General features: G+C 40.6%; 1 protein-coding gene and 1 long non-coding RNA gene across 3 annotated transcripts; both read right to left on the bottom strand.

Moving 5' to 3' along the window:
* Nucleotides 1-4,182: 4,182 nt before the first annotated feature.
* EMP2 (epithelial membrane protein 2) lies at nt 4,183-27,788 on the bottom strand. 2 transcript variants are annotated; one of them, XM_005150700.3, is made up of 5 exons: nt 27,481-27,788; nt 11,753-11,864; nt 9,059-9,152; nt 7,482-7,628; nt 4,183-6,898 (listed from the first exon to the last, which is right to left on the bottom strand). In XM_005150700.3, the coding sequence occupies exons 2-5, from the start codon at nt 11,828-11,830 to the stop codon at nt 6,714-6,716; spliced, it is 504 nt and encodes a 167-aa protein (XP_005150757.1). In that variant the 5' UTR covers nt 11,831-11,864; nt 27,481-27,788; the 3' UTR covers nt 4,183-6,713. The 2 variants fall into 2 exon arrangements, with proteins under 2 accessions (XP_005150757.1, XP_033921026.1); XM_034065135.1 differs by lacking the exon at nt 27,481-27,788 and adding an exon at nt 27,014-27,190.
* Nucleotides 27,789-32,159: 4,371 nt separating this feature from the next.
* Nucleotides 32,160-34,619, bottom strand: LOC115946757 (uncharacterized). Its single transcript, XR_004080793.2, has 2 exons — nt 34,390-34,619; nt 32,160-32,522 (listed from the first exon to the last, which is right to left on the bottom strand). It is a non-coding gene; the product is annotated as an uncharacterized lncRNA (long non-coding RNA).
* Between the last annotated feature and the right edge of the window lie 35,147 nt (nt 34,620-69,766).

Consider the following 69,766-nt stretch of genomic DNA (forward strand, 5'->3'; position numbering starts at 1 on the left):
AAAGGTGAACTTAGTGGGAAAAGAGTGAATGTGAAAAGAGATGATGTCATGCTGCTTTTCCTCTTCAAAGTGGAGACCTGTCTCCTCAATTATTGTATTGCATGGAAAGCTACAGAAGCAATTAGGTTGCAGGGCACAGCAAGTTGAGCAAACGAGAGGGGAAGAGATGTTGATCAATCTTGAACTATGTTAGTTTTGTAAGCATTTACTCAGTTTGATTTATTCTTCATTTTGAATAGAAGGTGAACATTTAAAGCATAAAAATAGGTCTGTTTCTCCCAGCATTAACAGCCTAGCCAAGCTTACTTTTGGATCCCTTAAAACCAAGCTACTGGTTTCCCATTTCAAAGGACACAGGTATTTATGTGTTCAGAATGCTTTTTGAACTGTTTTGATTCTATGTAGTTTATCTCTGAAATGTTTGATTGCTTAGGAAAATAATAATAAATAATTGCAAAACTTCAAGTCCTGAGGAGCATATCATTCACCAGGGGAATCTATATGTCCCCAGAGAAATCTAGAAATCATGATGGGACTGAAGTGTTTTTCATAACCTCTTTCTTCCCTGTGTATGAAGTCAGTGCAGTTGTATTTGTGACAGCAGCTCAGTCAGTGGGAAAAAGTGCACAATGGAGATTTATTTTTTTTTATGGGAGGGGGTGTTAGATAAAACTTTGTTGGTCTAAATGTGGGTGAAAGCTGCTACAAATTCATTGTGTGTAATGGTTAAGTCAATCAATTGAGTAACTATTTTCTGTAAGAATAGCAAACAAAAAATACTCTTGGTGTATCTGGTACTAGGTCTGATTGATTGTACTAGAAAGTGACCTTAATTAGATGGTGTTCTAAATAGCTTGTGGTGAACCATGAATATGATGAAATCCTGTTTCCTCAAACTATGATTGAAAGATGAAAATCAGTGGTTATGAGGAGTCAAGATAGACTCATTCTGTTCAAGTTTCACTTAATCTAGTTGGCCTAAACTGAAGCAATCTTCCAGTTGCAAGAAATTTTCTCTTGGTGGATTTTTTTGCAAAGAGTGTTAGTTTGAAATTAACACATCTCACAATAAGGGGAAAACTACAGCATGCAGAAAAAAACTCCTTCATCTAGGATTCTAACAAGACTGTCTTTTGATAGGTAGAAAAATAATAGTTAAAGCTTGCATCTTGTTTGCAGGCAGAACAAATAGGCGCTTACAGATACCCATCAAATTACCAGAATTCAAAACCAGTGTGCATCAAAGGTTCCTAAAGCTGAGAGAACATCAGATGAAGTATGGTTTTATTCAACTTTCATATTATATTGATTTTTTAATTGTGGATTTGCCTGTTGCAGGATAGTTTAGAATTTGGTGAGAAGTTAGGCTTTTTCAAGATCTTTCCAAATGGAAAAGGAGTGTTTAAAGCTGGGATTTGAGGGAGTAGACTTCTCTCGCCACAGGGGGGCTCTGTTGTAACAGTATTGGGAGAGTGAAACATCATAGAAGTGATGACAGAGGTGTTGACGCTGGAAATAACACCCAGAACCCCTAACCCAAAAACCTCTTCCAGTCGTGCTTCCCCCTTTATCTTTTTTTTCCCCTTCCTTTCTTTCCTTCCTCTTCCAAATCTGCCATGCCTGAAAACGTGTGAAAATACAACTTTCTAGCAAGACTTAAAACTTTCACCCCATGAGCTTTTAGGATCCAAACCAGTTTTAACTCTTCAATACAGATACTTTAAGTAAGATTTTTTTCTACTGAAGTTATTTTACTATAAAGTAAATGAAAATATTTGAAGTAGTATTAAAAAAACAAACAATCCAAGCCTCTCAAGAAAATATGATACCTTTTTTACTTCTTGATGATAACATATTAAGAAGGTTGAGTCTAAAGCAGTGCACATGTGTTATACTCCTACCACCTCCTTTGTAGCAATGCATACGTAGTTGGGTTTTGGCTAAAATTAAGTTTTCTGAGCTTTAGCATTTATGATAGCAACAAACTGGGTTTTTTTTAGGAATAGTTTCACTTTTTTGTTTGTTTGTTTTGTGGAGAGAAATAGAACACGGGCTTTCTTCAAGAAGCAGCAGTAAAATATGTCAAAACCTGCACCATGTCGTGTAGTTCAATCATGAGGATTGGTTCATATCTGTTGAAATTTATTGTAGCAGTCGAGTTTCATGATGGCACCTGCAATTTTACTCAGCTGTGCAATGTACACCTGGTTTCAAACTAAGCACATGCACAGGGTTGTGGCTTTTTGGTTAATTTACTGATGGAAAAAAGACCCCACAAACACCACTCTGTTCCCCCTATAAATTCAGTGCAGTCATGATCAAAAGTAAATACCCCTCTAGACATAATGGGAAACTTATAGCACTCTTACTGATACCATACAAGTTGTTGTGCTAAGTGGTTGTTTACTATGGAGTAAAAAGTATTTTCTATGTCAGCAACATGCCAAATACTAAGACATGAACACCATGTCATCTGTGGCACTTCTGCTGGTTTGGGAACTATACAGACAGTAACAATTCAGAAGTGAATGGATTTACATTAAGCTAAGCTAGTATTAGTAAGAAGTAGTGTAACTGGCTTATTTGTTGTTGTCGTTCAAATAACAACTGGTTTTGTCTTGGTGCCTAGACTTTCATGCAGTTCCCACATCCTACTCCAATGCCAAGGATTCCTCTTGTGTCCAGAGCTTACTGAAGAGTTCCAAGACCCTCCTTGGAATCTTGAAACTAGAAGTGGCTTATTTGCCAAACCCTACAGCTACAGTGCTTACAGGAATTGAACTGCAGTGTGCTTCCTTCCCCACAGTTACCACTTGGATTTGTTCCATGAAAACCTTGGTAACAGTTCTGCATCACATGGGAGCAGGCAAAATAAGGGCTTTGCCACTTTCAGTGGCTTGCTGTTTATCACAGCTTATCATCCCCCAGGAGCACTATTTTGTCATCCAATGCAAAGATGTATGTGGATATTATAGACCATTGTGTCATATACAAGCTTACTTCAACTGCTTAAAAATCTCTTTAGGAGACGCAGACTACCCTAACAAGTGGTCTGCTATTCCACTATTAAGTACTATATTGTTACTTGCAGCGAGTTCCAAGTCAAAGCATTATTGCAGATAGTGCTGATTTCCTTATGTTTCCTACTTATGGTCTGTTATGAACTTTATTCCATTAATTCTGTAAGCTTGTTTTTAAAACTAATTTACTTCCACTTTTCACTTTCATCTTACTGTATTAGAGGGGATTATTCCCCATATGAAAGAAGTAAAAAAGATTTCCAGCTTAAGTTTTTTTCTGTAGCATTGATGAACCAAGATTTTGGGGATCTTATCTCTATTTAGTGTTTGGAAAGGTAGTGGCTCCTCTTACTCCTATTTGTAGAAACTGTAGGAAGTATTTTTCTGTCTCCTTAGGTAAATGGCACCAGCCTCCACAATGCTGAAGATAAGCCAACACTGCTGTTGACCCTCCATTATTTTCAAGCCATTAAGAACCATAAAAAATTAACTATTGATGTAACTGGGCTAATAAAATAGTTCATGCTAAAGCAGCACAGTTCTAGCACCTACAGTGCTTTTTTTGTTTTTAAAGGTATCTCGTGGAAAGGTAGTAGAGAACTTCATTTACAACTTCTCTTGGATGATACACATTTAAAAAAATACTTTTTAAAAAAGTGATACATATATTGACATAAATATTTCAGATATGTTTTCCAAGATTGTTTCCTGTGCTTCTTTCAGATGCTGGGCAAAAGAGGTCAGGGTAGTCACAGCTGCTAGTGAATCTTTTCATAGTTTGGATTTTTCCCTTTTGTTCACTATGATTAGAAGGGGTGTGGGAAATAATTTCTGGGGGCTTGGAGGTGGTGTTTTGAATCAATCTGTACAAGCCCATCTGGCATGTTAGCATCCCAGTGCAAACCTGATGCTTGGATATAGAAGTGACTGGCCTGTTCTAGCATTACTTTCTCCCAGGCTCCAGACACTCAACCTGATGTTAAACACACAGCTGTTTCTGCAAATTATCAAAACCAACTCTCACAAGTAAACTCAGAGCACCTGTGGATCTTGCATTACTTAGGTATTCTTTTGACATGATGCATTTAAATGTGCAGTCCACTATTTTCTCTGCTTGACCTGGAAGATCTTTGACAAAGGACAAAAATAATTAGCTTGTGGGTCTAGTACAGGCAGGAAGAATTTAATTTTACCTGTTCACACGAATACTCAACTGTTTCTCATCCAACATTGTGTAAATATATCCCAAGCTTAAAGACAAAGTCAGATTGCTAAATGTATTGAGCTTGCTACTACAGTACAAGAATTTCTTTTATTTTCACATACAGTTTCAGAATATATAGAGCATAGAAAATGGTAACCATTTTAAGGCATTATCAGGTATAAAGAATATCCTAAAGTATGTTTGTCCTGCTAAAACTCTAGTTCACACTGGTTTGGCATTTTTCTTGGTGTGCATAACATTTCCCATTTTCTCTATGTGGCATCATGAGCATGCTGCTGCTTGTACACCGTGGTGCGCGTGTTTTTCACTTTAGTTAAGGGTCAGTGCTCTCACCATGGAATTAAGCTGTGTGTTCATGTATATATACATCCTTATTTTAAATATCTGCTTTATAAATGACCTGAACATTATCGAGGCGAGAAACTGAAGAAGCATCTCTTCAAGGCAGTGGTGTAACAGCTTAACTCAGAATTTTACAGGACTCTTCTAAATACAAGGTAGCTTGAATCCATAGTTGCTTAGGAATTTCCCTTACTGTTTAATGTCTGAATACAACTAGCAAAACACCTGCTAATAGTCTGTCTACTTTCAACCTTAAACCTGCATCTGCTTGTTTTAAGACAAATTCTGCTTGCTAGCAGAATTCAGGTTTTTAATCTGAAATGTGTTCAGCAAACTGTAGAAACACTTTTTTAAAAAGTAGGCTAGTAATTCTGGAAATTCAGAGTGTTCCCACTGTGAGAAAGAAGCCCTGACAAAACACTAGCATAATGCTAGACTGGGGAGTCTTGCTCAGACGATGTGGGGGTTTTTACTATTATCTTCTAATCTGTTGTCCTCCATCTAATTTTTTAACAATCCTGTTGGGCTTTATTTCCTCCCAAAAGACAAGTAGTACAAGCCAAAGTATTTCAGGATGTTCAAAGAATGGAGATGGAATTGTATGACTGTTACTCATGTTGGTGACAGTTCCTACAGAGTTATGCACCTGAACTGTTATTTTCTGAGAAATCAAGGATCAGTTACCTGAAGGTATGGGTCAGACCATCAGCTGATGTATACTGCAGTAAGTATAGACTTCAGTAGACCTATACTATTTTGTAGTAACCATTTTTTTTCTACATTAAATGTAAGACCTCATTCAAAACCTACTTACTTTTTTATTGCCTGCATACTGGGCCAGCTCTAGTGAACATATTGAAGTAACTGGTTAGTGCTTTTACAAAGTCAAATCTATACTGAAGCATCAAAGCTGTGACTAACCAGAAAAAGCCACTTCATTCATTCTCCACACTGATCTCCCAACTCCAAAGTCACCAACAGCCAAGCCAGTATTACACTGCTGAGCAGTTGAGCCTGCTATTACAGTATAGATCTACTTGCAAAATGCCTGCAAAATAAAAACCAAGTCATTTTATCTTGCAAAACTGGCCTGGAATTCATAAGCAAAGTAATCGCACTCTGATTTATTTAGTAGGAGTGTTTGGTTAAAGTAAAATCCACAATGGAATCTAGAATGAATTTTTAAAGGCCAATTTCCTAATTGGCAGACTCAGGGAATGCTTTTGTAAGTGACACATTAGCCATGAAATTGCTATATAATCAAAGCCTGGCGTAATAACCATGTTGAGTTTGGCTATAGAAACATGCATTTGGCTTTAACTGATCACCAGTTTGCTTGGAAATTTGCAGATGTATGCAAGGTAATGTTGGGGTTTTTTTGCTTTCCTTCCAGAGAGACTATGCACAATGCAAAAATAAAGAGGTATGGGACTTGAGTGGGGTGTTTCTTACTGCCCAGACTATTCCGGTCCCAAGTTGTTTAGTGGATTTGCTGGTAAATTCTCCTGCCAAAGGCTCTGTGTGTTTCAATTAAATGTGAAAGGGAATCAAGAGAATAATTTGCTGGAGTACAAAAAAGGGTTGTTTACTTTTGCAGAGCAAGTGGTTTTAATAAAAGCTCGATGACACTTACTGCACATTGTAAAGAGCAGAACACGAGTCCTCTGCCAGGCACAGTGACTGCGGCTTTGGCCTTCTGTAATTGTTGCTTTCAGTGTGATCTGGGCCTCATTTTTTTACTCCCACTATATTTAACCTCTTCCAAAGGGAAATATCTGGTCCATGAATACAGGTAGCATACTGCTTAAAAATTAATTTACATGGGCTTTATTTGTAATCTTCTAGAGGCCAGGAATAAACTGTTAACATCTAGTTAAGGCAAAATCGTTTGTGATGATGAAATAGGTAAAAGAACCAGAGTGGCTCTGTCCTGCTCAGCCCCTGACCTAGAGGTGCCAGGCACCCATTAAACCTGCCATTTTGTTTAGTTCTGTTGCATATCAAGAACACAGTACATTTGTAGAGAAACAATACCTTTACTACAAAACCATGTAAATGATTATATACAAAATGGTTACTGGAATTTGGTTTTGTACTGCAGTGACAAATGACTAGCTGCTTGACATTTATTTACGCTTCCTTAATACTAGGTACATAACACCACTGATCAGAGTAAAGGCGAATGCAATCCAAGCTAAGACGAAGGAATAGCCATACTGGCCTTTAGAAACTTCAATCCTATACTCATTGCTCTTGTGTAGCTCTTCATGCCTATCTGTGTAAATGGAAGCTGCAATCATAACACACAGACCTGGGGGAGGAAGAAAACAATAAAGTTTAGCATCTTAGCATACTTTTAGCATACCATCAATATGCATAACAACTATTTACTTGCTGTTACTCTTCTGTCAGCTGCTTCCAGCAATGCCTTTTTTTGCCTCATTTTCCATCTGCAGACTAAACCCAGAGTGTTTCAGGACACATTTTCAGTTTCTTTGGCATGGGTTAAATTTGAAGTGCTGTTCTGTGTTTATGTTCTTTGCAGTGCACACAAAATGATTCTAAACATCTGCATAGTTTTAAAGGCTAGCAAAAAATGAAGGGAGTACCTGCCTGTAACAGCTATGGAGTTATTTAATTTGTCCATGAAGACCAGAATCTCAGGTTCTTTCCCTTCAATGTTTAAATGACTTTATTCTGAGCAGTCATGTCATCCATGTTTAAACTGCCTAAAAAGTACAGAATAGGGCAGTTCACTGTTTAAACAAGTACAAAGTATAAGCTATGGCCTCAAGAGTCCTCATGCAGCTCATTCTTTTTGGAACCTTTTTCCCTTTCCTTTCCTACTTTTGTGTAAACATTATTAAAGTCACAAGTGTTGAAAAATCACTCACATGACAGGAGCTGGATAACAGAGGTTAACACAAATCTTTCTCCTTGCTTCAGACGGAAGAGTTGAAGAATGAAAACCAGAAATGCCACACAACAGAAAATAGTAGATAGGATCATGGTGGCCTGAACAGCTTGAACTGATTGATATTCTGCAAAGACAAAAGCAGTCACAGTTAAAAGTATAGTTTCTCTCTTCACCTACTCCTGCAATTAGCAGAAAGGCAGAGAGCTATGCTCTGGAAGCAGTTCAGCAGCTACAGCAAAACAGTTGTGCATGCATTGCTCAGAGTGGTTCTTCTCTGCTTCCATGGTATTAAAACAGCCAGGAGGTTAAGGACTTCTAAAAGATTTTCATGAAACTGCATAAAAATACTGAAGACACTGTTTCTCCCCACCACATCCTTTACTACCATCAATGTACTAAAGGCACAGTGAAACTGCCAGCAGTCCCAAACGGCTTACAAACACAGACCTGGGCCTCTCACCAGTCTGGAGACAGCTTTGTCCAGTGAGATGTTAACCAGACAGGATACCCACACTCTGCACAAAATATTCCTTTGATTCCGGTTTTTGACCCTGTCTATTATTTCCCTGTAACTAAGAGCTAAAGTAACCAAAAATATGTAACTACCCATAGCTTCTTTGTGTACCTTTGCTGGAGCGATGCAGACAAGATCAGCTACACAGATGAGCTCCTCACAGCACCTCCTCCTTTAGCAAAGCTACACTAACAGCTCTGGAACAGCAGATGTACCTCAGCTACTTACAACCTACCTAGTTTGGGTACCCAATAGCAACGAATGCATATTAATACAGACATCAAATGCAAATGTGTTACATTTGTGTTAGCTCAAGAATGCCTGTGTGGAACAGACCACCTGCAGCATAGTATCATAGGATCATGGAACAATTTGGGCTGGAAGGGACCTTCAAGGTCATCAAGTCCAACCACCCTGCCTTGGGCAGGGATACATATGCTGTAAGCCAACTTGATATTTTGAAGGCTATGGGTACATGGCTTTTCAAATCATCTACCTCTTCAATAGAGACAAAGATCAAAAGTGCAGAAATAAAGTAATGTAACATCTGAGAATTTTTCTATGTTTGGTAAAGCAGGGTATTTGGCTGTGCTGTACATTAAGTTCTCGCTGTTACAACTGTACCCTGTGCTCTGATTTTCTTTCACTTTTTCCCTCATTCCTGTACACTGCTAGTATTTTTAAGTTCTACTGTGCAAGTTAAAGTTCAAATTCTGAGGCAAATTCTGTCACTTCAGCCACACTTTCAGATGGCTTCACTGGTCCCTTTATTTACACACAGAACCCTTTAGCGCTCGTTGTTATCTGCTCACCTCTCCTGCCCTGGGCTCTCAAGTGCACCTGACAGTTCCTTCAGTTTTCCTCTCACAGAAACAACTGGCTTTTCCAAAATGAAAAGCCAGTACGGAAGCTTTTAGAAAAGCCAAGTAGTTAGAGAATACAGATTTTTGAACAAATAGATTATTGCTCCTACGTACTTTGTAGTTATTTCACCAGATCTCCTGCTAAAGGAACTGAGATGGGCACAGTGAGACACTCACCTGTGAACTGATCGGTAATGGCCATACAGGTGCTAGTATTTGTATCACACATACTCCAGACATCTGTAGAAAAATTATCTCCTACCCACCAGGCCTGCAAAATAAAAGCAAAGGGCTCTTACAGGGGGAAAAAAACCCACAAAAACAAACAAACAAAACCACCCACAACCAAAACCCACAAAACTCAACAACCACCTACCCACCCCAAACTCCTTAATTCTCCAAGTGTCTCCTGAGCAGACAGAATCATAGAATAGAATCACAGACTGGTTTGCACTGGAAGGGACCTTAAAGCTCATCCAGTTCCATCCTGCCACAGGCAGGGACAATTTCCACTAGACCAGATTGCTCCAAGCCCTGTCCAACCTGGCCTTGAACACTGCCAGGGATGGGGCAGCCACAGCTTCTCTGGGCACCCTGTGCCAGTGCCTCAGCACCCTCACAGGTAAGAACTTCTTCCTTAGAGCTCACACAAATCTCCCCTCTGTCACGCTAAAGCCATTCCCCCTTGGCCAAAGTCCCTCTCCAGCTTTCCTGTCAGTCCCTTTAGGCACTGGAAGCTGCTCCAAGGTCTCCCTGGAGCCTTCTCCAGGCTGAATAAGCCCAGCTCCCTCAGTCTATAACCAACTGCAACAAATTTCTGTTCAGTTTTGATACTTAACTGCTCAAACTAAATTTGACATGTAATGGCATTTTGGAAGAAAGGGTGTATCATTAATCAAGTCATTTTCACTGAGACCTGAACAAATGGCAATCTTTAACATCCCAAAACACAAAGGATTTTCCACTGTTTGAGAAGAAATTTTGAATAGTCAGTGGCTGCTCATTCCTTAAGGCACCTAGATAAGATCTGCTTTGTTCCTCCAGATTCTATTTAGGATACACAACTCTTTAAAGGCCCAGCACATTTTAATTCACAGGCAATAGCATAGAATGAAACAGAATCTATAGCACCTATGAAACAGAAGCCCTTTATACATTCTCTGGTTCCTGACACTGGATTGAATTAATTGTGCTGTCGGTATGAGACTGCAGGATGTACACTGTGGCATTTGACTGGAAGTGGCTGGTGACAAATTAAGATCCTCCTGTGGTATTTGTACTTTGTTTTAACAACACAAAATGGTGCTGTAGTGACTGAAGGGATTTGTACGGAAGCCTGGGAAATGCCAAGCACTCCACACGAGTGGCATTTCCCCAGGAAACCCATTCCCTTTCCGATAGCTACCCAGGCCTTTGCTTTCAATACAGCTGAAAAAATACAACTATGATTCCTTGTGGCATCTGCTGGTTAAACAGACACTCCAGAAACCTCACAGCTTACTGTGCAGCTTTGAAAACAATACTGCAGTAAAAACTACAACGTATTATCATCTTAGGCAGATGTGCAGAAATAACACTGTGTTTTACAAAAGAACATTGCTTTCTCAGGATGCCATTCATTTGGATTTTGCAGTCCAAGCTCAATATATTGGTTTTCAGCTCTGATCACTATATAATCCTTTCAGAGTTACTTTCATGACTATAAAAAGCCTTTCGAAGATTAATACATCTAATAGGAGTTGCTTACACAGTTTAAGTATGTAATAGTTTGAAAGCTAATGGCACAAAGCAGAGTGCATGGGGTTCTATTTCTATAATAATTTGATTTGGATATAGCAGATCTAAACTAAGAGTAAGCTGCTTTGTCCACTATCCCAGCTTTGTACATGCTTCAAGGAGCAGGGTAAGACAACCTGCTTTGGTTCTCAATTCATGATCCACTTCACTAGACAAATCAACCAGCTGGCTGAAAGATAACATGTGAGTTTGTACCATTCTGCCATAAAAAGTTGTGGGCAATTCATCATTTCTCTTGGAGCACAGTCTTGGAAAAGACTCTGGGATGCAAACCAGTTTCACTGAGCACAGTATTTTCAGCAGACAATATTTTTAAACCCATAAGCCTGTACATATATCAAACCTCTCAGAGAAAGCCAGACTCCAGTGCACAGTTACAAGTACCAATCAGGCTGGCAGGCTGCTTTGGAAAGAGGAAAATTCAATTAAGAGCTGGATGTAAATACTAGAAAGTAAATTCTTTCTGGGTGCAAAAATAAAAAGAAAAATTGCAAAGAATGTAACATAAATGATTCTGAAACTTTGTGCTGAAAATGTTCAACTGAATGGAAACAGATAAATTCATGCTGTCTCCTTCGTGAATTAACTGAGCATCCTGGACAACCATTTCTGAGGCAAAGTGCAGCCTGACTGAGATTATCTCCATGCATTCACCATGAGCTACTTGACTGCATGTACTTGATCAAAAGGATGACAGATCCCCCCATATCTAGGTAAAGCAAGTCCCATAGCAACTCCACCCTACAAACATGCTAGTATTTCTAAAGATAGTCCCTGGCCACGTATCTTAAAGAGGAGAAGATGAGCTGCATGACAGGGGCTTAGAACATGACATCACACAAATGCACAGCTGGTACATGTATAGTCCTACCCCCATACATCAGAAACATGCACACTCAAGGCATTTCTTCCACAAAAAATGCAAGACCAGTGCACCCAACAAAGTTACATGCTTCCAATAGGCAAGCTGCAGACAACTAGAGAGAAATAACAACTAGAGAAAAATAACTTCATTTTTATGAAGCAAAGAAACACCAGTGTGTTTGTGAGGAAAAGAGAAGAAATGGTACTTACATTGTCAATAGTTGAGATGAACAGCAGCGCTGCTGAGGTTATGTGAAACACAATAATGAACGCCAGAAGAATCAACATCCTTGATCTGTGGAGGCTTTAGTCTGAGATAAATCTGTTAAAAATAAGAGCATATATGAACACCAGATTGACCAGTCACTATGCTGTTTCCCTGTGGCTGTGAGTAGTCAAGGCCAGTGTGACAGGATTTCAGAGCAAAGTGCTGCTCGCCAGAAGCATTGTATGCAGTCTCAGCCCATAGCACACGTCCTGTCTTTAGAGAGAAAAGATTTCACTTAATCAGACTTTCCATCAGTGTAACAGTGTTGTTTTTGTTGTGTGTGATATGTAACTAGCATCCCTGGTGTTAAAGTGAACCACAACTTGAAATTAAGCCAAGAGGTGTGTTTTGCAACCTGCCAGAGGGATGGCTGCAGTGAGTAAACACATGGAGAAGTTTCTACATGCTTCTCCAGCAAGAATTTCTATTCTTCTTCATGTTGACTTTCAGAGAAGTACTCTTCAAATTACAGCCTTGTTTGCATGTGATGGTAGAATTTCCACCGGGTATAGTAAGGTCCCGTTTCAACCATGCTTTCAAAGTAAGAAGAAACGTGGATTTCCTACGGATGCTTTTAGAACAAAATTCAGTGCATCAAGAATTAACCTCCTAGATTTAGTAGCAGCTATGCCCTACCTTAGGTCTCATACAGGTCGTCCTTTTGTTGATCTACTTAAAAATTTTATCCACTGATAAATGACTGAGGGCTACCATTTTCTCCAGTATACCCCTCTTACTGTTAGGGCTGAATAAATCCATTAGTCATGTAATCATCCAGTTAGTGATTTTATGTTCAGTCATTTGATACTCTCTCCAGTCTATTATTTTCATACCTTATCTAACTCATTTATTGCCATTTCACATCTCAAATGAAAAAATAAGAATTCTTATGTATAAAAGGAACCACAGCTTTATTTGGAATGGAATCCCCAGGAAATGTGTGTCATGTAACAAATACGGTAGGGAAAACTGCCGCTACTCATACACAGAAATGTAAATTGCTTGGTGTATCTATTCTCTTTCCCTTGTTGTTAATGTATGCTATGTTCTGTAAGGAATCGGCAGGTCTTGCAGGTACTTTTTTCTGCATTTAATGTGCACTCTTCTGTAGCACTCTGCATGTTATCACTCATCCACACATTTCTCCACTTCCTTTGGACACATTCTCTTATGTCAAACAATCTCTTTCATACAGCAAATACCCAGAAGAAAAGGCAGTTATGATGTTTTTAGGATTTCCAAGGTTTTTCTCTTGTCTAACCCTCTCTCCCCTACTGCCATTTACTAGATCCATGAACCATGTGGAGAAATGAACCAAATAAAAGGACTACGTTGACAGCACTTTCAAAGCAGCTCCACTGGCATTCTCATCAGGCCAAAATACAACCACTCTGCAAAACGTAAACAAAAAGATGACAGACAGCACATAAGCACATGCTGAATAGGGACTAGAAGTTCGAGACTAATCCTTTACATGGTCTTTCACTGCAGCACAGCATCACAACAAGCACAGAGCCAAACAGCATTAAAGTGCTTTTAGGAAAATGAGAATTGATCAGATAGATAACCTTCTTCTGTACCTGATTGGAATGACTGTATGGGACAGCTAAGTCAGATCTGAAAATAAGGAAAGGAGCTACTCAAGTTTTTATTCCTTCCTATTTTCTCACTGTTAAACTTTGCCTTCTCCAACACAACTTCCTCCAATGAGCCAGTTCCATGGGATGACTCAAGATGCTCTGAATCTAGTTCTGCTTCTAGGAATGTCATTCATGACTCTTTATCGAGACTTTCTTGAATGAAAGGAAGGAAGGAAGAAGGAAAAGAAAATATTTTGTGGTTTTGTATAACACCACATTAAACTGTTCTCATTGTGAAATGTACCCATCTTCACACAGCACGCTGTGGTCTTGCGGTTTTGGTTTTCTGAGCTCCATTTGTTGCACTGATGGTATCTAAGCAGACAATACTGCAACAAGCATCTGCCATATAAGGAGAGAGAATCAAACTGTATTCAGTTTTACTTTAAGAATAACAATATGATTTCACCTTATAACGTGAAGCATCATAAAATAGAGAGACAGAAAAATGTAACCTAATGAAAACCAATCATGGAAATCAAGACTTGTCAGCACAGAAATATTCACTTCGTCTTCAGTCAAGTGGATGATTTTGTTTTACTGCTTTCAGCCATAAACAGAAGTGTTTCTGACAGGATAAATATGTATGAATGATGAAGAGAGGACATTTATGTTTTACCCAAATAAAACCAAGATTGAATGAAAGAGCTTTCTGTTTTGTCTTTTCAAGATCAAGGACAATAAGAATAGTTTGATGTTTCTGTTCTGAAGAACCTCCATAACAGCTGTTATTAGGTACTTCCTCCTGACCCACTGTCAATGGCGCCCTTCATAGCTGCTACAACTTCTGTGCACACAATGCTACAACAGGTATGCACAGTTACGAGAATTAAGGACACTGCGGAAAAGGAAGGAGACAGATCAATTCCAAGTAATTAATACCAGGAAAAGACAACAAGATCTTGTCACCCAATCTGTCAGGCCTGAGCAGGGATACTAGAGGTGCACAGAAAGATCTTTGGGCTATAATCACTACTACCAGTTTCCTCTTCCCATGGACACCAAGAGACAGACTCTGGCTTTTCACAGCCTGCGAATGGAGTAATGAGGGAAGCAGGGTCTTCCAGCCAAACTCTGTGTATTCTGTGCCTAGGACGCAAAAAGTAGCAACCTACTTCCAACAGGCAGCCAGCAATGGTGCAGAAGCTACTGCCACAGTATCTGCTTCCCTCTCAAGGCAGAAATTCTGGACTTAATCTCTGAGGTGGGACTGTCAGCAACCAGTCCTCCTGCACTGCAGACAATGCTGGAATTTAAAAGTTTGTTTTGGAGACTCGAGATCCTCCTACTCCTCCAGCAAGAAGCAACTCCTGCCCAGATCCTCTGAGAATAGCCTGCCTAGGTACCAATCCAGGAGCAGGCAGCTCCTTCCTTCTCTCCATGAACGAGGAAGGATACAGTTATACCTTCACATTGAGAATTTCTGAGAACACTCTTTGCATTAACGTTCAGAATGCTTACTTTCATAATTTATTACTAACCAAATGCTTTGGTAACATCATATTCTGCATGCTCGCTGTGGTCCTCTATTTCTTATTCACCATGAGCTGCTTCTCAAGTCCTCTCTTCAGGTTCATGATTTTTCCTAGTTCTTTTCCAGCACCTAAACCCCAGCAGAAGCAGGGGTTGGCAGACCAAAAGCACAGCACCAGGCAGTGGCTTTGCCTCATGCTTTCTAAACAAGAGTACCTGTAAGAACAAAGAAGCCAGCACAGCCATCTAACCTGGCTGAACTAATCCTGCTCAGTGGAGCAACCAGCAATTTGTGTTTGATTAAAATCCTATCATCTCTTACATTTAACTTGTGCAGCCACAAGAAAATATTGCTTAAAAGGGGTTGTTCATAGGAAGAGAAGATGCATTTTAAAGTCATAGCAAGGAATCTAGTACTTCGTACTACTGCACAGAACAAGAATCTGTAAACAACTATATGAAGAAGATGCACGGACATGGTCAGGCACTTCAAGCAAAACTTTGGTATCAACATGCGATATGATCAGGGATGCTGTAGTACTTTTCCATTGCTGCTTTGTAGCCCTTGGAAGCACAGCCCTGTTGTCAGTGCTAATACACGCTGCTATGAAAAGGCTTCTTGCTCTTACAGGACTCTTGCTCTAAATGAACCATTGTCCAATTCTTCTCTTTTAGTCTTTTTATTTGGTAAGAGTATTTGCATGGATCAAAACAAGCTTCCTGGGCAAAGTAATTTTCTGCTTTCTATCATTTGCAGTAATATTCACCGATAGGCACCATGCTCTCAAGCCAAGGGATTTATGATTTTTAAGGTCACTGCCTTTAGGCTGTGGGATCTCCATTCTTGGTCATCTTCTTAACTTGACTGAAGCAAGGCCTGGAGCATTCTGAAGGAACACCTGGGGCAGGAGCCCAAATGAGGGACCTCCTGAGGCCCCTTCCATTTCTGCCCTCCTATCAATCTGTAATTGTTTCAGGAACCTCCTGTAGTAATATACAGTAAAACTCTGACAAAAGAGAACAAAAAATTTGACTCAGCTCACCACATGTGACATCAAAAACAGATTTGGGGTTAAAGTAAGAATGACACTGGATATTAACAGAATGCTTCATTTGCAAGCCTCAGCATTTAACACCACTTCACAAAGTATGTTGTGAGGAAGAAATGTACAGGTACAGCCGAGTTAGAAGTGCAGACTGCCACTGAAACCAGGAAGAGTAAGTTATGAGAATCCTACTGAACATATCCAGATTTGCTGTGGTAATAAGGTTTCCCACAAATGCCATTATGCTGGAGAATACTTAAACAAAACACATCGAAAACAGAAGGGCCAATTATATTAACAACAAAGATTTTTTCAGTTAGTGCAGAAGAATTGTTGCTGGGTAATACTCCAGTGCTACCTTATTTTGCATAGAGAGCATAAATGCAGCAGTCACACTTATCTTTCGTAGTTTCAGTTATGCAAACTACTGGAAGCAGTAATTTACACGTTGATTATGAGAGCCTGATGTGCTGTACAAGGGGTGGCTATGAAGGGCCTTTTCTATGATCTTCTAGACATGCAAAGGCAACTGCATCTTGGCAAGATAAATCAGCATGACAATGGCAGAACTGCACAGTACAAACAGTATCCAGTCCAGGGTCCCAACATTCCTGAACTGTAGTAAGCAAAACATGCCATAAATCTGGACTGCCTCCGTATGCCAAACTCCACACCCCTCTGCAAAAAAAGCCTGAACTTACTCTAAGATTAAGTTTATCTTTAATGTCCACCAGTATGAAGAGACATGCCAAACTGATTTTTTTCTGCTGTTTAGTACAGCAAGCAAGCAAGCAAGCAAAGAGGAAAACTCTCTCTTTGACAGTTCTTAGCAGAAGGTTTGTCACTACTTTCTAGTCCAGCTCCACAGCCCAAGCTTTCATTTCTTCCCATGCAATTATGCTCTGCTGCCAGGCTATTTCTTATGTTTGTTTTTTGCAACCAGAGAAACTTGTACGTAGTGCAGTGTGTTTATCCTGTGCTCATTTGCATTGAGAAGGCTAAAGCCTATCCTACATCATCTGCTGCCCTCACTTCCTATGATCAGGTCAGGTTTTTGTATCATCTTCAGCCAAGCCCATATGTGAAAAACATCTCAGTGGAAACAATCATGGTTTATACTACAGAAACAGGGTGCAAACACACAGAGCAGCTCCTATACTGTGCAGACCAGGGCTGGAGCTGTGCAGGCTGCTCTCACCCACACCTTGTGTGCTGAAGACACACCCAACAGAAGGGGTAGATGATCCTGCTGAACAAGTTACCATACCTGCAGCTCTTTGCACTAAGACTCTTCCTTGCAACTAGACCAGCAGGTCTTTGGGCCATCAGTAATAATACCATTCAGCTGAGCTTTCTTGAAGTCACTGGTGTAAAACTGAATCAAAGCATAGCCTTCTTAATCAATTCCTCTGCTCCTCAGTGCTGCAATTAAGACTCTGTACATGAAGTTAGAAGAAAAAGCTTGTATACTGGTGGCATGAGAAGTCTGTGATCTTGTGATACATCATAAGATGTTTAGATTTACATGATAACCACTTTGTTTTGCACAGCTTTCTTGTGCCACATCTCACAGTGTCTCATGACAGAGAACTCAGGAGCTGGCCCATGTTTTGCCTGTACCAACATCTCTAAACTTGCATAAAATTCCAAATTCCCTGGCTTATAAGGAACAGAGTGATACTGTTAACTTTCTCTTTTTTTCCCTTTACACGATATGAAGGGCTCTATTTTTTATTAGTGATTCTCAGAACTGGAGCCAAGAGTGAACTAATTTCAGCCACTGGAGTTTCTCCCAAACTAACAAAAGCTTTGAGGATTCCAACAATCCTCTAATGTCTAAATATCTAACAACACAAAGGACAAAAAAAATCAGAAAATTTAACACCAAGGAAATAATTATACCAGTTGAAACAACTTACTCCAATTTCATTATCCGTTCTGCACGAGTTAATCGAACAGTTGGGAACACCACCATCACAAGGTACATTTTACTGAGCACTGTTTCTTAGAATGAGGCAGGTAATATCCAAACTCTTACATTTTCTTTCTACATTTGACCCTGTCAGTGTTCTCCAAGGTGACTATTGCCCTGACCCTATCCACAGTCTGAAATCTAAGATTTCCACTCATTTTCAGCTAACCCATCTGTCATTTTTTGTGCTGCAGGGTTAACCTCGGCATGTGCCCGAGCTGCAGGGCCAGCCTAACACGGGTGCCCAGCCCAGCAGCCCATCCTCACTGTTCTCTGTGTTTCTGCACACCCCTGTGTGATGCTGTGCGCGTACCCCAGCTGTGACGCATATCTGGATCCTTTCCATGTCAGCTACAGAAGAATCCTATCACACAAGAAGTCTGGAAAGGATATGGACATCTTTGTACCTTACTTTCTTATTTTTTCCCCAGAGTAATCAATGCATATTGGAAAAGGAAAGAAAATACAGCTAAAGCAACCTAGTTCTATTTTAGGTGATGACTTGGGAACCTTATTTTAAGGAACATGCCTTTAAACATTTCATAGGACAGGAGTGTTAATCCTGAAGCTAACATGTAGGTTTATAAACAGCATGAGAAGGATTTGCTGGCAGTAATCCCTGAAATTGATAGTTCCCTGGTGTATGAAGTGAGCTGCTACTGTTGGAATTCTCAGGTGTACACGCTACACAGAAAATGAGTTTTCTCTTTTATTAAATTCTTATTTCTAAGTGTAATTTGTTAATTAATAACACAGGTCTACCAACAGTTATGGAAGTTTGTGTATTTATGCTCACCCATTCTCTGTTCTCAGGAGAGCTAATGTATTGTAGAACTGGACCCTCAACAACCTATTCTCTGTATTCAGGTGGAGATTCAAATTTTGGCTTGGTTTCATGCTCAAGTATTCCAGAACTAATAGTCCATACAGGAAGAGTGTGTCCTCTTGCAACCAGGGATCTCTTTAGCCAGCTAGCAAACCTCGGAGGACTGGTTGGCTCTGACTAGATTTCTACAATACCTAAGGCAAACCCAGGAGGAAAGTGCTACAGTCCATGCAGCAGACAGGCTCCCACCAATGGGCATGAAGAACAATGTATCCTCTTCAAGAAACAAAATTTTAAGCCCTGTTGGATGGACTTGGAATCAAGAGGGCCAAGTGTCCTGTCAGCCTCTAGATGGCACAGACACCATCAGTTCCTTCTGCTTACAAGCAATCAGTTAACTGAGAGCACACTCAAGCCCACAGCCCTTTGTGCCACCTATTTTATGTGGAAGGAACAGAGCTTGTCACTTACACTTCCAGCTGCTTTTCAAAGTCCTTCACCACAAAGCAAGGAAATAAGAAGGAAATGAAACAATGTTCCCTGCACACAATCACTGTATGTAGGCAAAAAAGAAAATAATCAACACAGCAAAAATCAATTCACAGTATTTTCTGGAACTCTATTTGAATTACACTGTTTACGCTTTTGTAACTCAATGGCAGAAAATGAAAGTAGGGTCATTCTGCCAGATCTGCATTTGCTGGTGCCCTTGCAGCAGGCTGTGTGAAGATCCAGCAGCACAATTAAACTGCTTGGCTTATCGCATTTTGATAGTGAAAGACCAGGGCCTGGAGACAAACTGACAAGATTCTCTTGAACAAAACTATGTATGACCTAGGTTTTATCCAGATTCTTTAAGACAATCTTGCCTTGCAACCAACGTTCTGATGTCTGCTTTTTTGTGTGCATCAAGCTAAATGTACACCTACAGGTGACCAAAACCTTTTGTTGTGATGGTAATTGGGTGTTTTTCCATCCTACAGGTCCTGAGTGGGACTGCCTGCACCACAGTGGTCTCTGATGAATGTTCCTGGCCACCAATGTGTGGAAGGATTCTGAAGCACCCTTCCATCTCCTTCTGAATCTGTTTCATAAACACTAATTCTTAGCTCCTCCTCAGAAACCCTACCCAGTTACCAAAAGTAGAACAGACCATTCTTACAGTTAGGAATGGCAGATCCTCCCTGGACTGCTGCTCCTTCTCACCCCGTCCTCGTTAGATCTATGCTATTAAGCCAGAACTTAAAGAGTTTGGGAAATTATAACTCTGCTATTCCCATACATTTTCAAACAAAACCAAGAAAAAAACTGCAGCAAAAATGCCTGGAGTACTGAGACCCAAGGAGGTTGATGGTTCTAATTTCTTAGGAATGCTTTTAATAAGGTTTTGACCTAGGGATGCCAGCATTGCTGCCACTTCTGTAACTCCTGACAGTCATTTATTTGCAAACAAGTTCAGACTGGGTTTAGACTTGCCCTGCCACTCCTTTCACTGTGGTCCTTCTGTGTGCACTGCAGAGGAAAGTCACTCTGCCATGAAGCCTTTGTGGGCAGACTGCAGAGCAGAGAACAGGCAGGACCCATGGGAAAACACAAACACAATGCCCTGAAAATAAGCCTTGTGACATCTTACCTGAAAATCAAGCTTAAAAGACTCAAGAGAGATGTATTCAAATACTCCAGCAAAACCTGGGAGAGAAATCTAGCAGCCACTATATGCTGAAGATAATTTACAGAAGCCAGCTACCTATGCTGACAGACCCCTGACTACAGGCACATTTGAATAATAAAGCCTTGTTTTCAAAACTGCTCTTTAGAGGGGTTTGTGTGTTCAGCATAAAGTTTGCCCTCTCCTAACAGCACAAACAGCATCTTCCTCATAAGTAAATCTTCTCTATATAATTCTTTGTCCCTAAAGCACTTTTTCTTGTAACTGCGCTTTTACATTATAACATCATAATCTCATCTTTAACCTATTCTGTCTGCTTCTAAACCCCAACACAACTCACAGTGGTGTAAGGAGGGCCACCTTATCACTAAATAACATCTGAAATGGTTACAATTTATCTCAAATTCCCATCACAGTCATTGCTTGCACACTCCATCGTCTGCCCATCCACCTTCACTTTATGCTGAATTCACGTCTTTGGGAAAACTCTGCCAAAACCTGGTCTTTAACGAAAGCTACCACATGGAAGCAATGTGTTCAAGAGGTCAGTTTTCAAAGGGCATACACTGGTTGAGAAAACCCAGCAGTCATTTGAAAGAAGGAATTGCTTGTATATTGTAGTTTCTCATTTCTTACAAAACATAAACGCTTTCACAGAGGCATCTGCAAAACATGCTACAAATTGTAACTTGAAGTACATATGAGTAGAGCTTAACTGTACACTTAGAAATGAAAAAAAAGCACATGTCAGGTGTTCAGTGCACCCTCTTCTCAACAAGTTTGTTTTAAGTTGCGCACCAGATACCACTTTAGTATGAACAAAGTTGTGGTATATATTAAAACCTTCTTAACAATGAAGCTGGTCTAAAAGCACTAAAAGCTTGTTTTTCTAAGCTAAATAGGACAAGAACTTCTTGTTCTGACTTGTTCATTTTTGAAGATCAAGACAGACTGGGGATATATTTCCTTGCAGGTCAAGGCAAACACATGGAAGGAAAATTAGCTGCTTAACCTAAACATGAAAATAAATGGCTATAAATCAGGTGTGAGCACATTTAGGATGGAAATAACAACTCACAGAGCTTGCCAGGTTCTGGAACAACCTTAAAATCACCATAGCATGGGAAGAAAAGACCTGCCTCCACAAAGAGATTATGTGATCCTATGCTGGCAGGGCAGCTGGTGACCTGAGTGGTCACTCCAGCTCTGCACTCCTGCGAAGGCTATTCCACAGTCTCTCCGAGGTCTCCATGCCTTTGCATGACACCCCAAGCCCTTCACACTCTGCGGAATCCTCTCCTGTCTTTGAAAGACTTCAGGTAATGCTGGGAGCAATGCTGACTGTTGATCTGTACAGTGAAGTAATGCAAGCGGTGACCATGGGACTGATGACACACGACCAACTTCAAGGGAGGATTCGTTGCTCAAGTGGGCAACAGAGCTACAAAGAGTGAGCAAGACCTGTCCCACTTTCCTGAGGGTGACCAAGGGGCCACCATTGCCTCCAAGAGCTCAAGATCAGTGGTCAGAAGCCACTGAGCTCTTAGTAGCCTGCGGGCACAGCCCTCCTGCTATTCAGGCAATCAGCCAGCTGCACCATGGCTCTGGGACAGGGACATGGGCTGTACCAATGAGCTATTCAAGCTATGAGAAGCCTTCTGGGAACCTGCTTCAGAAGCAAATAACTGAACTGAGGTGTGGCCTGGACTCACCCCTGCTCAGTCACTGTGTGGCCGTATTTTGGTGTCAACGCTGGCCCCGCTGAACACCTCAACAGAGCAGGGAGGAACAGACCAAGTGTAATATCAGAATACCAGACCTTTCCATAAGGTTGACAGATTAAATGTGTCCTCAGTCTGATCCAATGAAAAGAAAAAAAAAACAACCCAGAACACAAAGCACACCTGCAGCATTAACTCTAGGCATTAATTTAGTTCTGAGAGCAAATCTCAGGCTCTGAGCTCTACTGATGACAGATAGCTGTTTATACAGAGATTATTCCAGATACAACAGAACAGCTTGAGTGATTTATGTTGTTCCACCTAATTAACCAACAAACAAAGGCAGAAAATGTCTGTGTCTCCCGATCGAAAGCAACACGTTTAATTCAGCAGAAATGAAAGCTGATATTGTTTTAATTTTGGCAGATGCTCTATGGAAATTGCCAGCAATTAAATGTGTTACATTCACTGTTGTGAGATTTTCAAATTGCTTGTTTTGCTTTGTCTTTGAGTAGCTCTGAATTGAGAAAATTTTGGCTGTAGTTATTTAAGAGTTTACATATCATTTATCAGGAGTGTGAAAATGCATCTCTATTGATAGTACAATAGTTGGCTTTAAAATAAAAAGAGCAAAACTCTTTCACAACTACTACTATTTTGTTTCACAGCAATACTGCAGCATGTGATCAGATTTAATACTCAGCCTACCTTCAGAATGTCATTTGAATCTGCAACTGGTGCAATCAAAGTAAACTTAAAGGTGACAACTGAACATTACCAGCTCAGGTGGAAGGACTTCTAACCCTTGTTTCATTGCACACTTGAGCACACCAGTTGCACTGCTCTTGTACACTCTGGCTGCTATACAGATACAGAACCCAGACACCCCTGCATCAACTCTGTTTCACCTCTGCTCCACCTTGACCAGTCTGGCTGCCTGTACAGTCACAATACAGCCTGGGTCAACCAGCTAAGCCACAGTGCCAGGCAAAGGGCCTGTAATAACTGGGCAGACTCAGCCAGCTTGCTTCAGCTCTACATTACACTCCTTTGGCCATCTCTAGATGTTGGTTTGTTTCTGTGACTGCGTTATGTGGCTAGTTTGTTATTTCTGTGGATTGAGAATATCAGCCTGAGAATAAATGAGTCTGCAGACTGACTGCGGAGACCACCATCAGCACATGCACCTCAGCATGGGTATCAGGGGACTCTGGAAGGTCACTTTCTGTCTGGAAGAAGGCCATCATTTTGATGTATTTCAGAACACTTAACACCTGCATTAAAAACCTGAGGGAGTGTTTATATTGCCCACCTTCGCTGTTTGTGGCCTGTGCAATTCCAAACACAGCATAGTATTTAAGCATCAGTGAGGTAAGCCATAAATATATATCCTATAGCCATCTCTGAGGGGTGCTTGAGTCAGTCCACTTTCTGCCCCACCTACAAACTTCTGTGAACACCTCTACACAGCCAGAGGGTTGCATTTTAAGGTCACACCCAAATTGTGAGGCTTCACCTGGCATGCACATACCATCATCAAACCTGCCCATGAAACTTCATAGGTAAAATAGAAAGGCATAATTAAGTTTTCCCCATTCAGTGAAGAAATAATAATTCCTTTGATGGATGAATTCAGGCCATGAGGCTTTTCTTGAATCCCACCCAGCAAGATCTGTTTTCTAGAAGTGAAGATGCTTATCTTCCTAATGAAGTCATGTGCATCACCTGACATACTGAGATGTGCCTTACAAAAATATCTTCTTTCTAAAACACTAAAGCTTTCCAAAAACCAGCAAAGACTGAGATCCCACCACAGAGATCACTGGTTTGCTTTGAGCATCCAGAAAACAAACAAATCCTAAGAAACACTGAACAGCTCCATGAATGGAATTCCTTAGTGCTGTGCTTATGCTTCCCCTGCTTTCCCTCTGAGACCACGCTGATTTCAATAAAAGCTGTGCATTCCTTTCTACTTTCAAATTTGGCTGTGCTGGAGGATCTCATGGTTTTTATATAAAGTGCTTGTTACACTTTGGAGTAAATACCTTCCTTATTAGTTCCTGTTTAATATAGTGCCTCATTCTGCTGGGTCTTCTTCCAACAGGAAAATGGCAGCAAGACTTGGAAAGTACATCTTCTGCCAGCTAGCAATAGAAAAGGTCTTGTCTTCATAGTCCTACTTATCTCTGTAATTAAACACATTCTTGTACTTATTTATGTGGTGGTGTCATGTCTTACATGATGCTCAAGACACAAATGGAACATGAAGAGTAAGTGGAATACAAAAACCACTGAGGTTAAAAGGGAAGGGTCTCCTTGTGCTGCCATCCAACTCATTTTCAAACAGACAGGGAAACAGCGTTATGAAAGGAGATAGACCACAAATAATATACTTAATAAAGTGGAGGAAGGTCTTGCTTCTTTAAATATCCGTATCAGTACAATATTCTTCTAATTACTCTATGAATGTCAAAATCAAGATGGAAAATAACCCTGAGACAAACAAGACAACAAAATAAAAGCCATCACAATGGAAACAAGAGAAAGGTACGAGACAACTGTGCAGCAAGAGATACTAACAAATCAAGGGGTGAAGAGTACAGTAACTGAAGCTGGTATAAGAGGAAGGAAAAGATGTTAATTTCTTTTAATCAGTTTTGGCCAGAAACAGTAACTACAGCATCCAAGAGTTGTCTAAGAGAATGACATTGTAGCAGCCTTCAGTCCTGACTGCTCAGTCTGTTGAACAACCTTCTTTACTAGCAAGGTTTTAAATCTGTGCAAGCAAACAGAACACACTGGTTTTCCTTGCTGGCAGATACACAGCATAATCAATACTAGCTGGGCATTTATGACAGAAGTGTTTCCAGAGACCACAAATAAAGAACACACCACCAGTACTGTCTTGTCTACTGACAGTATGTTGTTTTTATTTCAAATTATATTAACAGACTGTTTTCCTTCCCAAATGAGCACACTAACAAGAAACTATGACCTCTTAAGAGTTGTGGTATTACTGCATTTCACCTGGAGTTAATGTTGACAGCTACCAGCAGAGAAATTCCTACTTTCCTTGCTGGGCAGACAGACAATTTGGTAACATCCATGTCAGCTATGCAGCTGACATGATAAAATCTGTACACATCTTTATTCAGCATGGAAGATGACTCTTCTGCAGGTATCCCAATGGTCTATTCTCCAGCTTCATTCTACAAGCTCACAAGGGGATGCAGAGTATAGCAGGATTTCTTTCTTCCAATGTCTTTTAAGCAAAGGTCACGTCCTCACATCTTACACTGCATAAATTCACATCAGCTTCTGATGAACACGGTTTCCATGTACCTTTATTTCCACTCCCATTTTGATTTCACCCACTGTGTTAAATACCTAAACCCCAGCTGCATTCCTTAGCATGGTATCTAATTTGTCACACACTTACAAAAACCATAGCTGGGCTCCACAGTAAACTGCAATTCACTTTCCTCCCCTCACTGCACCTCAGCCCAGCACTGCCCCACGATTTCTGTGGGTTTCTGCCTGCCCATGTCTGCAGCAGCTGCTATCTCAGCTCCAGCAGCCCAGCCCCACAGTTCTTCTCATGGACCACCCTACCTGCCTGGATGGCAAAGCCTTCAAAAGCAGCACAGAGAGCAGATCTGGATGAAAAAGCCATTACAGACTATTTTATCTGACAGGAAAAAAACCCTTCTGCTCAGGCAGGCAAGAGGGCTTGTTTTACATAGTTAACATACCAGCATTGTACGTAGGGAGACTGAACATAAGTGAAAAAAAAGTGCTACTTTTTCTGTCCCAATGGAGATTAGCCAACCTGGTTGGCTGTTTATTTCCAAAGTTCCTAAAGAAAACTACTTAAACCTAGTGTGCATTTTACAGCTATTCAGTGGAATTCTTCACAGCTCTCTATCATCAGAAGATTCTTCTAACACACTCAACTGCAATAACTACTGATCATTTGCATACTACTCCCAGACGCTGGGGAAAAAAAAAAAAAAACCAACGAAAACCACCTTCTGCACCACGTGAACAAAGTACTTCTGCCAAGAAATTAATGGAGAGGCCAAACTGCAGGTTTCTTGGAGGCAGCATTTGAAGTCGGAGCAAGTCATGGGCACGTCTGCCAAGGCAAGGGCAGTGTTGCACTGCTGCTCCTAGAGATGTCCAAACAAGGAGCTACCCTCTAAAATCCAACACTCAGTACTGCAGGAGAATTACTGAAGGCAGCCCACCTTGTACCTGGCATGTAACCTCTCGAGTGAGAACTGGACATTATATACAGAAAAGCCCTCCTAGTGAGGTAGCGCCCGGCTTATTAGAACTGCAGTTTGACTCAAGCGGAAAAACGTTTAACGCTGGCAAAAACTTCGCAAAGTGAGATCTGCACTGAATTATGTCCAAGTTACTTTCCTTCCACTAGAGGGGGGTGAGCGGCCAAAAACACCCAACCGCTGCGGTGGCGTCTGAGCCCCGCTCCGAGCCCCGCACGGCACCATCCCGCCCACACGGAAAACTTCCCACCGCCTCCCGCACCCCCCCCCCCCCCGGGCCACCTGCTCTCGGCGCAGCCAGGCTGTCCCGCCCTGTCCCGCTCCCCGGTGCCAAGCGCGCTGCCAACGGCGGGCGCAGCGCTCCCGGCCGCCGTCCGAGCGCCCGCCGGTCCCAAGGGATTGCTCGGCCGGGCTCCCGCCGCCGTGCCGAAGTGAAGTTTGTTTTGAAGCAAACAAACTCCTCAGGTTTCATTTTTACCCCGTTTTCTTTCAGGGCTCCTCCTCCCCCGGCCAGCACCGGCCACCCCAGCCCCGGCCCGCTCAACCCCCTGCTCGGACGCGGCTACTCACGGGGCCCGCGGCAGCGGGGGCTGCGATCGCCTGGCTGCAGCAGCTCCCGCGCGGCCTGCTGCAGAAGTGATGTCAGACGGGCTGGGTGTGGCAAGAGTAATTCCCAAAAGTGCCCCTCGCCGCCCGCGGAGGCAGAGGTGTGAGTGTGTGTGAGGGGAAGGAGGGAGGGACGCTGCGAGCACGGGAGCAGCTTTTCCCCGCCCGTTTCCACTCCGTGGCGGGCGGACACCCCGGCGCGCCGCCGCCCGACCCTCCCCGGGGGCGCTGGGCACGCCACTCCCTGCGGCCGGGGCTGGTGCCGTCAGCGCTGTTCCAACGAGCAGGGTCCGGGCAGCACGGGCTGCCACAGGGCGGGCGCTTGTCCCGCGCCCCGGGCTGCTCCCGCCCTTAGTCTCGGTGGCTTTAGCTGAGGCGGGAGCGGGCCGGGAGCCGGCCGTGTCCCTGACAGAAGAGCGAGCGCTCCGTACCCGGAATGTGTGAGGCGGCCGGGGCTCGTCCCGCCTCAGCACGCCGGTCCTGCAGAGTCGCGCACGGCGAAAAACGGTGCTGCCCTGCCAGCTGCTTGTCAGCCTCCCGCCAACGAGGGACGGGGCAGTCGGGACGGTGCCAGCCGGACGGCACGGCGAGGAGTCTCCCGGAGGAAGACTGGGACAAGCTCCAGGGCGGAGCCCCCTCTAGAACTGTCTGTGGGGAAGGGAACCCAAGTTCCCAACGCGGCCGGGGCCGAGTCCCGGAGAGGCCAGGCGAGAGGGTAACGGAGGAAAGGCGCCGTTTCACTCTGGCGGGGCCGGCCCCGTAAGTGTTGCGTAACCCCGCCCGCCGCGGGCGGCAGCGCGGCTCTCCGCGGCGCCCCCTTCTGCCCCTCAGCGCAGGGGGCGCGGCCGGAACGGCTCCTGGCGCTATCGGCGCCGCTGAGGGGCGAGTCGGAGCACGCCTTGAGCGGCTGCGGGCGCCGTGTTCGAGCCTCCGTGGCGGGAAGGGAAGCGCCGCCGGGGATTCCCTCACAGCAGTCGCGCCTTCTCCGTCAAAGAGATAAACCGTGTGTGTGGGGAGCTGAGGTATAAAGTCATGTCCCAGCAGCCCAGGTGAGCCCCGCGGGTAACTGCTCGCACCTCACGAACCTTCCCTCTCCTGAAGAGGCTCGCTAACCACCGTTGCCACTAGCAAGCGTCAGCAATAAACTGTGTCCACTTTCAGCTTAGTTTTCACAAATTACGTGACAAAGCAGACAAAATAATGGCCATCGCCAACTGTGTGATGTGATTTACTCCTATTCTCAAGAAGAACGAAGGCTGTAATTCAGAGTTGTGGCTTCCTTGTAGGTTATAGCGTTGGTACAGCCTCTTGGCTTGCTCAGAGAGCCATAAGGTCTCACCTGCCGTTTAGGATTAGCTCTCAGCACTGTGCAGAGTTGGCGAGGAAAGGTGGCTGTTCCCGTGTGGCTGTCAGACCGTCTGGTTTATGTTTGTTTTCTTTTGGGTCTTTCCTTCTTTTACAGTTCTGCACAAGTTGCTGTTAACATTTGTTTTGGATGTTACCTAAAACTCAACAAGACCATGGATCTCTGGATTGAGACCATACGTACAAATTTATGGGCAGTGTTTCCCAATCCTAGAGATTATCTGTTCTGTAAGAACTGCGGTGAATTCCAGTAACACCATCCCTATTCCTAAAGTCTTCACACAAATAGCAACTATTATGTTGAACAAAACACTGTGTTGGCTACTAGTGAAAAGGTAGTAGCATGACCTTATTTCATTGCACCTTTACACCTTCTGAAGTGCAGCAGTGGTGGCCATATGTAGCTGTTAGGAATCTCATCTGTTGCTAAAAAGCAAAAATACAGAATCACTGTGAAAGAACTACTTTGGCAGCCAAAGTGCGATCAACTCCACCAAACACTACAAGCAGCTCAACCAGAGTAAATTACATAAAAGCTATTTGGTGCCATGGTAATCCCCTTTACAGTACCATTTTCACTCTGATATTAGCTTTAGCTCTTACAGCTACCAAATGCAGAAAAAAAAGAAAAATCTTGTGTTCACAGATCATTTCAGAATCATACACAAAAATACCTAGTGCCATAAACAGTCCCCACAGTTCACTGAAACTTTTGGTTTCTATATCATAGAATCATAGAATAATTAGGGTTGGAAAAGATCTTAAGATCATCTAGTTCCAAGACATAAATTCTGAGTTTCTGGGTAGGAGGGACTGGCACAGACCTCATAGCTGCTTCCTTTGTACAACACCTATTTTCTGGTAATTGCCTTGTGGTTAGACTGGAATAGGAATTCAAAGCAGCTCTCAGGGGAGATGCTCATAACTTTGAGGCTGAAGGAGCAAAATGAGAAACTTCAGAGTATCAGGGGAGGAGGCAGCCCCGCCTGTTGATTCCCAGGGATTTCAGAAAAGAAACTGGAACTCTGGCCTGAGCCAACCACTATAAGCATAAGCAGCCTGATTTCCACTGGGCTGAAGCATTAGAGCTGAAGTCACTTGAAACATTCCCCTCATGCAGAGCTGAGCTTGCCAGTGAAATTGTGGTATGAAACAGAACACTTGATTTTTAAACAGAAGTTTTGCTTACAACTTAAGTGACAACAAAGAGAAAATTGACTATTGTACTTCATCGTGTACTGCATCAAAAGCACTGCTTGCTAATAAGTGTAAAATACTGTCACATAAGAAAGCATTTACTGGTAAAAATAACCTTTCTTCTCCCTCAATTTCTCTTACTTGTGTTTTTAATTGTTGTATAGTTGTCATTCATTTATCTTACCTAGAAGCTAAGAATAAATATTTTTAAAGCAAGATCAACACACTGCCAGATGGCTTCAGGCTTTTCCTGGAAACAAATGATGTAGGTTTTGCTTTTCAGCCTTGTGTTGGACTGATGTGCTTTGAGTGATTTTAGGTTTTTTTAACGCAATGCTAAGTATCTGAAAGTGACGCTGACCTATTTCTTGCCTTCTCCTTCCCTCATTTGCACGAAGGATGACAGTATGAAGGAAAAGATGTCATATTCAGGTACCTCCTTCTGCCATCATCAGTTTGTCTTGAGATAAGCTATTTGAAAGCAAAGTTACTGACAATAGAATTCATAGCGGGCAAACACAAGACAACCATTCCATGCTAATTCTTCCTGAATTTCTTGCTGTATGCTAGACTCCATCTCTGAAACCAGAAAGAATTCATAAATGAACAGATGTATCTCTCCCACTTCCCACTACCAGCTGTTACACAGTGAACACATTTGACTGTGCATCTGAGATAAGCCTCTTTTGGGGGGAGTTCCAGTTCCCTTTTATACATGAGAAGCTTTCAGACCCTCTAAAGATCTTAGTGGCCCTCTGATTGACCCTTTCCGATTTTTCACGTTTCTCTTGAACTTGGAGGACCAAAACTGGACACAGTTTTCCTAAGGTGTGCTACAAAGTGCAAAGTAGAGTGGAATAACTGTATCATTTAGTCTGCTGGCAACTGGTGCTAACACAGGCCATGATGTGATAAACCTTTGCTGCAAGGGCATTCCAATGCCTCATGATCAACTTGCCCATCACAACCCCCATGTCCTTTTCTGCAATGCTGCTTCCTGGTCAGTTCATGCCCAGCCTGTATTGTTTCTTGGGATTATTCTGTCCACATTGCAGGATTTTGCACTCTTCTAACTTTGTTGAACTTTATGCAGTTGCTGCAAGTCCATTTCTGCATTCTGCCAAGGTCCTTCTGGTTAGCATCCCTGCCACCTCACTGTCATCTGTGCCTCCCAGATTGCTGTAGTCTGTGAGCTTCTTGAGTGTATACTCCATGCTCTAATCCAGGTCATTAATAAAGACATTAAGTATCATTGGTCTTATTATTGTCCCCTGAAAGATATCACAGGTCACCAGCTGCCAGCTGGACACTGTAGCACAAGTCACGAACTTTTGAGCCTGGCAATTCAGCCAGTCTTCCAAGAACTGTATTGTCCACTTCTCCACTCTGTATTTCACCACTGTGGTGATAATATCATTAACAATATCATTAAAGTATTTGAACAAAGCATCTGGGGGCTCTAGTGATGGAGGAGCATTTATCTTCCAATAGTTGTTTCTTTTATTCCTGATTAGTTTTATTTTACTTCCTATTTACTTCTGGTGTTGGAATACAGGATGAGTAATAGTCTAATCGAATAATCTAGTAGTGATGACCCACTATTAGGCCTGGCATTATACCTGTAAACAGTATCATGTGGGTTTTTCTAATGGGTTTGTGTTAAGGAGTTTATGTGAGATGACCTAACAAACTCAATCTCTTTCCAGGTTGACTAAGTTTTTAGTAAGACACTTCCAGTTTTGCATCTGAATTAGAAGAATAAAAGTCTGAATATAATGGCTTTATTTAGTAAACTTAAACTTGCTTTTTTTCAGAACCAGAAGATGGTTTATATATATTCCTCAAGATAAGATGTGAGTTAAATACCAATTAGACAGTGAACTCTCACTAATCTATTCTTCTCCAGTGAAAACAATCAGACCTGTTTGAAACTTATGATATTTTCCTTTGGATATATGTCCTGTCAATTCTCCTGAATAGATGAGTGAGAGAATAACCCTTTGGTTGCAGTTTGCCCGTTATATGTTTTAAATGAACTTATCTAAAATGTAGATTATATGTTGTTAGATTTCTCTTAGTTTCTGTCTTCCAGCAGGATGGATGTTGAACTATCCCAGCCATTGCTTCCTCTGGCTGAAAAAAACTCAGTCTTTGAGAGTGAAACATCCTCCTGTCTAAGCTATGTTTTTTCTGTATTAGTTTTTCACATGAAGAGGCAGTAGTTGCCAGATACTGAGGGAGGAGTAGAATGGGTTTCAAAGTGTTCTTAAAAGAGCACTGATGGAAGAAACCTGATTCCTTTCTTCCAACAGTACCTACCAGGTCGAATAGCATGGAGAAAATTAGCAAAGCGGCTTTAGGTAACTGAAAGATCAGCTTTTAATTGTGTCTGTTTAAAAAAATCCTGGTCATTTTTAATACTTTGTCCAACCGTTCCTGTGAACAGTAGAACGTCACCCACAATTCATAGAGGTTCCAATGCTGCTGCATTTATCTTTCCATTGTTTGTCCCCTTTTCTTAACATAAGGTCTGACAAGCAAACAAGCGTTGCAGAGATACTAAAATGAGACTGATATTTTATTTAGAGTTAAAAATCTGTACAGGACATTCTATAAAATAGGATCTAGAGAGTTAAAAGGTAACATGAAACATAGCACTGAATGCTCAGCATTGGAAATTTTGGAAATCTGGAGCTGAGATGCTTTGGAAGCATCCATGCCTTATGTAAGACACATAGTGTTGGGGATAGACAGGAATACCATTCAGTTTACCATAAATATGTATTATGTCTTCTGGACCAAAATCACACTCTGCTGATGCTCAAAATCCAGATGAATCTGAATTCTTCCCTCCTGTGGCCCTTAGGAAGTATGCTGTAGAATGATTCTATGATTCCACCATTGGCCAGCTCTGTGAGGGGAGGAATGGAGAAAGCAATGAGAAAAGTAAGGAGTGAAATAGACTTTTCCTCTTTTTTTTTTTTTAAAGTCCATACAAAGGGAGCTGCCATACCCAATGTAGAACATGATTTCATTAGTTTCATTTCATTTTAATTTCATTTCATTTTCATTTCACCTTAAAAACCACTGAGGCACATTAAGAGTCTCACTGCCTTGTTCCCCTTCTCCTTCCTCTCTGCAGGATCAGAGGGTTCTTTGCTTTCGTCCCTAAGAGCCCTGGTATACTCATAAAAAGTGTCTCAGATCTTTACAAGCCTTAGTGCATCCTTGGTAAACAGTCTTACTCTCATGCCCCTTCCCACCCGAGCCTTGGGAACATTTCCTCCTCCCTTCAAAGGAACATGATGAGATTAAGTAAGAGCAGCAGCTTCCAACAATCCTTAACTCCTTGAGAACCGAAGTCTCTTGCTGAGCCTAGGATAAGGAGGTTGAAAGTAATTCTGACAAACTCAGGAAATCTTGAGGGATCTGATGATATTTCCTTTCTCTTACTTCCTACTTCCACCTCAGTTAGTGTTCTTCTCCACAGCTTATTATCCTGCTGCCATCCTCCAAGCCAAAAGATAGGGCATAAACAGCACACGTCAGGGAACTATGTTCCATGGCTTATACTATAAACATATGTGAGATATATTAACTCAATTTCTTGTTTACCATGCAGGACCTGCAAAGCTGCAGGGATGATATCAAATGCAAAGGAAGAGCTTACCCTTCCTTTCTTTCCCACTCTTCTGCGTTGTCTTGGAAAATGCTCTTTTTGTATTCACATTGTAATTAAAAAAAAAAAAAAAAAAAAAAACCAATAAAAATTTCTGGCAAAAACTAACCAAGAAAAACTGTAGTGCTGCCCCTGGAAATGTTATTACTGAATCAGAAAAAACTGTTTGCCAGTGCAGTGATCTCATTTTAAGAACTTCTTAATAGCAGTATTTCAGAAAATGCTAATGGATGATGGTAGCAAAAGCATTAAGTCCAGGGGCCTTAAAGTCAAGAGGGTATTTTAATGGTGTTGGCTAGTGGGTCATGTCTCTGTAGCCTATTTGCAGTTTATTTAGTCAAAAGTAGTACAGACAATTCAAAATCAGCTCTGTAACTGGGTCTAGCTATTAAAATTCTTTAATGTTAGGCTTTGACAACACTAGCTTTGTTTGGAAAAAGAAAGAAAATAAATTGGCAAGGACTAAAGGCAAGCTGCAACAAAAAATAAATTGTGGAGCCTCTAAGTACAGAACAGTATGTGAAAGACTTAATACATTACAAATAAACCTGTGTGTTGCTTACCATCCTGCCAAAACAATTGCAATAGCAACCCAGCCCTCTAAAACATATAGCTTTACAAATCAAATTAATAAGAAACCAACTTCTGATCAGTCACTCTACTAGAGATATGAATACAGGAGACCAACTTTTGTTACCAAAGAAGTGTAGTAAGGACTTGGCCACAGAAAACATGCTATTGTTTGAAATCTGCAGGAGTGTGTGGTTAAAATGGCAGGACTAGGATTTCATTGTACAAACAAAATCCAAAACAAGGTCAAAGTGCCCTATGAGAAGACATTCTTTTGAAAAGCAACCACTTGTACTGCTTAGAGGAAGAATGTATTTTGTCACTTTGGTTACTGACCTTGTCACCCAAAAAAAGCACAGTTCTTTAATCACTCACAAATCATCAAGTGTTAATCAGAAAATATATCTGTTTATTCCCCTGAGAGAACTGCTCACTCTCAGCACATTCCAAATAACATGAAATATTTAAAATGTACAAAATTAATAAATAACATTTTCATCTTATCTGTAAAGTAAAATAATCTTCTTACCATTTCTGTTTCTTCCTAGTGTCAAAGTACACCAGGAGACTTAGTCATTTGCAGCAGAAAGCAAGTGACAAGCAGCTCCACCAGCGAGGACAATCTTTCTGTACGAATCTGTTCTGCAAAACACACATGTAAATCACCAACTCTAGACTCAGCCCCATCTCTAAGATGGTACTGCTGCCCTCCCCATGGAGCAAACCACAGCATTCCTGCAGCCTTCTCACTTCAGCAGCAAGCCTGCTGTGCAGATATGCCTATTTCCATATAAATTAGTGCACACATATACTCTTCCAAGCACGTACACATGAAAATGCAAATCTGGGAACTGGATCATGTGAAAAAAGTTTTTGGATTAGCATATTTTCTGAGGACTAACACACAATACAAAGGCTCTTAGTCTGTACACTGGAAATTCACCATCTTTGTTCATCATTATGTCTCCATGCACGTAAGAGTCGCCTCCTTCTAAGGCTGTCTGTTAGAAGAACCCAATACTGTTATTCCTAGTGAATTCTTAGATAAGTTTAAGTATTCTAATGATCACTTAACTAAGTCTTACAGTAAAAGCAGTATAGAAAAAGGAGAAAACTCGGCTTCTGCAAATGTTTACTCTTGGTAAAGTCAGTGGAATACACATTTAACACTTCATGGGAGCATTGAGGTACTGCATGAGACACAGACACAGCAATAATCCAGATTCAGCTTGCAGATAGGCATCTTTCAATCTCATTGACTTAAGTGGATGTTGCCACAGGCAGGATTTGGACCTGAGTACTCTTAAAATGGAAAGTGGTTTCATAGTGATCGCAGGTATTAATACTAAATGTGCACAGCATTAATAGGTGAAGAGAGTTTGGCTCACGCTGAGAGAATTGGTCTTGTTCAGCTTGGAAAAGAGAAGGCTCCAGCAAGACCTTAGAGCAGCTGACAATTTTTAAATCAGCTACAAGAAATTTGGAGAGGGGCTTTAGACAAGGGCCTGTAGTGACAGGACAAGGGGGAATGGCTTTAACCTGCCAGAGGGAAGACTGAGATGAGATCTTAGGAAAAATCATAGAATACTTGGGGTTGGAAGGGACCTTAAAGCTCATCCAGTTCCAACCCCCCTGCAATGGGAAGGGACATCTTCCACTAGACCAGGTTGCTCCAAGCCCTGTCCAGCTTGGCCTTGAACACTGCCAGGGATGGGGCAGCCATGACTTCTTTGGGTAATCTGTAGCAGCACCTCACCACCCTCACAGGAAAGAACTTCTGTGATTCTATGAATAAAAGCTGTTAGTAGATTACAGGGAATTTTAGTAAAACCCATGAGTTTGACATTTTAGCGATTCTGCATATTTTACATTTTAACTCCTACTATGTAAACAGTGCATAAGGGTATCAGCAGTGTGTTGTAATTCTTGCAACATTATTAGTAGTCTCAAGGCATTTACTGTTTTCTCAAAGACAGTCAGAGGAATAGAAAAAGCCTTTTACCCTCATATTTAAAAATAACGAAGAAAATGTATTTGTCATCTAAAAGAAGCTCCAAATTAATTTGTTTGAAATATATTATTTTTTTAAGCCAGTCATAAAATGTATTATGACCTGACTCATGGTTTTTGAATGTAAGTACTTGACAATAATAAGGTGTTATCATATGGGTCTTTATCCAAATAAAAACCATATTAATAATTCCACAAAATAGTTGAAGCTGTATTGTAATAGCTGGAATCATCATATGTGTGCTGATTTTAAGTAAACTCTGGGATGGAAATAAATCTTACAGCATTGCAGCAGACTAAAATCACATTGATATGAAGGGAATGAATAAGAGATACAGATTGGTTCAAACAAAAAGACTATTAAGGACTCTAAGAAGATTTAAAGCTGAGAAGAAAAATATCAACAACAGTGTTAGGTCTATCTGTGCAGGTCTTGCAGACCTGGGTGCATACAGCCCTCCTCCCTCTTCCCTCTGACCCACTTCCTCTTTCCACAGGAAAAAAATATATATGTGTAAACAAAAGGAAATCTAAGCGTGCTCTCCAAGGCTGCCCAGTTGTCCAGGACTGAAGTTTGCCCTTCATTATAGGAAATTAATTAGTTGGGTAATCTGAACAGCATCACTAGGAGTAAACTGGACTGGTAGGGTTTAGACCAAGGAGCAGGACTTTGTTGAAGGTATGAGTAGCATTATAAATTGCAAGTAGATATTATTTCAGTCATATTTTTGTTTCAATTTAGAAGAGAGGGTATTCTTAGGATGTTCCGGAAGTGAGAGGAGGCAGGGTATGTGATCTGTGCAAATGAGTTTCATATAACTGCAGGGGCATCAAGTACGTGCCTACAAAACATGTGGAGATGAACAGTTAATGGCATAATCTCATGAGTAGAAGCAAGAAGATTTTAATGAGATTGATTTGCATGACTTGTGCAGTAGCAGTGTTCAGGACTCGGCTTTTCAACCTGAGCTGCATGTACTTGTGTTAAAAAAGAGGAAGGTGTATTTGTCTAACAGAGAGGAGAGCAAACTTAGCTAAGCTTAGTTTCTCTACTATGGGAGGTGAACTCTCTGGAACCGAATGCACTTCTGGGAAAATTGTTTCTTTCTCCCTCTCCCCTTGTTCCAGGACTTAAACAGTTGTAACTGTTCCCTTGCCAGGCAAATGTCATCCACCACACAGTTGGATCTGCTTCTTTGCTTCTTGCATTCATCCTGCAATCAGTCTAGACTTGTCTAGCATTGCTTTGCATTCCTGGAAGATTTAGGGAAACATGTCTTCCTGACTGCGCGTGGGCTGCTCAGCTTGAACAAGCTGTGGCTGGGGTGCCCAGGCTGACCTGGGTTTGGAAAAGCACAGCAGCTTCATCTCTCTTCCTTTTAAGAATTCCACCTAAACAGCCTTTTTGTTCTTTTCTCCATAGTTAAAGAACTGTTTTGTAAGTGTGTATTCATAAAGATTCAGTGGCAGATAAAATCCAGAATATTTCAGAAGGAAAGGAGTCACAGGAGTTCACATGAGGTTTTGCAATTTCTTTCCACATGAATTATGTGAAACGCTTAGTGGGTTTAGCCTATAGGTGACCAAAGGGGCCAAGTGCATCTCTTGAACCTGTCCTAAAGGTAAAAAGCTTGGTAAAAGGGCATCTGCAGCAGTCATTAGAAGCCTCAAAATCAGATTATGATGATGACAATGATGACAATGTTTCTATTTGAGACTGGGCAGGCAACCAGCCCTGCATCTTCAGGAGCTCATTGAACACTGCAGAGGGCTTTGGTGATAATTTCTCTTATGTGGTAAATTACTGTGTTGGCTAGAACAGAAATTCCAAGACTACAGAGCCTTTGCTTGCTTTGCTCTTCTCATAATGCTTAGCTGGTGACTTCTTACCTGTGAAATGGACTTTACACTTCCCTGCCCTCCAGACTTGTCACGAATCGGCCTTGGAATGAAGATTTCCGTGAACCTGTCAAGACTGTAGTTATGATTATTTCCATAGATGATATGGTTTTTACTGTGGTACATTTGCATTACTTAGGTGGTGATCTGAGATTCTCTTCCATCTGAAGAATGATAGAGTCAGAAGAATGTTTGTAGGAAGACTGAGAGAAGTTTTCCTATCGAAGTATTTAAATCCTCCAAGGACAGAAATCTCACCATGTCTGACAGCCTGTCTCAGTGCTGCCCTATCCTCTTGGTAAGAAAGGTTTTCCTACCGTCCAGTCTGCACCCTCAAAGCTGCAATTTGTGGTCATTGCCCTTACTATATTCTTTAGCATTATGTAGGAGAGTTTGGCTCTTATGTCTTCACAAATCCCTTTCACATAGGTGCAGGCAGTTGATAGAATTCCTGTTAGTCTCTTTTTCACCAGCATGAACAAATTCTCTCTTTGTAGGGTACGTGCAAATTTTCCTGCACAGTACAGGAGGAAAATAGCAGGAAAAGAATGAGCAGGAGAGCCAGAGGAGAGCCTGGTGCCACAGAGCTGCACTGGTGAGTAGCACTGCACCACCTCCAAGGGAGAGGTGCAGGACACTTTGCTATGCACAGTTCGTCAGTGAGTACCAGGTATTGAGCCAGCTGAGAAGTATCTTAGCAATGACTTTTTTTGAATAATCTAATTATTAGGTTAGTTCCATGTTTTATCAGGTTTTAGAGACGGGAAAGTGACTCATTGTATATATACATATCAGGAAGCTGAGAATTCTAAAAATGACAGCTATTGATAAAATATGAATAGTATGTGTCTAACCATTCCCTACTATTTCTACTTGAATGTGTTCACATGTGCACAGATTACTCTGGGAATAAAGATCTGTGAACCTTCAGGGCCCATGTTCTGGATGTGAAGAGAAGACTATCCAATATAAAATCTATCATACAGGACACATGATAATTAATATTTTTGTACAACATACAGTTTACCTTAGGAATGGAGGAGCCTTCGTGGAGGAACCTGCCTTCAGCAGCACAACAGAAACAAGATTATCTTGCTCCCAGTTATGTATAAGTTAATCTTTTAAAGCTCTGTGTTTCTCTATATGAGTAATAGTGTGCATTTGGATATTGTTCCCTGTGGCACAGGGCCATATGCCAGCATGAGCACACTAGAAGAAAGTTTCATGTGAGCTGTTGGGCTTGGTCTGCTTTTTATCTGAAGCTATGACTGCATCAGAGAATATTTCCTTTTTAGTGAAGTTTACAGGTTTTAATTGCTCTTATTTTTTCCCTATGCTGGTATGGTTGGCAGTACCTGTAAGTCAGTAAACGAAAATGTCTACCTTAATCTAAGAGGATAAATGCGAGAAGCAAAATTATTTGTTTAAACATAACAGAAAGCAAGGGGAAGTGAAGAATATAGGTAAGATAGTATACTGGGATTGACCTGATATCTAGGGATGTATAAACTATATATGATATATTATACTATATAAAGCTAATATAAACTGTATAATAATATAAAATAAAATAATTTAAAAAATATATTTTTTCCAGTATGTTCTAGTGATAAATTTACAGAAATAGAATTACATTTAATGATGATTTGACATGGAACTTTCTTCTAGTATCTTTTGTGCTCATGCTGGCATATGGCCCTGTGCCACAGGGAACAATATCCAAATGCATACTATTACTCCTTGACTCTTGCAACATTCAGTGTGAAAAAGTGCAATGGGATAAGTAGAGCTCATAAGCACCAGCTGGTTTTTGTTGGAAAACACTGACAAATCTTTTCTTCTATGCTCTAATAAACTTTCATTTACAGAGAGCATAGTCTTAAACACTGTTCAGGAGTTTTGCTTCCTATGCCTCCATCGTTTTTGATTGAGAACTACCCATCTGCCATTTTATTTAAAGAACAAACAGTGAAGCGGTCTGCAGTGTAGTGTGTGTGGTTTAAATTTGCAGGAAGGTTGCTGAACTTCTTTAGGGTCTCATATTCAACCTTTGGCTAATAACTATAATCTCTCGTTGAGGAGATATATTGATTAACAAACACATTTCAGTATATTAATGGAGTCCCTAAATGCATACACAAGATCTCTAGCCACTCAAAAGCAGGGCTTCTAAGAATAGGACTTTTAGGTCAGTATTAAAGTAAGAATGCCTTATGTTACATTTTTAATTGCTTGCAGTACACTTCCATGGTAACCTTTGTCCACCAACAGCTCTGTTCAAGAAGCTCTTTAATTATTTATCTGGTGCATCTACTATATTCATAGATTTTTCCACTCTTCATGCTGGAGGGGTGCAAGGAAAGAAGTGCACCAAGATCACATCACAGAGCAGAATTTCTCTGTACATAGCAAGACTGCATAATGCCTAGTCTGCTGTTGTGCCTGCCAAGTGCTGTCAGACATACTGCATTGTTGAGCAGAACTTGGAAGAGATTAGACAACACAGGGAATAAATAATAAAGTGGGACATAGAATAGTTTCTCCTTTTTTCTCCAGTAATTTCCACTTTCTGCACTTGTGAACACAGAGAATGTTGTAGACATCTCACATAATCTATCTCCTTTTATTCCACTCCAGGAGATAAGGCTGGTCTGCATACACAGAAATGAAAGATACTGCTGGAAAATTAGACTGTATTGACATTCAGTCTAGTCATTAATAGTTCAACAAATGTAAAAAAAAATAAAATATTTAGGTACTGTATGGTAAAATGTCTGATTTTAACAATACTATTAATGTACTACCAGTCAAGGGGGGTTAGAACTAGATGATCTTAAGGTCCTTTCCAACCCTAACTATTCGATGATTCTATGATTCTATGCTACAGTCACTATTATGACACTTCATTTAACCTTCAAAATGCCTTTAAAAGTCAAAAGTCCTTCCCAAAGAAAGTTCATTCCAAAGCTGAAGAGGTTGTATCACTTCCAAAGGTCTGGCTATTTTGTAATACTTATTTTGGAACTGTGAATATTGCTATTAATAGAATCATCCCATCCATTTCTGAGTCCAGCGAAGCAATGAACATCAGTGATGTTTGTGGCAGTGAATCAGCTATGCACTGCTGAAAGATGTTACTTTTTCCAGCTCTGAATGTGTTGCCTCTTCTAAAGTGAATATTCAACACTTGTAATGCAATAAATGTTTCTGAAGTACATCAACTATGTACTTCACTAGTTCATTTACTTTTATTCTGTACCATCTTACTAATGTTTCAGTGAGCTAAAGACACACATTTTTTTCAAGTGTCTTCATTCAAGATATTTCCTGTACCCTGATTTTTGTTACCTGTTGTGAGAGACTGATCTGAAATCAGACTCCACTGTCCATTGTCTCAAAGATTGATCTGAGAAGCTGAGATGGAATTCCAACTATCTTTTGTCTTAGAGATGGGTGGGAGAAGTTAAGACTCCAATACACATTAGAAGTGTATGAGGATCCACCATCCCACCATCCATTGCCTGAGGGATGAGTGGGAAAGAGCTCAGATAGGACTCTTAAGTCCATTACCTTGAGGACTGATGTGATAAAAGGTAACCACCAAGAAGCACATTGCCAGGGAGACATTGCCATGAGGATGACTCCAGAAGGACATCCCTGTGAGGACACTCTCCACTGGTGACTACTACGGACCCTGAGGGATACCCTCCATGAGATATTGCCATGAGGGCAACTCCACAAGACTTCTCCATGGGGTACTTTCAAGGGGACTCCAGAAGGATGCCTCCACAAGAGCACCCACCTCCGACAGACTCTTGGGGGACACTCTGCTCCAAAACTGACTACAAACCCTGAAGAACTCCCACCACTGATGATGACAACAGGATCCCCAGGACACCACTAGATCCACGGTGGTGACTATCTCTCTGTCTCTCTGCACCCCAAATCCTTGCTTCATTTTTTATCTTTTTTCCAGTCTGTCCTATTGCTATCCCCTTTATTACAATAATTTCCCTTTTTTATAATAACTGTCTTTTTGTAATTTGTAACAAACTGACTGATTACAGTACTTGATCTCATTTGCATCTTAATTTCACTCATAGGATCATGAACTGAAACAGGGTCTGGCACTGGGGTTTTCCCCAGTTGGACCCTGGCACCTATTTCTACTTTTCTTCTTTCTAAGAGCTTTTTCTAGGTAACAAAATCTGGAGTCAAATGATTGTGTGTAGTCTTTCAATTTCAAAAAGCCCAATAACCATAAGAAGGATGACCTGTGTGGTGTTCTATTAGATGGTGTTCTATTAGATGTGAAATTTCTGTGGTCTGCTTGCTTGTGGAATTCAAGAGTAGATACATCCTTTTCTCTGATTAGAATCATCCCAAACATGACAGATACTTTCCAGACAAGCAGTGAAAGAAGATTTTTCATCCATTAAGCCAGTCATCTTCAGTTTAGTGATAGCATGGCCATTTGTTGTGTTAATGTTCTACTCATCAGGTGACTCACCTAAGTTAAGTTGGAAGTTTGGCATCTCTCATCTTTTATCAACATTGGTGATGCGGAATGATATGAGAAAACAGCATGTTTTACCTGTTTGGGAAGTGCCCCAGCTTCCCCCTGGAAGAGCCCACTTTACAACAGAATTATGATACTTAAAATAAAATCTTACTATTTCTAGACCAGTTGCAGACATGCATAGAGTCACACCTGTACAGGAATGAGAGGGTGGAGGAAGCTGCACCTTGGACAAATGCTGTATATTTCTGGAGAACATTGTTGTTTGGTTTGAGGCAGTAGAGAACAATGTCTAAATGTACCCAGAGTCCATGGCTTCGTTAGGAAGTATCAGATATTCAGAAGGCTGGTGACAGGCAGTTGCCAAAAATTTTGTACTCAGGGCAATTCCCCTTAAAGGAAAATAGAATCTTTCCTGTCTACCTGCAACTTCTGCCTGTGGTCCCTGAAATTCTGCTTTTCCCAGGATTGGGTTATTTGTTAATTCTCTGGCTGAACAAAGGTTGAGAATATTCTTTGCTTCTTATCCTTCTTTGTAGTTGCAAGGTAGCTCATGCTGTATTTTTCTCAAACCCTTTGGTTTTTGCATCCTCCCTAACAGGACAAATTAGTTTTCTTCCTTAATGTCCCACAGCCTTGCAGGACTGCTGTAGTCTCAGTGTAGTACTGCTTTGCAAAGGTGTTGGAAGGTAAAGGTCTTGTCCTTAGCAGCCTTTTATGTATGCGGAAGCTATTGTAGTTAGCAGATAAAACAGATTTCAGTTGTAAAAATATGAACCCAAGAAGGCTTTGTAGGTGTAGATGGTTGTGGGTTTGGTGGGTTGTAGCAACATTCTGTCATCAGCATTGAAATTGCTTGAGATCAAAAGCTAGATGGGGTTTCTGAATTGTTACTGAAAGAACATGTGAAGTCTGTTGGGTTGAATCACTTATTCAGCATGTTCTCATCTGTGTTTCCCCATCAGTCTCATCCACTGATGTTATTTGTCTCAGGTTTCTTTATTCAGTTCAGGATGACGCTGCAGAAGCTCCTGGGGAACTTTTCACCACATCTTAAGAAAATGTCACATTAGCTCTTGGTTTCCATAGTTCTGTTTGCAGGTACATTTCTCTGTTCTGTTTTAAGGAGCTTTGCCTGGTTTGAACAAAGTATGAGTTGAATGGAGGATAGAGTTTTGTGTGTCAGTTCCTCCCAGTGGGCTCCTGGTCAGAGTTGCTTACATCTGTTCTTGATTATATGTGTCTGATGCTGTGGTGCCTGTCCTGCCTGTGAGATTGCTGTTGCAGAGAGGGACCTCCAGTTATCATCCCAAAGGGCATCAGTTCCTCTCCTTCTTCACCTGTGTGTCCTGTTTCCTTAGCCACATGACCAGCTTCTACTCAAGCTCTGTTGATGTGGTTTAGGAGGAAGTTAATGCTGCCCATTCAGTAGGGAAGCTCTGCTGATTTTTGTTTTTTAATGATCAATTTGGAATGAAATGCAGGTGTGATTTTGCCTTCACTATAGCAGGTGTGACTCAGTCCAGTGAAAGCAGATTCCTATTTAAGACCCAAAAGGGCACAAATATGAAAGATGCTAGACAAGCATGAAGTCTCTTCTGTATATGTCCTCTTTCCCTACATGTTCTAGCTCTCTTTTGAGACTGATTGTTTTCCTTATGTGAGAAGAGCAGTATTTATTCTAGTCCACGTGTCAGGAAGACAGTACTGAAGTTCAAAAACATCTGGAGAATTTGGCAGCTTTGACCCTTTTATGTTACTGAAGTCTTCTGAATTAACAATATCAAGCAGTTTATTCTCCTTTCATTGGGTACCTATTTTATAGCCTCTTAAATTATAATTGAAAAAAATGTTTCTGCATCTTTTATCATTATTCCTTCATTAATTATGCCCAGACTTGCTGTGACCATAGTGACTTACTGCCCTGATTTATCAGTACATTCCCATAATATAAAGTCATACTCATTAAATTGCAAGAATATATATTCAGTTCCCCTTTTGTTTAACCTGGTGCATCTGTTGAGCTCCCCTTCCTCTCATGTTTGCTGACTGCTTGTCCCAGTTGTTACAGCCCAGGAGCAAAGCACTGATCACAGCTGCTGAGACAGCCCAGATGAGTGAACACTGGAAACTGGCTCTGAGGACAGCTCAAGTATCTTCCTGCCTTGCTTGCTCAACCAGGTGCTGAGCTGGCCCTGGCAGCACCCTTGGGGTAAACAGGGGGTGAAAAGGAACCTGCAGCCCTGAGGCAGATGGGAAAGAACAGGAGACAGAGAGTCCACTGTACATGGCACTACTCACTTTCTCAAGTGAGGCTTCACTATAAACAAGGATCTTCTACTTACTAGGAGTGCTATCAGCATTTTAAAAATCATCTCAATCTTTGGAGTTAGTTGCCCTTTCTGCTTGCTTCAGGCACTAACTTAATCAAAACATGCACAGCTAAAGCTCTTATCTCTTTATTTTGCAAACCACAAGACACTGTACAGTGTCAATTTAACTTCTGCAGCCCAAAGCATGCTCTTGTATGTTAGCAAGGTGCACTTGCAAATAGTTACCTACACCTGAGAACAAGCATGGCTTCAGTTACCCCAGGAAGACAAAAGCACTATACTTGCTGGGATAAGGGGGGAAGCTTTAACGAAAACATTTTTGTCCCCAGGAGTCCAGCTATGAGTGAGGGCTTTCATGAAGTTCTGCATGCAGATTCATGTGCATTTTAGATGACATAAACTGCACATCACATTCTGTACAAGATGATTCACTTTTTCCAGCCACTTCAATGTTGCACATGTGGAATCTGTTGTATATTGTCAGCCAGTACTGCACTATGTTTCAGCCCCTTGTGTATATAAACAACACTGAGTCTTTCAACCATTCTTGTAATACTCTTACTTTTATGCTATTCCCCTGAGGAAATAAAAGGCAAGGTTTTTTGATACTTTTATTTTGTAATCCCAACATGGGATCTAATGATTATATTAAACCTTCCTGTAATAGCTACCATGAGGGCACAGAAGATCACTCTGTTAATGTGGATAGTTTGACTTCAGAGTGCTTAGCCTTAGATCCTAAAATCGTGTTCACTTTTGTGATTGTAGACTCTATTTTTCTAGTTTTGTGCTTTTTGTTTTGTTCTTTTAGTCACAACAAGATCATATTAGAGCTTTTCAATCCCCTAAAAATGTTGATAGTCACATTTGTAGAAGATGAAAGCTTCTTCCTGTGCTGTAAGACATTCTCATCTGCCTTATCATTCCAGTGTTTGGAAAATGGCATTAATGATTTCACTTGCATCAAAACAAAAGTTTAAAGTAATCAACTAACAATAAACCTGTTGGCAGCTGTTCCAAAATATCATGGTAGTTTATAGATTGCTCTGCCTGATTGGCAGTGCTTGCTGGATTCCTTAGGAGGGTGGAACTGGAACCAGATCCAGCTGGTGTCTGGTGAGGATTGAGGGGGCCACATGGATGTGCATCTTCTCACTTCTCCTGACATTTAACCCTTAACTATGAGAAGTTCTCATACATTTTATTCAAACCTCATACGGTTTTTAGGCTTTTTTATTGCTCTGTACTTCAAGTGATAGCAGCATCAGCTTTCAGATAAAGCCTGTTGTTCAAATTTTCTGTGACTAGCAGTTGTAATCTCTTTCCTTTGCCTCACATTTGTGACAGATGAAGCACTCCAAACTCCCTGTAGCTCTGCCCAAACAGGAAATTCACAAATATATGCTCTACATTAAGGCATAGCATAATGAAACAATTCTTAAAATGTTGAATAATTTGTGTTGAAAACACTGGGGACTGATTGAACTCGTTAAAGAGACAGGGTTGGAGAGTAGTTCCCTCGCCATCCTCCCTCGATGCACTCAAAACCAGCCTGACAGGTGAGAAACAGGCTTTCTGGTGTGGTTTGATAGTGCCTGCAGCTCTGCCAGGTGTGAGGTGTGGCTCCATGGGAGCTCAACTGCCTTGTGCCGAGCTGTTTAGTTTTGCTGGGAAACCTGCAAACTAAGCCAGGGTAGGGAGCTTTAAGCTTAGACATTGTGCTCAAAGACCACCACAGGTGGTAAAAGGAGCCCTGTCTGCTGCAGTGGAAGTATATCAGTTAATACTGGATAACTAAACCTAGAATGAAAAAAAAAAAAACTTCATTATAATATTGTTTTTTTATTTCCTCCTAATAGCAAAGTGTAAAGACTATATGTTTCATTAGAATCTGAGAGAATGACACCCTCCACCCTTCCAAAAGAAGAATCATTACTTTCTGAACTTCCTAAATTCTTACTGTTTTCTGCATATTCAGAGTAACTTGTATTGCACTGCTGTTCAAAAATAGTGAAATAATAAAATAATCCCACAGTGAGAGTCTGCCTTGAAGGCCTCACTTCCCAGGCCCATGGCCAGTACTACAGCCTGTTGAAAAGCAATTTCATAAAAAAGTTTAATGCATTAAACCCTGTGCTGAAGCATTGCAGGAGTGTTACTGTTGAATGGGATATTAACATGTGTCAGATACTGGAATACAAACTCTCACTTCATAAATTCAGTTTCTGTATAAACTGAATTTATTTAGGTTTCCATGTTTTGTTGTGTTAATCGGGTTGAGGATAGCAAACCATTTCTCTTTTTGTCATCTCTGGGTTATTTTTGTCCCATCTCCCACCCAGTCTCTTCTTTCTTCTCTTATGGAAATATAAGTAACTGTTAGAATCAAAGATTTTCTTTAAGAAAAGAAAGAAAAGCAATTTTGTCTTGCTGTTTGGAAACATGAAGAAACCAGCCTTATAGGTTCATCTAGGAGGTAAAGACATAGAAACACTTATAAATGAATGAGTTTATGCAATGTTAAGAACTGCAGGAGCCTGTTTCTTTTGAAATCTTGCAGAACGCAGCATTGCCTTTCAGACCTTGAACTTGCAGGAGAATACTAATATGAGCTCATCTGGAGGATTTTCCTAATGACTTTACCTAAAATTACTGCTTTACATAAAATGCATAAGGGAAAAATACCGCCTTGTCAAAATTCAAACCTTTTTGTGGGAACAAATAGTTGTGTTTTTGACAGGGAAACCTGCTTCTCAGTTGAACAAGAGATCTTCCGCTGTGTGTTTCCCTCTCCATTGGATTTGACTATCCTTAAGTCTCTGCTCACAGTGCTCCTGGCAGCCTTGACTGGTAACTTGTAGTAGGTTTTTATTCTCATCTATAGGTCTTGTTTCACTTCTTATCTGTTAAATATCCTTGAGGACAGAACTGAAACTGCATGTAGTCTGTTTAGGCAACTCCCATGGTTAAATTCCTCTGCTGTTGTTCCTAGCATATGCCAGGTATCTGCCCCAGGACTGTTTGCCAGTCATCCAATGGTTGAATAGGGGTGGGCTGAGAATCAGGTTCCTGTTCTGAACTGATCAGTCCAATTCCCATTTTAGTCTTCCTCTGAGCAGCTTGTCTCTGAGGCTGTTTAAACTGCTGGGCACACCTGGTTATCTCTCCTGTCCCCCACTAAAAAAATAATAAACAAAAGCTTAGTGACACCTATTTCATCTGCACAGAGAACAGGGTGTTCAAATCATATGGCATTTTGGATGTAAAATGTCCTCCCTCTGAAACGAGCATGATTACCCCCGAGTCTCCCAAGTCTTAATGAATTCGGTAGGCTGCTATCAGAGTTTGATTCTGTGCTTTTAGACTCCATCACGGGATCAGAGGCCTGAACATGCAAACTTTCTTACAGAGCTAGTTTTCAAGTTCACAAAGATAATGGCTGTTATTGTTTTTCTCTGAATAGAAATCATGTGGTAGAGTATGTTCAATAATTTAGGACCGCCTGATGATTCCAAGAAAGATGCAATCTGCTGGAAGAGTTTGACTTGGTGTCAGGAGGACCTGCCAACAAGCTGCTTTGTACATTTCAGCAATTCCAATTTTTGTTTTTTCCAGAAGAGGCTGATTTTTTTTCTCTCCCCTTTCTTGAATAAACCTAAGACACACACTTGAAATGAAACCAAAGCTAAGGAATATTAAAAGCTGACTGGAGCAGGAATGTCTGCCTTTGGTTTGTTGCTTTCTGTTCTGATCATGAAATTTGAATCAGACTTGGTTTAAAGATAACAGAAATCACACAAATTGCTGTTTGGTGTAGTTATGTCTGCTAACACTTCTTTTGAAGAAAGGCCACTATAATATCTGTCTTTTAGGACTTTTTAGTTCAGTGAAAACATTTTGGTTGCCAAGATTATAGCTTTTTTTCTACTTTTTTTTATTTTGAATCAATGATATGAATGAAAAAGTTCTACTAGAATTTGGTGGCGGTGTTTTCTTTTTCTGAGGAAAAGATGGTGAAGAGATTAGTCTGAAAGAAGAGCTGTATTCTCCCATACTGAGACTGACTTTTTTATTATATTGAAAAAGCCAGCCTTAAGTAAAAAGATTGATTTTTATGATCATTTGGTATTTAAAGATGAATTGCTTAGCAAGATTCTTCTGCTGCACTGTAAAATGTTTGTAATCAGAGAAGGCTTGGCAGGAGATTCTAAAGAATATGATATTTATCACAAAAGAGCAAGAATGCTACAAAATGGCTTGGTTTGAGTTTTTCCATCTCCCTAAGTCATAGGAATCCTTTTTTTAAAGTAATTTTTTTTTTAAATCCTGACGTTGTGTGATGCCCAGAAGATAACAGTGTAACTGTCTAAAGCAACGTAAATAGAATTAAAGCCGACATACAGTCCTCTGTAGGTGTGTGTGAAGACACTTGTCTCACTAATTCTTCTGTTTCTGTATTTTCTTTGACAATGGGTTTAAAACCCCTGAACTTTAGAATGAAAGACTAATGAAAGATAAATCCTACTTTCAGGAACTTTGTACTTCTGCAGAGTAAACTCATGCTTCTATCTAAAAATCACCCTGCCTTGTTTGCTTTGGGACAAATCCTTGCAGTTCTGCCCCTCTCCAATCACTATGATTAGGAGGAGTTTAATTCACACTCATTAATTATTGTGTTTGAGCACTTACTGGCTACAAATGAAAAGTTTTGTAGTGGTGACACACCAACTTTATCAAGCCTTTATGCATACAGTGAAACACCAGGGCTTTACATTTTTTTTAAGTGTAAGGGGAGAACACAAGTCAGCTCTTTTTCATTGTATGACAATACAGAGTAAATCTTCCTAAGTGGATCCATGTTTAAAAATGGTTCATGCCACAGCCTGCTGACTCCTGAAGCACATCCACAAATGTTAGGCTATTAGATGGGTTGCAGGATTGCCAGAATTTCTGCTTAAATTGCAAGTGGCTTTCTTAGAGGGGATATCTCATAGCTGGGCTGAAATGTGAGCATTTTGTGTGTGGCAAAGTGCTGATGTCTTTCTTTTCACAGTGATCTCCAAATACATGATTTAATGAGGCTTGAGCATAGCTCATGGCACTTTCTCAGTTAGAATATGGTATCACGGTGTGTTTTCTGAGAAGTGTGAGCTTTTTCACCCTGTTTTTCTTGAGATTTAATAAACTTTAAAGACTGAGCATCCTCAGCTATTCGGGTATGGAAGCAGAGGAGTAAGTGCTGCTCTTGCCAGATACAGCACAAAACTAAAATTATTTGAAGCAGGATTTCTGATTCTCCTGTTTACCTGTATGGGTTTTGTGGTTCTAGCCATTTATTTGAATTTTCTGTGATGTCATATGTCTCTTGGTAGTTACTTCACAGTAACAAAGACTTCATAATTTCCAGAACCTCAGCTTTAGATTAAGTATGTTGTAGATTTGTCACCACTTCTTTCTGGTATTGTAAAACAGAATATGTGAATGTGGTTCCTTCAGTCCAGTGTGAAGACACTCATATGTTGTCTAAAAGACATGATGATAACAACTTCCCCCTTTTCCCCGCTTCTTTCTATTGAGGAACCTACTTCATGTGTTTAAACAATTTCTAGTTTCAAGACTTGATGTGTTTGCGAAGAAAGGCCTGCCAGTTCCAGCTATGATAATTTTAGTATCACTGTCTTTTACCTAAGAAGAACTCGGGGGGATGAAATAATAAAAGATAGTGTTTGAGTTCTAAGTCTTTTTGCCAGGCAGGTGGTTCAGGTAGGCTGTTCTACCCTTTGGAATTTCTAAGAACAAAAGGTTGTTAGAATTGCTGCTCTGTAAAGACAAAAATTGAAGGTTTTATTCAGTTTACTCTGTTCAGTGGGTAGCCCACTGGCCATGTGCCCCACACCCACCCCAGAGTTGCAATGACAAGAGGCTTTCAGTTGATTCCAGTTGCTACTTATAAAGGAATTAGATTTAAAAGACAAATGAAATTAGACACTTAAGTATCCTGCAGTGCAATGCACAGGGCTATGGATTAATGTGAACGATGTTTGTATGCCTGCATTTTAATGTCATTTGACAAGAGGTAATGGATTTAAACTGAAACAAGGGAAGTTCAGGTTACATACAAGAAGCAAGTTCTTTACTGTGAGGGTGGTGAGGCACTGGAACAGGTTGCCCAAAGAAGTGGTAAATACTCCATCCCTGGCAGTCTTCAAAGCCAGGTTGGACAGGGCTTTGAGCACCTTTCTTTCCTATGAGGCATCCATGACCATGACAGGGGTTGGAACTAGGTGATCTCAAGGTCTTTTCCAACCCAAGCTATTCTATGATTCTATGCCTGCAACTGTCCATTTTACCAGCTATTCTGTCCTATTTGTTGGAAATTATTAAGTGTCCTGCCAAGTGGTAACAGTAGACAAGAGAGTAATGCATATCTAAACACAAACTATAGAGCACCATTAATGCAGCAATAACAATGGGATAATGTTAAAAGTAGACATCTACGTTCATTATTTACACAAAATCATATGAAGACAACTTTTTTATTGCCTATCTCTTCAATCTAGTTGGCTTCTGAAGTACTATCAACCTTCTGTAGTCTTTAGCTCTTTCAGGTCAAGTTCTCTGTCTTGCCAAAGTCAGTGACTAGGTTCCATCTGTGCTACTAAGGCAACTGTTGGTTTTGACTGTGTGCGTGGCTGAAGGACTGGCTTAAACAGCAGGTATGCAATTCCAGGAGGGAGCAGCATTAGCATCAAGACTTCTACCGACTGGTTTGTATATAATAACTGCATAGCAAAACATTGCTTGTAATTACAGGAGAACAAAGAGTGCTTCCCTGCTGCTTGCCAAATCTCTCTCAAAAACTCTTCCCTCAAATTTAATACAGATATTCGTGCAAAGATTAAGCTCAATTTGAGCCCACAGTGAAGAAACTTAAGCCATGTGTAGCAGTGCCACCTAGTGTAGTCTGTTAGTCCGTGGTTTTCAGGGTTAATAGAATTTTACCCCTGTCGTATCTTAAGTCTGTAACAGTTTGGGAAAATAAACATTACCTCTTTGTAGAAATCTCTTGAAATCTGGGCCAGAACATCTTCTTGCATCAAACAAGCTTTTACCTGATGGCTTGTTTCACTCTTTGCAGAATTAATATTTTTAAGTAATCCATGCATAACAGGTGATTTCCTTTTTGCCATGTTTAGTTTTAAAATTAAATGGTCAGGTAGGATGGAGCAGTGAATGGGCACTACTCTTGCTTAAGAAATACCACTTTGATATTGTGGATATTCATTGAGGCTCAATAATATATTTATAAAATATTCGTGGAATAAAGTAGCATTTATTATGACAAAATTTATAATTTTTTCTGCCTGCCAATCTACATAAAGTTCTATTTGAGAAATAGAGAAATAGAAATAGATTCGATTACAGACTTCAAACAGTAAATGGTTTATCCTGTGTGAGAATTCTGAAAAGAAATGGGTTTAAACTTGCTCTTTGCAGCTTGTTGTAATTTATAACTCTCAGCCTCCCAGCTGTTATTGCTGTTAAGTTTTGGCTCCTTGTTAATGTAGAATAGCCCCCACAAGTCTGAACCTTGTTATTATGACAAATAAAGCCATGGAGTGGATTTTTATTTTCACTATAATACTTGTAAAGATTTACTAATGAAACTTACAGAAGTTTATCTGGACTTTCACCAGTTTTAAGGAAACAGATTTAGTTGTGTGTACTCTAACCAAGAGGAAGTTCATCATTGCAGCTGGAACTGTTGGGAATTGCATGTTTTTTCTACATTCCCAAAGGAAATGCTCTCAGCCAAAGTTAGAAATGGCAGGAGGACAGAAAGCAAAAGGCAGAACTGCTGGATTTCTACTTAATAGGATTTGTGCTGCTTCACCTTCTGACTTAGCTGTGAATTGTTTATCTAGTGCTGTCTAGTTCAATAGACACAATCCTAGGGCCACCCATGGAACATGAAAAATACTGTCTTGAGTTCAGGTGCCCTCTCTGTGTGCTCATTCCAGACATGAGAAGGGGAGAACACTGCCAGCAGGATCTTTGAAGGAAAGATTTATATGAAAGGATACTACTTACAGCACACTGATCCTCAGAATCTTGGGATGTTGCGCTGTACGAGCAGCAAATTGCTCAAAGATATCTCCAGATAATACTGCCTTTGACTCCTTTCTTTGGAGGGAAAATGAGATTGTGAACACTCCAGTGCCAAGGCCCAACATCACTGATACAGGTGTGGGGAAAACTGAGTGGGTATAACCAGCACTGTCTTGTACAGGGAGATCTCACATGTTTCTTAAGAAAATGAGAGCACGGACTTTACAATTTGGGTACCCTCAAGACTGCTTTTATTCTTAATAGATGATGAGATGAATATGTTCACATAATTCTCTATCCACAAGGGGTTTCTACTATTATAAGCAAAAAAAAAGGGAATTAACTGAAAGTTGGAAACAGCCATCTGACAGCTAACCTAGTATTTCTTAAAATCTGTTTTATACCAGAACAAGTGAGTCCCGTTCCTTTCAGTTGAGGTACAGTGACCTTGCTATCAACAGCATAGGAGATACTGTTCTCTGCTTCACAACAACAGGATCACAAGGTAATTCAACAGTTGCTTCAGCTCAGAGGACGGCTGGTCAAAGCATGTGTTACTACCTAAGCAGGAGCTGCTGGATTATTCCATTGCTGGTGAAGACCCTGTTGTGTGCTGGAGTCTGCAGAACTGGCTTGAAAGGTTGCCTCAATAATGCACAAGACTGCACTGTGTGTCTTTTGTTGTTTAGTTTTGTTTTACTGAATGGCTCCTTAAATATTTGGATGCCATTTCACATTTCTTAAATATTGTAGTCACTGAGCCTTGCAGATAGTACTAAATGCTACTTATGTAAACTAGATTTCTATGGGAGTCTCCCAGTGTTCCCTGTTCCCACAGCCTAAGACAGTGTTTGAAATATGCATGTTGCTCCCCATCATTCACTTTCTATTCTTTCAAAAACTCCTCCTGTTATAACTTGGCCTTGCATGTGTCTTCGTGTGAGTTTTGTTACTTTGAACTATTTTGGAGCTTGGTTTCTACAGGACTTGTGATCAAGAGGGTCCTATATCCAGAATTTGGAGCTTCATCCCCCTAAAAGGGGTGATTGTTATGACTATTCTCAGTGATGAAAGTGGACAGTGTTTCTGACTGAGTTTGATATTTCACTCACATATATATAAGGGGTTTTTTTATTAGTAGTTCTAATATAATCCATTAATGTAGCAGGCTTGGAAGCCCTGCGGTGGAAGGGCATCCAGGTAGCTTAAGTTAGTGTAGGCTAAGTTACTTTTTTGAAGCATGTAATACATATCAAGATGTCAATGGTGATTCTGAGTAAATGTTATCAATGGCAGGATTATCTCCGAGTGCTTCTAGCACTGACAGACAACTGATGGCTTTGAAGACAGGAAGAAGGGAGACCTTTGCATTTGATAGATGTGAATTACCTTACTCTGATTTTATGTAGTGATCTAGTGGGGGGATAAAGGCTTAGACAGAAAAGAAGGTGATCTAGTTCTTTCCATTCTTCTCTGTTTATGCTTCTGTAACGTGTGCGTTTTACCAACTAGTATAGGAACATTTCAGGGGACTCCTTTTTAAAATGTTGGCATGGCATCAGAGGCATGTCCCTCCTCCTCTCCCCTGGGTTGGGCAATAAAGGTTTTGAAAGTACAGCAGAGGAGGAGTTCCCAATGGCAATGTCTTCACAACACTCTAGCAGCCAACCTAGTTTGTTTTGGTGCCATGGTCTGTATTAGGTTCTTCTGCAGACCCCTTCAGGGCAGTTTTCTGCCACAGTCAGCAAAGCTTTGGAGGGTGATTGCTTGAAACCCCATGTTGAGGCTTTGCTTTTGTTTTCATGGGGCAACCACATCAAATGGTAAATGTACTTACATGGTTCTTTTAGATCCAGGGTAGATTTGTGGGTGCCAGACTGACATATACAGTAAGAACTATGTGTTTTGGCTTGGGAAGAATCAAAACAAAGCTAAACTGCAAGAACAAGTTAGGCACCTTTCCAAGGGAGTCCAAAATCGTGACTGGTACCCACTGTATCTCACTGGCCTTGCACCACCAATGGCAGGACACAGCACAAGTCACTGTGTGGTGTGCTGAAGGCTGCAATGGTGATTTCACCTTGTGGAGTTAAACTAAAATGTTTATTTTAATATTTTGCAATATTAAGAGCCCTCATGGGAACATAGCAGGGATCTTGTGATTTGAAAAGTCGACCAGGTTGTCAGGTATTCCTGACAGTTGGAAAAGAAATTTTTCATTTGCTTCCTTCCAGCTGAATGTTCTCTGACCATTTAACTCCTGCTGGTGGGTTGGCCTTTGTGTTTTTTCATCTTTTGTTCTGCTGTTTTAAATGAAAGCAAAATGCTGATGTAACCTTATCAACAGTTGTAAGGCTTGATTTTTTTAAGATTTTAAAGGCAAAGTTCAGACAGTGTGTAGACATGAAGGTGGAGTGGAGCTGTGGTAGAGCAGAACTGGAGCAGATCTGAATCTTTGAGGCATTGACAGGCTTTAAACAGGGAACCCATGTGGAGCTGGAACTTTGCCACATGCAGTATGAGTGGAAGTGTTTTAAAACAGATTGTCCTTACCAGAGGAGTAAACAGAGAAATTCTAACTACAAATGGAATAAAGCTGTAGGAAAATAAATTGCCTATATCTACTTAACACCTGTACTTGAGTATTTCAGAAGCAGATCAGAAATCTAGTCACTTGTAAGAAACCCTAATTTTTTGCCTTTTGAAGATCTCATTCATTAGCTCAGATACTTGGATTAAAGAATTAAAGATTTTGACAGATTCCTCTTTGTTTTAGTGAGCAAACCAGTAGATCACACTGAGTAGGAAAACAACAGCAATACATATTCTCAAATCAATTCCCATTTGAAATTCTTGCTGTTTCCTGTATGAAACTGGGAATGGGGATATTCTGCAAGAAAATTGCGTCCCATTGGAAAAGTCATTCTACAAAGAGCCGCTTTCTCTGTCTTAAAGATGTTGTGAGCTCTATTGCATTTTGATGTTAGAGTGACAATGTTGTTCAGTTCATGCCATATCTGTCTTATTCTATTGTAGTAAAGAATATCCCAAAGCTACTTTAGACTGTTAATAAAAAGCATAGACACAATATCTATTCTACTTTATAAAGAAGTTAAGGTTTCATACTAAATAAGGGTGAAAAATGCCTTAAGCTGAAGGCCAGATCTTGTTCTCACACTTTTGTAAGCAGCATAAATGCAATTAGAAAACTAGACTAACATGTGCAGTGAAAGACAAATGTTCTATGACTATCTACAGAAGAAATGGGCGTAAACAAAAGGAGGCAGTGCCAGTACCTGGTATGCATCTCTCCTCTGGCCACATTTGTTTTGTTGTTCTCATCTGACAGATGCTTTGATAAGAGATGGTTATAATAAGACCTCATGCTGACTTCAGAGGGAACTGCCACAATCCGTGTCCTTGGCTGATCTCCTGTTGCCCCAGCTGGGCTGTGACCTGCACAGTTTGACTGTTTCATTTTTGCAGCGTAAGCCCAGATATGGCATTGAGACTGGGGCTGTGGATAGACTTTGCTGTGTGTCAGCTTAAGCATCAGTATTGCCTAGACATAAAAACAAGAAAAGGTGGAATAAAGGGAAACTGGATTATTCTTTCTTCTCTCTAGGCTGGCATTACTTGCCTTCTGTGATACCAGAGTCAGCTTTATACTTGGCATGGACAAGGCTGTACTTTGATTTATTTTTCTTTTTTGGCATTATCATATCCTTAGTCACAGCATCTTAAGGTGCTGCTATGCATCCCAGTTAGTTATAATTTTACACTAAGATTTTTAGCTACACTTAACATCCCTAGAGGCCTTAGAGTTTGAAGGCTTTTTCACTTACTTAATTAAAAAGTTGTGCTGCCAGTCAGGCAGTGTTTTCCCAGACTGTCTGCTGCTGGTACAAAGCAGCACACTCAGTTTGCACGTAGGGTAATGCCTTACTGAAGGCATTGCACAACTCAGTGGGAGAGACTGAGGAGCACCTTGATTATTAGTCATCTGTGTAATGGGAACTATTTGAAATCTTGGCTGCTAGCCTAAGGAACTAATTAAAAAAACTATAATAACTTAAAAATCAAATTCTACCCCCTGCCCCCCACCCCCCCAACCCTACCACTCCCACACAGAGAAACACAGTTGTTACATTGCTAAGGGCAGACAGGGTGAGAGTGTTTTGATGATTCTATCACAAATGGGCAACAGAATTAACTGCATTTCAAGCCCAGTTGTGTGTGTTAGTCTGAGTACAGAACTCAACACACTTCAGATTCCTGGAAAACATTCAAGGATTTGTATTCTGTGCAAAGGGTTTAAAATGTGATCTGTTGCTGGTTAAAAGCAGCTTATCCCAGTTCCCTCTGCAGCCAGCAGTCTGGAGCAGATGAAGCCAAGCCAGTATTGCTGTGAGAGGGAAAAAAGGGAGAAATTGAAGTAACAGAAATGCATGTGCAGGATTATGTCACATGAGACCAGTGAGAAACATTTGTGAATAAGAGTTCAATGCAGAGTGTAGATCATGAAGAAATGTTGATGCATAGTCCCTCTGTGCAGGAGGTGTTACCTCACAGATACACAGAGTCCAGTCATGGAAAGTACAGTAGGGCCGGAAAGTAAATGCCCACAATTTGTTCTGATACTTGAACCATAAGCACAGCCTCCTGTCAGCAGAAATCTTTCTGGAAAAAAAGCAGCTTTGTCAAAATGTGCATAAAATGTAGAATAAAAGAAGGAATGGAAAATACTGGCAAAAGTGCATAGTAACACACAAGCATTTGGCCTGTTTTATATGACAGTGTATTAGACAGTGTACTAGAGGTGGGTAAATGTAGTTTAGTTTTATGAGACAGTCCCTGGTCAGTCTGAACTTGTGCATTTCTCCTTAGGTCTTCACTTGGTCACTTATTTGTCTCTCCTCTTAAAAGAGGTAGATGGCATTTCTGTGGAAAGTAAATTGTAATTTTATGGAAGAAAACCCAAACATTTGGACTAAAAATTTTTGCTGCTGTGCCAGAGAAACAAGGGAACAGTTTCATTAGCATTTATGGGAAACATGAGCAAGTGCAGTACAAGAACTTACCAAAGCTTTTGTTTTTTTAATCTTGCATTGTAAAAATCACTGGCAAGAGATATTGTGGGGGGTGATGAGGTGGGGAGGAGTCCTCTATGTAGAGCATTTCAGAAATCTTGCTATGAGTGAGGATATCTGCATTTAAAAAGCAAGCAAACTTATCTACAAGTGTATGCTATAAATGAGATCTTCCTAAATCACGGATAGATCACACGTGTTTGTTAATGATGAAAATTAATCCAGTAAAGCTGACTAATTTAGTAGAGTGCTTTCCCAACATGGTTAGTGCCCTCGTTTGCCTTTTTGAGTAACTTGTGGAGGAGCAGCAGGAAGATCTTCTGAGCATTAGATGAATCAACAATGGACTAGAACAGAAAAATAACTTCAGGCGGTTTTATTCTTTGTGCATTGCATCACTTCTGGACAGTATGCCTAGGTAAGTTTGTGAATTTTCACAACTCTTTCATTCTAAGCTTTATAGTTAGTAAAGTTCCTCTAACATGATTCTGTTCAAGCTCTGCAACTTAAAATGCAAGTAATTCATGGCTTTTAAAAACACATCTGTAATACAATAATAACGTGCTTCTGCCTTCATGTGTACTTAAGGAAGTAATAGCAAAGTAACTCTGAGGTTTTGAACTTGGATTCTTGTTTCTGTTTATTGTTGTAAGTTGACCAGCAAGGGAATAGCTGAAGTTCATTATGCTGATGTATTGAGAAACTCTTGAGGTTGTTTTTGAAACTAGGGCCTGAGTAGTTCTCAAATTTCATCATCACTTTCCAAGAGAGAGCAGTGGCAGAGAATTGTACAGAAAATGACTGGTAGCCTATTGTTCAACCTGAAAGCATTTAAGTTCCAACAGTGTTGGTACTTCTGGGTCTCAGTCCATGTTTCTGTCTTATGGCAATGCTGTGACCTGTGCTGATTACTCTGAGAGCACTCAGTATGGGCTAGTTGAGATCACTAACAGATTTTAATAAGTAAACATGAAACCCAGTGCTCAGTGTTCAAATGATCTAGGAGATGGAGGAAAGTAAAAGGTAAATTAGCAGTAACTAATATATCCATTGCACAGCAGCCTTGGAAAATCAAACTAGGTTTTGGATTAACGGGTTGATTCCCTCCCCCCACCCTGGGGAAGCAGGGGGGCTTACTTTGCTCTGCTTACATCTCAGAAGAACTTAAATCTATAGCTAATCAAAAGAAGCAGATGGCTGGTGTTACAGTATGAAGTCTTTTTTTGCAGTTCATTAAGTGCTGTGCTTGAAATGAGATTTGCATGTGCTGGGAAAGAGAAAATGTAGGAACCACAGTCTATCTTTACAGTCTTAGTTCCACTTTTGCATCTTTACAATTCTGTATAATGGGGCTGAGTAACAAAGCCTCAAGCTAAAAGGTTGTGTTCCACTGCTGTGTGGGTGTGGAAGGACCTGGACTTCCAAGGAAAGCATCTTGGACTTAGTAATGGTGGTTTACAGAGGATCACTGGCAGAGCAGAGACAGTGCCAATTATGTTCACGTATTCAAGATTGTTTTGCAATCAAATAATTGCCTGAGCCTTCTGATTTAGGCTAGAAGAATCTGGCTGGAATTCATGAAAAGTCAGAAATTGTCCCTGTTGCCTTGGCAAGCCCTTGGGAAGATTTTGCTTAAAGATGTGCAATTGGAAGTGTGCCACTTGATGAAAGACTATCTGAAATGGAACAGGGAGCCTCCTGTAGATGTGCTCCTATACAGAAGTCTGCTTACCAGACATACCCCCTAGTACAGGGTTCTGACAAGTCCTGCTTGCTTTACAGACTAATGAAAGAAGTTTTGTCTTTTAAAAGTACCTCATGTTTAGACATCCCTCATTTTCCTGCATAAATAAAAAGATTGAAGCTTATAATCCTCTCCGTAGGAAATGTCACCAGAATTGCCATGATTACTACCAGAGCATTTAATTGTTTTTATCTGATTTGAAGAGGAAGTTTAAATATAAATAAAACTGTATTCTTTGGTAGAAAGAATCTGTGATGGAATTAATGTTTCAAAATTAATCCAGTCGCTCACAGTAATTACCCAGATAGTATATTACCTGTGCAAATGCAGTTCAGGGCCTGCAGCAACATACTACTTCTGTCTTTCCCCTCTATGCTCTTCTATTAAGAAAACCAAACCAAAACAAAATCTAACTAATTCTGACTTTGACAAACTGCTTCAAGGTCTTTTTAGCTTTAAACACTCACAAATGCATTTTAACACAGCTTAAAGGAATGGGTGCTTTTTGCTCTCATCAGACTAGTGAATTACTTTCTCATTTCTGTATTTCTTTCAGGTTTTATAGTTGGAGTAGAATTTTGCTATTTGATTAATGGAATCAAGGCTGCATGGTAGTCTTAATCAAGGCTACTTAGTATTCAGTAACTTCTTCCAGCTGATACGTGCTTTAGTGAGATGGTTAGTGGTGACTTGTTTCTCTGCCAGATTCCTTTGCCACCAGCTCTCTATTGCTGTTGTTGAGAAAGAAAAAAATAAGGCAGTGGTTTGGATACCAAGGTCCTCAGAGAATAACAAATGGAGGATTGCGAGAGTGTCCAAGTAGGAACTGAGGGTGAAGACCAGTAGAAAAAGCTTCAAAAGCAACCAGATTAGTAACTGAGAGCACACTAAACCCTTAAATAAATCACTGTTGGCTTGGTACCTAAGTGGGACCTTGAACTGCAATTTTTAAGATGTAACGATTTAAACATAGATGTATCAATCATTGTGATTTTGTCATCAGAATAAATAAGGCAGTCATGACCTGCATGTTATAAAGGAAAAGTCAACCAATTGCCAGTGAAAACAAATTGCAGTGCCGCGAGATAAAGCCCCTGAACTCAGCACTCCATGTCATTAAGATGAATTAGTTGCGATCAAAACCATCAGAGAACAATGTGCAGAGGCTCACAGGTCTCCAGGGCATGCAGGAAGATTAGTGGCATATATTAAGTATAATTTTCATTGAGCAAGAAAGAATGTTCTTTATCAGAACAGTGATCCACCTCTTTACATGATCTCTCTTCATGGACTGTTAAAGAGTTTCTTCCATCAGTCCTAAAGAAATGATGAGTCTTGCTCTTGTCTGTCTTCTAGCATGTATTTCTCATGTTACAGCCAGTAGCTAGATCATATTTTGCCAATACAACTTTAAAATCCATCCAGTAGTGTGCATCCAGTGGTTTTGAACTATCAAAGGTGGAAGCTGGTATGTACCAACAAGAAACCAGTTATTTTCTTAGTATGTAATGATTTTTTAAATGGTTACAAGAAAATAGATCAAATTATTGCTTATTCTTCCTGTCTCTTGCTCATTCAATATAAAACTACTGTATTTAACTTGTTCATCCAGATAGTTGAGGGAATAGAAATTACAGCTATTTTAAAACTGCTAAATAGCTTTAGATGTACTCTTCTACTAACTGATGCAACTCGTACCAAGGATACATGTTCTTCTGCAATCTACATATATATGCTTATGAAACCAAATTTTCATCATCAAATGGAAGCACAGTGAAATCCTAGTCAAAGTTTGTCTGATACAGGCCAAAGAAGTGTGTGATAACCTTCCATAGGGTTAGTCTAAAGGCTCAAATGTTCAAAGCTCCAGTGATGGCTGTGCTCTGCTGGAACTAAGGAACTGCCTGCTGTTGTGGGGAGTGCTAAGAGAAGGAGGGAAGTTACTATGCCACAGACTTAACCTGTTAGTAGGGGAAAAGCAATGTGTTGTTGTATCTTTCAGTGACAGATCCAAAATTATTTCTGTTGCTTTCAAATAGAAGCTTTTTTTAAGATGCTAATTAAACATAGCAGAACTGTCCCCAGCATCTAATAAAGGTTGATAGTGCTATTTTAGCTGACTGGAATATACTGACTTCTGTTCATTCAATATAAGATATATTGTAAGGAATGGTGTAGTGCAGGATAATGCACCTAAATGTTAGTAGGGAATAATACACTTAAATATTGTGTCTGTGTATTGCTGAATTCTAAGAGTCTTTATTTGCTTTTCTAATTTTAATTTGTTCATGTTGTTCTTGACCTAGCTACTGTTATCTTTGTTCACTGCAACAATCTCTTATTATGCAATTATCAATAATGGCTTTTAGATGAATGGGTGTGGGGGCTTTTTGGAATTCTAGAATCACAGAATAGTTAGGATTGGAAAGGACCTTAAGATCATCTAGTTCTAACCCCCCTGCCATGGGCAGTGACACCTCACACTAAATCATATTACCCAAGGCTTCATCCAACCTGGCTATGAACACTGACAGGGATGGAGCATTCACAGTTTCACTGGGCAACCCATTCGAGTACCTCACCACCTTAACAGTAAAGAATTTCCTCCTTATGTCCAATCTAAACTTCCCCTGTTTAAGTTTAAACTCATTACCCCTTGGCTTGTCACTACCATCCCTAATGAAGAGTCCCTCACCAGCATCCCTATAGGCCCCCTTCAGATACTGGAAGGCTGCTATGAGGTCTCCATGCAGCCTTCACTTCTCCAGGCTGAACACCCCCAACTTTCTCAGCTTGTCTTCATACGAGAGGTGCTTCAGTCCCCTGATCATCCTCGTGGCCTCCTCTGGACTTGTTCTAACAGTTCCATGTCCTTTTTATGTTGAGGACACCAGAACTGCATACAATACTCCAAGTGAGGTCTCACGAGAGCAGAGTAGAGGAGCAGGATCACCTCCTTCAAACTGCTGGCCATGCTCCTTTTGATGCAGCCCAGGATACGGTTGGCTTTCTGGGCTGTAAGCACACACTGAACCTGGCTCATGTTCATTTCCTCATTGACCAACAGCCCCAAGTCCTTCTCTGCAGGGCTGCTCTGAATCTCTTTGCCCAACCTGTAGCTGTGCCTGGAATTGCTCTGACCCAGGTGTAGGACCTTGCACTTGGCATGGAATTTGGAATTATCAAAAAGCTATAAATATTTCATGAAGGGAAGACAAGGTTCAGCTAGAGTTGCTAAGGAACCAAGCCACCATAGGACTCAAAAATATATAGCTGTATATGTTCTTGTAAAACAGCACCAGAAATGTTCAGTTTGTAGGAAGCTGTTAGCTTACCAGTAACGGATGTAGAACTGCAGTGTGTAAGTAAATAGGGTGGAATAAGGCACGATGACTGAAGTGGTCTTTGACTTGCTGGATGGGGGTACATGGAGATGTTTCTCTTCTCCCTCCAGAGAAGAAAAGATGGCTCTCAATGAGCAGTGACTCCAAGAGTCCCTTCTAACCCCCAACCATTCCAAAACTGTGCACACTTTAATTGAAGGCTACTTCTCTTAAATGTTAGGAAGGAAACACACATTGACAACTGGGTGCCAACTGTATGATTAATGTTGTATAGACTTCTCTGAGGATATAATGACATACTGAAATTTGTTCAGTTAAAGGGTATGTATAGATAGTAGCATTGCTTATGAGATGTGTCTTAGTCATGGATGAGCCTTGATGAATGTTAGAAAATCTTGAAGACCACTTAAGGTAAAAGAAGGTACAAAGACTGTACAAAGTCAGAAAATCGCCTAGGCAAAGGTTAATGTCATCCAAGCTGGGAACAAAAATGAGAGTGAAGAAATGGATATTGCATGAAGTGAAGAGAATGGTAGCTTCAGCAGAGCTAGCTCTCTACTTCCACAATCATACAAGGTTATTTCTGAAAGTGAAAACTCAGGATTTGGTACAACTACATTACATCTGCTCCCATATCTTCTCATGGGACATGACTCAGAGAAGTCTTGAGACAGCTGGAGAATTGAGCTGTTTCAAGTATGTTCTAAGTCTTACTTGTTGTTTTGGTTTTGATAACTTTATTTCCTATTTCGCAATCAAGAATGTATGCCTCTGCTTTGCTAGACTGCTTATTTGTCTCTTTGAGTTTGTCTGGCATTAATGATAGCCTCACACAATTGTGCCAAGTATAAATCATCTTGTCTTTTTCTCAAAATAGCTGTGTTTATTGTAGTGTAATAGAGAACTTGAAATCCAGAAAAGTCTCAGGAAGCTGATTCAGGGTGGCTTTCCCACCAAGCTGCAGAGTTTGATTTGATGGCTAATGCAACCAAGGGTTGGATATGAGAAATACCAGCCGGTAAACATTATCTGACAAAGGACCACGCAGAAAACAATTCCACTGGCTACCACTAAGTATATTTCATACAGCCCAATTTCTGCTATGTTGTGTAAACCCCAGGACTAACAGAGGTGTACAGAATGGGAGTAGGTGTTTCACATTTCCAGAGACATTTCAGGAGATGATGGCAATACCTTTGCCTGATCTTCTAAAACACTGTAGGTGAATTTAATCCATGTAAGACTAAATAAAGAAGAATTGGCAGGAAAAGCCTGTTGGAAGATCTGGAGCAGTGAGAAGTGCTGGATGATTCCTTCACTGAGTGAGCCAACTTAGGAGCTAATCCTATTCTTCCATCAGAACTCTATGTATGTGGACAAGTGTTTATACCCCATACAATGTACTTTGATGTAGTGTCTATTAATGACACCTCAAGGCAAGATTAAACAGGAGCAGGGTGCAGAGTGGCAAAGAAGATTGTGAAAGAGGGTTGTTTTCATCTTCCTTCTCTTCCTTTCTTCCTTAATAAGTGTGTTTTTGCTTATCCTCCAATTTCAAGACATGTCTCAGTGGATAAAACCTATTGTGGGAAATAAACAACATGCTTACTCTTTGCCTGCAGTTGTGCATTCAGTCATGCTTGTCACAGCAGTGTAAGCACACAGTTTCTTTTTTTCCTTATTAGACTGAATGTATAGTTTCAAAAGTAACTATAGGCACTCACCAAGAATGCAAATCCCTGCCATGTATTTGGCCTATAGGAGGGATGGATATCCCTATGGAAGGAGCCAATGCAGATAAGATTACACTGAGTTTCAAAGCATAGAGGAAGGACTTGAGAGTCTGAGATGTGGTTAGAAACAACAAATCTTAATTTTTCTTTTTCTGAGGCCCAACCCATCTATAAGAAGAACAAAATATATCAAGACATGTAGGAATCTTTTCACAGCTTTCTGGAATCTTCATATTGTTTCTTGCAAGCAAATCTGGTGACAAAATGTGACAAACTTCTCAATGTAATAGAAAAGCCCATGGGCTGCAGATTGAAATTGTGAAAGGCAGCCTGTCAAAATGACAATGGGGGAAAAGCCAAACTAGATATGTTGTAATATTGTTAAGCTATAGCATTTTATGTATATCACTGCTGATAAGGCAAATGAAGGTTTCTGCTTGTCCTGGTATCGGCTGGGATAGATCTGAGAGAGTGAGTGAGTGCCTTTGTGGTACACGGTTGCTGCTGAGGTTAAACCATGACATTGCTCTTTCCTCTTAAGAAGAAATCTAACAATTTGAATTGAAAGGGAGCACCTGGGTCAGGTCAGCCTTGCAGTTCCAGGTTCCAGTGCAGAAGTAGCCAGTTCAAAAGGGTATAAAGGAGTTAACTGTGTACACCACTAGACTGCAAAATTGTTTTCCAAAGGCACATAACAAATCCTGTATCAATAAAGAAGATTCCAAAGCCACATGTAGCACAAGAGGATGAAGTTTACCACAGGTTTCTGGGTCATTACAATAATTATGAAATTTGCTAAATTAAATATCAGAATCTTCCCAAGGAAAGACATTTCCTGTGCTGGAGAGAACATCTGTATATTTTTCAAATTCCAGCCTTAAGTTCCAGGTCTGGAACCACAGCTGATCTTCAGGATTTTGTTGCTACTTCCCTGATTTTTATTTGTTTTAATCATTAAACAGGTAAATTCATGACTTGCTTGTGACCTGCTATAATCTGGGGGCCTGCGTCTATTTTGTTCTGCTTCTCATTGTTTTGCTTCTTTTGTTTTCAGCTGCTAAGGAAAGAATTGCAGTCCATACTACTCAGAGTCCTGGAAACTGCATATTATTCCTGCCAAGCCACACAGCTAGAACATCATAGCAATCAGTAACAATACTTCTGTTGTTTGAAGTATGAGGTTTTCAGACTGTTAGGAATGCTGGTCTTGCTGCTTCTTTTAGTTATTTAACCTTTTGCTAAGTCAAGAAACAACTTACATTTGCTGTATCCTGAAAACTGGTTAGAGAATATTTATATATTAAAGTGTATGGATTTGTCACAACTTGCATAGTTGAGCACTATAATGCATGAAAGTCACCAAAATCTGAGCTTAGGCACAGACCCAAGCTCATGAACCAGTATTGCTTCTGGAGTCTGGAGTTCTAGTTTGTTCCTGAGCTCATTCCTAACCTCAGAAACACCTTAATAGCCAGGAATTCCTTAAGCCTATGAATAGATGATACTCTTTACTTCAAAACACTTTCTTTAGTTCAGTCATTAGCTAATTCCCTCCTCCTTTGTTTCCCAGAGCCTCCGGAGCTTTAGAGAAATGGTGCTTGTCTTTGGGGAGAGGGGTGAGGAACAGGATTATGTGCTTGGGTTAATGAGATATGGTTCTGTTTGAAATGCCTTTAGGTATCTGAGACCTGTCAACAGGAGGGATGGAGGTTGTGATGCAGGACTTGAGACCAACACCCTTCCAGTATGGTAGTAAGAGGCACAGTAGCTCACTGTATGGGGTAAATGACACTAGGAATACCATGCGTAGGCAGCAAAATCCTGGTCTTAGCATTGGGTTTGAATGTTCTCTTAGCTTGTGATGCTCCTTTGAGTTTACAGACAGTAGTGTCACTCTGGGAATAAAAACAAAGATATTTTAAGTTTGCCCTTTGCACTGGATGCATTTCACTGATGCATTTCACTGGTCTGCCATTTCATAGGTTTTCCCTGTAAGTAAAGTATTGCATTTGTGATCTGCTCATTGCTTTTGTCTTCTGTGGGTAGAGCTTCCTTATGATCAGAAAGATATGGTCTTCTGTGGGTAGGGCTTCCTTAAGAGCAGATAGAGTTGGGCCCTCCTCTTCTAGGTTCCCCTCTAGATGTCTGTGGAGATCCTGACTCAATGCTTATGTATTTGTCCTTTTCTATTAAAAGCAGTTATCCCTGTGCATTCTTGCCAAAATAAACCCTGAGGTACAGGAAGCAACAGTCAGTAATTCAGGGGATCCAAAGGGAGAAGTTAAGATTTCAGAACCATTAGGCTATAGGATTTGGCAATAAAAGGCCAGTCATCATAGCCTGTTAGTATAGACTCCCATAGAGGCTTTATTTGATTATCTAATGTGTATGCATAATTGTACCACTGACAGTGCTATCTAGGAACTAATTTTGATTTGAGGTTATTTCAGTGGGAAAATAAAAGCTCTAAGAGGTTGGTTTGCTTGACATGACTATGTGTTATTAGGGTTTGCATAGAGGCATATAGGTAATATGTCGAAGGAGATTGCTTTGCCCAAAACCTTGTAGTGGTATGTACTGACTGTCTCATCGTGCTGCTAGCAAGTATGCGACAATTTCAAGGGTATACCATGTTTCTCACCTATTACATATCTAGTATGGGTCAGCTTGCAAGCAGCTTTTAGCAAAGGAAATACAGGTAAGTCTACTTATGATGGGTGTGTCAACAGGAAGGAGGAAACCCTTGCCTAAGAAAAGGTAACTTCAGGCATGCCAAAATCTGTGAAGCTTCAGGTCTGGAAGACACAAGTAGATCCCAAATAGTAAAAAGGGATGGATTCATTATATGATTGGTGTGAAAGTATTGGGACCATCTATAATACTGCTTTGACAAACTGGACACCTAGTTTTAGGGCTGTATGTGTTAGCAAAAGCAATTCCACTTAGAATATATCTAGCTTCTGTCTCACTGCTTCTCCAGGACAATGACACCCAAAGGGCACAGATAACTCACTGCCACTCAGCAGGAAGTCAGCACTGGCATTTGGCAGAGGGGGCAATACTACAAGCAGATGCAGGGAGTGCTCTGTTCAGCAATTGGTTGCCTTGGCTTAGCTGCCGCTGTGGAGTGCAGACCTGACAGGTTCTTAACCAGGCTCCCTGCTGAAGTACAAAGCTGTTATTAGCAGGACTCTGCAATTCACCTGTAAGCATGACCAAGTAGCAGTCCTATGGGCTGAGCTGGAGGGGAGCAGAGGACAACATCACAAGTCCTGGCTTCTGGAGATGTGGAAAGCTGCCTGTGAGTCACGACTGGATGCTGTCCCAGCTGGGGCTGAGTGCAGCCCTAGGTACAGAATCACCTTAAGGGCAATGACTACTGAGTTGTTATTTTTCTTCTTCTTGTAAGCTTTTAATGCTCTGCATATTCAAAGCTTCATTTTTAGTTCCAGTTTTCTTGATGTTTTATTTTCAGTTCTAGTTCTCTTGGTATAAATAAAATATTTCTTCTCTTTCTGCTTTCCATCTCATAAATTAAGCATCATCTTTTGTTACAAAAAAATTAATATCCAGCTATAAGTTGTGATGGTACTTGGGTAGTTAACAGAAGAAGCACTCTTCTTTCTGAACTGGGTAAAACTTCAGGAGGGATATTTTTGGATGTGAAACAAGATCCTGGTTAGTGGAAGGTGGACAAAGAACAATGTTTGGTTTAACCCATTTTAGTTATTTCTAAATATAACCGGTTGTTAATACAAAATATTAGACAAAACAGTAATAATATATATGGTGCATTAGTTTTGAGTCTAACCTCAAGATTTTTCCTGAGAATTATGAGAAATTTTTGGTTTGTAACCTTAGCCATTACTAGCAGACTTAGGATCTCCAAAGAGATTCTGAAATAAGCGAATTTGGACACTGTGAACCAGGAAATGGGAGGAGAGGTTTCAGTTCTTTATCAACTGTGAGCTGTGTAAACTGCCGCAAGGTACAAGGCTCCATGTTCTCTAATAAAACTAACACAAGTAGTAATCAGTCAGCTATGTAGCCCCTACAGGGAAATGCACATATAGCAAACCTAAGTTAAATGGGTGTTTGACTTGTATTTCTTGAGGGGAATGTAAACTTGAAAAGAGAAAAAGAAAATGTCAAATAACAAAATCTAGGTATATTTTTTCCTTCTGCTGAAAGTCTTTAGCAAAAGACTGGAAAAGTTTTGTTTCATGAGGCTGTGATCTGTACTCTAGAGTGACTAATGTTGCTGGTGTTTGCTTGTTGTCTTTGGAATTACTAAGATGAAATGTCTTTGTTCTGAAGATTCTAGTCCTGCAAAGGGAAAGGCAGAGCAGAAGCCTCCTGGAGTGCCAAACGTGTATAGGTGCTAAATGTTCAGCATGCAGTCAAAGTGTGTCATTTCAGGACACTCAGGGTTTTAAAACTGAAGCTCTCCTTTTATGTTGTTGAAGGCAGGATATAATGAAATGAAATGCACCTGCTGCTTTGTTAGCAGAGTTGGCTTTATGGTTGTGCTTTCCACTACCTCAGCAGATAAGTTTCTTTTCTCCCATGCAGTGTGAAAACAATAATACTAATTCATCCTCCCCCTTCTCTTCTTGGGTCTGGATTCCAAGATAGCCAAGAAAGCATTCCCAAGAGGTTTCCTCAGACTGAGTCATTAGCAAACCTGGTTTAACTTCTTTAACAGATTTAAAATAACCTTTCTGGGGCCAAAGAATATATTGAAACTATTCTTACAGAAGTTTGATGTTTTTTGTTTGGTTTTTTTTTAATCTTGCATGTACATCTCTTGCATTTAAGGAAGGAGTGAGAAAGCGATACTGTGCCAGCTTTATATGGGAAGTGGCATTCGAGTACCTGTATTTGTCCTTCTAGAAAGCCAAATACTAAGAAAATCATAAGATTGGAATTTTTATTATATGCAGAATAATAGTTAGGCATTTAAACCTGGTTTAGGGCTTTCACTATGAGAATTCGATTCCTGAGGGTACCTGTAATCACAGAAGGGCATTAGGTCCCCAAAGGTCTGCTGAACACCTGAATTCTAATAAACAGCCAACTTCCAACTTTACAGTGATCAGCTGTTTGAAAATTAATCTTCTCATAT

The sequence above is a fragment of the Melopsittacus undulatus genome, chromosome 8 (assembly GCF_012275295.1).
Source record: "Melopsittacus undulatus isolate bMelUnd1 chromosome 8, bMelUnd1.mat.Z, whole genome shotgun sequence".
NCBI classification, from domain to species: Eukaryota; Metazoa; Chordata; class Aves; order Psittaciformes; family Psittaculidae; genus Melopsittacus; species Melopsittacus undulatus.

Coding starts and splice junctions, on each gene's coding strand:
- EMP2 (XM_005150700.3), bottom strand. CDS start 11,830: ATGTTGATTCTTCTGGCGTTCATTATTGTGTTTCACATAACCTCAGCA. Junction 7,629..9,058: donor CATTACCGATCAGTTCACAG/GTGAGTGTCTCA, acceptor TTGTCTTTGCAG/AATATCAATCAGTTCAAGCT. Junction 6,899..7,481: donor TGTTATCCAGCTCCTGTCAT/GTGAGTGATTTT, acceptor TTCCTCCCCCAG/GTCTGTGTGTTATGATTGCA.